The following is a 72,089-nucleotide window of genomic DNA, read 5'->3' as shown; positions in this document are numbered from 1 at the left end:
AAAATAGGTCAAAGAAATATATTTTGGGGTAAAATACTTTGATTTCCTCCAGAGCCTGCTATATGCCATGTTGTAAACCAAAAATAAAATTCTAAGCCCCCCAACAGACTGAATGGACCCTCTTGTTGGCTAAGGTGATCCCAAAGCAACCTGAAAACCTAGTTCAGGCCATGACAGTAATTCAGAATATCAGTAATTATAATGTCAGACATGCTTCACTATAACCTCCTCCCTTTCCAGTTTAGACGCAACTGACCAGCATTAACATTAAAACAGTGATCTTAAGACTGACAAAACAGATTCTTCGTAGCAATAAGATATCAAATTCCTGACTCTAGTATAACACCACATAACACAAAAAGAAAGAAATCAAGATATTTTTACCCCAAAATATCTTCTATATTTTGAAATGGACCTGCAAAGGCATCTTTTTTGAGGGAATATTTGCATCTATGAATAATCTCTATATTAATATAACTAGATCTTCCCCTTTTCAGGCCCTCCCAATCCTGAAGAGATGAATTGAGAGGCTAGCACCTTTTAAAGGTCTAAACAGGAAACATTTACCATTTATTAGGAAGGCCACCTATGAGACTTCATCTACATAATAAGAACCATGGTCTCCACAACGCTTATTTTAACCCTTCCCCCTTTTGGAGGGAAAGGGCAAATTAAACAGTTGTATAATTAAATCCTTAATTTGAATTGGTTTATCACCTTCCATTTTATGTGACAGCTAGCTCAAAGTTTGTTCTGATGGTAAAGGAGGAAGCGATATAGAGCTACTGTCCTCAGAAAATCTGGTGTCGAGCTGAGCATAGTACAAATGTATGGAAGTCGAATTTTATGATTTTGTCTGTTGGACATTCTTGCTATAAATCAGAGTCAAAGAAAACATATCCATGTGTTCAATGAGGTTTTTATCTTTCTAGTGCCAAGGTCTTTGTTGATAACATTTTACACTCAGGGAAGCACATTCAGGTTTTTATCCCGCTAGGGGAGCACTTAGCATATTACTGCTTCAGTGTCCTCTTAGCCTCCAAGTGTGAATGAGCTTCTTTGAGTACCCACTTATGACTTCTCCCAGAGAGAGACGAAGGCAAGGGAGGGAGAGAATTAGGCTATAATTTTTAAGGCTCCTTAGAACTCTCATTATTATTTAGAAGTGAAGTTTGCATGATTACAAGATCAAATTCTCAAGACAATGACTTTGTTTTCTGTTCCAACAGTTGCCTATCTGCCACTTGCCTGTGCTGTCTTGAAAACAAACACCTTTGGTGGCCACTGTCGTGCTCCAATTTGAATTAGTGTCAGAGTAATTCTGCAATCCCTTATGATCAATGTTCTACAGTTTTTATAGGTATCCCTCCTCTGCATAAATATTTCCTGATCTACCTCTCTGCTCTGCCCTGGAGGTCTATAACTATTTCCTAAAATGGCTTTAAAAAAGAAAAGTATTTCTTTCACCTCTATTAAGATGTCTCTGCAGCACTAGATAGGAGGCAGAGGCTGTTTCTGTCATCATTATTTCCTTCAATCTGTGACACACAAATACATGTCCCTATTCCATGGATTCAAGCCTGAATACTAATAGTCTCCAAACAATCCAGTGGAAAATGGACTTAATATTTTGCCAAAGTAAGGATGTATCAAAACTGTGCTTTCTAATTAGATGACTATGTGCCAAGTAGTTACCATTGGTTTTTTGTTTTGTTTTGTTTTGTTTTGTTTTCCAGTGGGGCTTTGTTCTTCTACATTTTAGTGTGTGTGTGATGTTTTTATTTACATATATTTTGACATAATAATAATCTCCTAATGCTCATTTTCCTTATAACTGCTTTCTGTTACTAGCTGATGCTATTGCTGGCTAAATAATGTCAATTCAAGATTTTTGCAGGAACTTTTTTAAAAAATGACCAAAAATGAGTGACCAACTAAATTTAGGAGTCCTCCTTTGTAAGCAAATTCACTGTACACAATTTGATAGAGTTTTAGATCATTTAATACAATAATAACAACAAATTTAAGCTGCATTAGCCATATTCTTCTGCACATTATATTCCAGTTGCTTCTGACAAAGTGAAATCCAGTTTTAGCTTGAAAAAGGAAATCAATGAGGAATGAGAAGGCAAACTAGTATTTTTAGATTTAACAATGCCAGCACCATTCTTATTCCTTTATACACATTATTTCACTTGCTACTCACACCAATATTATGAGATAGATATTGATTTTTCCATTTTACAGATGAAGAAACTGAAGTTCAACAAGGTTAAGGAACTTGCCCAAGTTCAAACAGCTCATTAGTTTCAGACCCGCAATTTTAATCCTGATTTCTTGTTAGAATCTATGGTTTCTAAATAAAAGCATATAACAATAAACAATGAAAGATGGAAAAAAATTACAGAATTTTTAAGTTGGGAGTTCAGACTATCGAAAGCCTGAGCAAAAAAATGTTGAGGTTTAGTGGAACGGCAAATAATTTAGATAAGATCCTAGGATTAAGAACAATGTAACTTTCGTTGTAAGTGATAGGGAGGAAAAGGAACAATCAAACAAGGACACAAACAACTGGTATCAACAACTGAAAGGTCAGGTTGCAGACAGCTCAGGGATAACTCTGAGGACATCTCAGAATAGACTGATCTCATAATGTCTTCTGGAACCAAATGTTTTCAAACCCATGCAATTTGGCATCTTTTTCCCATAGAAAGTATTCTCCCCTGCCTTTTTTCTTAATATTGCAATTGAGTGGAAAAATGGGTGTTTCTTTTTCATTAGAAACATGGGAATCCATTGAATAAAATATGGGATATTTTTAAAAGAGGAATTTCTAGGATATATTATGACCTGGGTTTTTTACCTTTCTCATTTTAGGCTTTTCACGAATGAATAAGTTAATTTTAAAATCAATAAAATGTCTGGGCCCATAATTTATTTTCTTAGATTTGTTGGGGTGTGGGGTAAAGGGTGCATAAAGTGCTCATATCAAATACAAAGAAAAAAATAAAACATTTGCTAATTAGAAATGAGGAGGGTATCATGTCTAAATAATTAATATTGATCAGGTTTTCTAAAGATTATTACATCTGATACAGACCCCAATTTGAAATAGGCTTTGAAAAAGTTCCTACAGTGTTTAAGAGTTTTGGAAACTACATAGATCTTTTAAAAGAGGCTAGAAGAGAGAAGTTTATTAAGTCATTTTTCGGTAAGAATGAGTTGATAATAGTTGTCAAGAAGAAAAGAAAGAGCACATAACTTATACTGCACAGCTGTTTCCTTATTCCCATGAAGAGTAATAAAGCAAAGGATGAGTTTTCGGAGAAGCAGGAAGAATTCTTGGATGTGAATATAAACTTCCAGACCATCAGAACGGTAAGATACTGTAGTTCCTTTAAAAACATAGCCATCTTTGGCCTGCTGCATAATAAATATTAAGAAGGATTAAATATTTAAACAATTCCCCAAGAGATAAATGGTTAATAAAACGAATGAGTCAGAATAAAAAAACACTCTGTCAGAATAAATGCTTTCACCCAATGTGTCTGCCAGTGGCCCTCTGAAAAGATGAAACTTATATTACTTCCTAAATAAATAGTTCTATTTGAAACAACTTTAACCTCAAAAAGTCCCTGGTGGTGGTAATTCTTCTTTTTCAAAGTGTCTAAGTAATCATTTATTTGTGGCTTTTATTCTGATTAGTGATTTAGACCTATCCCTTGATTGATTTTCTACTTATAACTTCCTTATACTTTTTCATGCCTGTCAGAAGTTTGTTTTGGAACTTTATTTCTCTCCTTCATACAATTTCTCAACCCTACACACCATTGTGTGTTTTACTCTCCTCGTAGTGCAATTTCCCACCGTGGAAGACCCCCGAACCTGGGCTGCTCCCATGTCAAAATGGCATCAGCATTTCTACAAATTTAACATTGAAATGTCATTATATCCAAAGTGATTATTGAGCCTCTCACTGTGTGTCAGGTCCTGATGATAACCAAAATGTGATAACCTCCTTCTGCCACCTGTTCAGTTCAATTTCAGGACTGTTTTTTATATTCTGTCTAGGCAATGATTCATCCTACTTGACTGTCCCTCATGACACTTATTCTGCAAAAGACCTACAGTGCACACTGCAGATGTTACAACTCTCAGGCAGCACTCAGAGCTAAATGACCTTCACAAGGTCACACACCTTCCTGCTGGAAAAATGAATAAAGATACGTTGAATTTATTCGACATAACTTTTTGGTAGTTCCCCTTTCCTACCTGTTTTAGCTTTTTACATGGGGTTTATGCTTGCTCCATGGCGGTGGCAAGGCACTAAGAAAACAACAAGCTCTTACAACTGCTTTTACCCCAAGCTATTTCACAAAACCATCAGAAGAATGGGTTCAATGAGTCATATTCTGTTTCAGCCCAGGGATTTCCTTCCTTACTAAAAAAAAAAAAAGGAACCAAGAAAAAAAATGAAATAATGTAGTTTTCTAATACTGATTACAAGAGCATCTACAGGAGTTACGGTGGGTTCAAGGTTTAAGGCACCGGGAAGCTCTCTGCATTGTAAATTCAGTGCAGTATATTTACAACCAAAGCCATTTTCTTATGCTCTGAAGAAACCTCCAATAATTTCTTTCCAAAAGGTTATTCCAAGGTGAAGCAGGCATGAGCCAATGGTATTACATACCTTAGTACTATTAATTTAATGAATGAAGTGTTTTTCATCCTAATGTCATTATCTGGAGGAGTGGGTCTTATGGCCAAACCAACTCCGAATCGTACCTGGCAGTTCATCCATCTCACCTGGGCCCTCTTCCCCACTTTATCAAACTCTGGCTGTGTTCTGGCTTCTTATTCTGTGTTGTTAAGAATCTAAGCACTCTTAGAATTTCTACTTTCTTACATTTTCTAATTCTCTGTAATATCTTACTTGCCAGCATAGGGTTTCCTATATCCACTAATTTAGCACATTCAAATTCTACTATTATAGCATTCATTTTGTGCACTTATTACTTTACCCAATATATTCTTTCCTACTGTACACCATTTTATTTCCTTTCTCATCAACCCTAACCAATATTTATCATGCACCAGGCATTACACATGACTGAGGGTACCCAGTTATAAGCAAAAGATAGTTTCTGTCATCATAAAACATATTAGCAGTAGTAAAGACATAATAAACAAGTAAAAAATGATTAATTCAAACTTCAAATTTGAATTGCTATAAAGAAAACTGAGGTGATGTCTTTTAAGCTAAGACCTGAAGTATGGCAAGGACTGAGCTATCTAAAAAGCTAATGCCAGCTCATGTAGAAACTTACCAAGCTACAACGAAAGAAGAGAAAAATAAAAATTACATTGGTAAAATAAGAAGAATAAAGGACAATTAGATCAAGTAAAATAGTTGTTGGGAATTCAAAATACAACACTGAAATAAGAAAGGAAAGGATGTAAGATGAAGTCAAGAAAAATGCTCAAAAATTAAAGCTATGGAAATTTTTTTAAAATCTTGAAATTTGAAAAGACTATTTAAAAGTTTCAGTATTTCAATGACAAAAATTAAAGAAAATCAGACTGATAAAAACAGGTGGAAAAAACTATCAAATAAATAATACAACAATATTACCTATAAATTATGGACATGTGTCTCTGAACATAAAGAGCTAACAAACGGTCCTGCACAATAAAGAAATCCTGAATTAAAGCACAGTATTTAAATTTTTCAGCATATCAAGGATAGCAAAAAGTTCCTAAAATATTTGGAGTGAAAAGATCTTATATAAAAGAATTGGAATCACAGTATTTCAGAAATTCTCAATAATAACAGCCAGAAAACAATAGATTAATGCATTGTCCTCACAACTCTGAAAGGACATGATTTTCAATAGAATTCTGCATTTAGCTTGTTAATTGGAAGGACAAAATAAATTTATGTTTGGATATGTAAAGTTTTAAGAAACATATTGCCCATTTTTCTGATTTTTACAGAGCTACTAGAACATGTGATCCAAAAAACAAGAGGATAAACTAAATGAGGTAAAAAGATTTAGCAAGAAGAGAGAAGAAGGAGACGTCTTTAAAATACAGGAAACTCCAAACAACACAGCTAGTTATGCAATTATGGACAGAGCAGTTTTAGAAAACAAATGCCTCAGGCTCGCAGGATAGGATGAAAGATGACACTCAGGAAAACGTGGAAATGATAAAATCTCTAGTGGAATTGAGCTTTTGCAAAATAATGTTGACAGGTTTATAATGAGTAAAAATGGGTACATTGGAAACTAAGCAAATAAAACATGAAGCAAATATTAATTTCAGGGAAAATAAGTTACATAGGTAATAAAACTTCCACATTGTACGCAATTTTCTTACTACTAGATAATACTTATATTGTCCTATAATATACAAATTTACAATCAAGTTAACCAAAAAATTTTATTGAGCTTTTTAAAGAAAGTAGGTGGGAATTTGGAAGGGTGGTATGAAAGAAAGGGAAATGCGGTCTTTCATAAAAGAAAATCAATAAACAGTGATTTAAATGACTGCATCAGCAAATGTCAAGATATGCATATTATTTTGTACAATGGAGATAAACAAAAACAAAGCAAAAAGAATAAAGCCATGACTCCTGAAGAGTAACCTTGAGCATGGGGCAGAAAGGAAAACAGTATATCTATTTATTTTATACAAACCATTAGTACAATTTTATTTTTCAAAAATGACCCTTTATTTATTAAAACAAAAACAAATAAATTGTTAATACAACAACAATAAACATAATAAATGTGTAGTCTGTCATAAACTTTTAAAACCCAGAAAAAATTAAAGAGGGAAACAAAAGTCACTTTTAATCCTGCAACCCAGAGACAACGACTATTTCCTGCAAGGAAATATTTTCAACTATATTTAAATTTAATTAGTATCACATTGAACATGGAAAAATCAATAGATACCAATTACATCTTATCTCATTTACCGGTCATAAAGAGGATAATAAATAGTGCTATTATATTTAGTATAGATAATAGAATGTATCTACCCCAATTTTAATACCATAAACTCAAGCTGTGTTTCCATTTTTTGAGAATGTTAATATGTATATACAAATATATTTAATGGAAGGGTAATTTTTTAAAATGAGATGATAAAGGCATAGCAAGCAAAGAGATGCCCCTATTCTGAATAGGGTGAGAGTGTATTCCATTGCAGGTATCCAAGAGAAAACTGTTCCTGGCAGAAAGACCAGCAAGGATAGTCTCTGAAATGGGAGGAAGCTGAAAGATTTGAGAAACAATCAGGAGGCCAGTATGGCTGCAGCAAAAACCAACGGGACATGAGTAGGCACTGAAGTCAGCAAATGAATGCTTTGTCTCTGAAGATTGAATGGACTTTGGCTTTCCACACCCCAACCCCCACCACCACCCAGCGACTTGGAACACCATCACAGTTTTTTTTTAATTATTTTTAATTGAAAATAATTGTAAATATTTATCTTATAAAACATAATATTTTGAAAGATGCATGCATAGTGAATGGGCTTAACTGTGCTAATTAACATATACATTATTTAACATATTTATTTTTTGTGATGAAAATATTTAAAATCTACTCCTTTGGCAATTTTCAGGAATACAGTACATTTTTGTTTATTGTAGTTATCATGCTGTCCAATAGATCACTTGAACATTTCCCCTCCTATCTAACTGAAATTTTTTGTTCTTTGACCAAAGACTCCCACCCCACTCCAGCCTCTGGTAACCACCATTTTACTGTCTGCTTCTGTGAGTTGAACTTTTTCAGATACCACATATAAGTAATGTCAGCCATCACGATTTTGAGGAGGGGAGCGACAGGGTGAGATTTACACCTCACCAAGCTCACTCTGGTTGCTAGATTGGGCTTAGTATTACAAGTCAGAGGTAATGAAAGATTCACCCAGGTGAAGGTAAAGAGATAAGGAGATAAGAGACAAGAAGTGGTCAAATTCTGTATATAGAAATAAAAGGGAGAGTTTTCAGAATTTTCTATGTTTTGAAAGTAGGTCCCTTTTACCTTTCTCTTGCTTCCAGATTGTATCACAGACCATTAGGTTAAACAAATTATCCATTCACATTCAAAGATAATGCAAAGGCAACATTCAGGATTCCAGATATTTTTCACACTTTTTTTCTGCAGTCACTGAGGTTTTATGTGACTAGTCTTATGTATTAGTTGGTTCCATCAGCCCACTTCCCCTCCCACCCACCCCCATCCACACACAGCACAACAATGAAAAAAAAAATCTGTTTGCCAGCATAGAACTGTGAAGCAGTAACTCACATCTAATAACCATGGAAGCCTAATGACACCAAAAAGGTCTGAAGGGGATCCTCAAAGGATTGCAAATTGGTATGAACATGCATTTCCCAGTAGGAACGTCATGTTATTTAGTTTTACATACAATTATCTGCATTTCTCAGTGTTAAAGACTTTGAAATATAAAATAAATCATGGCTCAAATGTATAGGCCTGTATTAGATCTCAAAGGATATAAAACTTCTACTATAAACGTGGTAGAAATGTTATCTTGTATCTACCTCTGTCCACCCTTCTACCTCCTAAATTACAGTGAGCAATTGGATCTGCCAGGGGTAAGAAACGAAAGCATTTGTGCTTGAAGGGTTCTGGTTGCCTAAGACAGACAAGACGTGAGTAGGCTTTCAGTATTGCATATTTCTGTGGCTTCCCATGACAATCTGTAGAGCGAACAACAACTATGACACTACAGTGTTCTGGAAATTGGTTAGATTAGAGAAAAAACAAAGCTCTTTAGGTTTCAAATTAATTACCTACATATATTCTGTGCATCCCATTTTTCAGATGAAAAGAGGTAGAGGATAAATAATCTACCCTGGATCACACGGTCAGTTTGTAACAGTAAGAATCCTTAATTCCTGTTTTTTTTTTCTTCCTCACAATTGAATACTGTTTTCACGATGACATAATGTACAGCCTTAACCAGAGGAAAGGATTTCAATACTATATGTGCTCCTGTGTTTAATAGTCTATAGTATAATATAGAATTATGCCATTTTGAAATGGCTTTGGTGTATCACCACACCGTTCTTTTATATAAAATTAAATGAAATACTGGTAAATTAAAGAGGTATTAGGTTGGTGCAAAAGTAACTGCAGTGTTTTTTTTTTTTTTTTGCCATACTTTTAATGGCAAAAACCACAATTACTTTTGCGCCAACATAATAGTACAGCAGTGTTTAAGAGTATGACATTTACATTTAAATCCCAGAAGCTTACCTACTGCATACATGACATTGGTCTAGTTATTTCAACTCTGTATGTTTTAAGTTGTTTTTCTTCTATAAAACAGAGAAATTAATGGCATTTACGTCACATTTGGCTATGAAGATGAACTAAATAAAAACATGTAAATCATTTAATATAGTCTCTGTGCATAGAATGCATTAAATAATGTTAATAATATTATTATGAAGTTCATTCTACTGAGCTGACAATGAGAAACAGCCTTTATTACATTAATATTAGTTTTATTCTACACATAGATATTTTCTGTTGAAGAAAAGCAACTTTTAAAGTCAGAAAATAAGGCAATACATGGCAAAATGCTTAGAAGCTAATGTGTGTCCTAGAGGTGTTGAGGTTTGTTGTATTATAAATAATACTGTTCACGTTATCCCTCCTGAGTTTCTGCAGCATGGTAAAGGTAATAATGTGTAACTGATGGAATTTCAAAGAAAGCATTATTAAAATATTTGTTCAGTGACCTTTTTGCTCTTTACCTTTTGTCTTCCTGTGGCTGTTAACATTTGGCAGCAATCTCCATCTATCTTACACATTTCTTTCTCTTCTACTCATGATGTTCATTTAATTGGTTCAGGACTCCTATTGTATTTTCTTTTTGCAACTGAGAAAAGATTTGTGATGGTGCTTACTAGGAAGTTTATGTCCAAAGTTAGAAGATGCAGGCAGGAAGAAAGACATGACAGTGAGTAGATCTCTGATTAAAAAGAAAATAAAACATTAGTCAGCTTCTCATGGTATATGAATTATAATAAGTACTTTGGAAGACCTTTGTATTCCACCACCTAGCGGGGTGCCATATGGTAAAATTCTTCCTTGTTACTAAAGAATGCTTTTGCCTGTGTGGGATGCTAAATCTGTCAGTGGTATTTTATTCCTGACAATTTAGAATGCTGAGATAGTCTATAAACCTATTTACATATTTATGATATTGTCAGGATATAATTCACAGATTTAAAAATTTTAGATGAAAACAGCAAAGGAGCGCAGAAACAAGAAAGCATATTTTTTAGGAAAAAAATGCTTAAAAGAACAAGAAAAATATCTTCCCATGATGCATGGATTAGGGATGACTCAGAACATTCTCACAGTCACAGTCGGCTTCCACAAGACAAAAAAATTCAAGGTAGCTCAAAGAACTGAAATCTTGCTTTTTCTAATCTATGTGAGAGAATATTGGTAGGGAGGATTGGGTACTTGCTAACTTCACCAGGCACACGAATATTCCAGATTTCACATTTGTGATGTAGAGAATCGGATTCTTTGAGAGCCTTCTCAGCAAGGAATACTTTCTTAGGAATGCCCTCAGATTTATAGAATTAAAAATAACAATGAGGTCAAATACTCACTTGATTCTCTCTATCTCCCTTGCGTTTATGGCTAAAGAGGGGAGATGTGCACCTTTTAGGCACAGCCCTAGTTTGGTGCCTGCTGCTCCTTGGTTTAGCCTCGTTAGACTTTCAGTGACAGGTGTTGGGGTGCTTTTGCTGAGAAAAGTCCCCTTGTCCCAGCCCTGCAGGGCAGGCATGCCAGTCTCCACCAGGTCCGCTGGCCCTTGATCTTTGAAGGAGTCCTCAGGCCTCTCGAAGCATAAGGACGTTTTGCAAGTTTCCAGAATCTGGCCCAGAAATTAGGGCTCAATTTCCTGACTGTAGCAGAGGCGAAGATACTTAAGGAATAGCCCTTGCTGTGAACCTTATCAGATAGGTGCCGGGAGAAGTGAGCTGGGTCTTGTTATTCTTTGGGTGTTGGTGGAATAAGCAGTGGAATTTGAACAAGAAAGAAGAGAAAAGGGAATTTCATCATTATGGGGTGGGGGTGATTTTTCTCCTAGAGTTATCTCAAGTTGGGGTTTTTAAGGCAGCACAGACTACCAAATGCTGTTTTTTATCAACTGAAATCACTTTGGGAGATATTTTTCTGCAACACTGGAAAGATTTAGTTTTTTAAAAAGTACTCATGCATATGTATATATATATTTCCAATCCTTTTTTTAAGAGACAATCTTTATTGGGGTCTGCACCTCCATCCTTGATCTTGTTAGTGATGCTGTTTTTGCTGTTAGCCGGGTTAGAGTTGGCCCTATGCGGGGTTTGGTAATGAAAGATTGTTAAAAGTTTTGAAAAGTTTTGAAAATAATAATAACAATAGTTTTCAAAGTTTCTATTTGCTAGAGAAAAGATTTACAGAAAACCAAATATGCCCTAATTCCAAATTGATATCACCCATACATTTATATTTTTCTCAGCAAAGGGGTGAATAGCCCATAAGAGTTAGCACCTCATGACCAGAGGAGGAAAATAGAAAAGGAAACATATTTCAAAAGAAACGGACCTCAAGGAAGACAAGGGATTCATAAAGTTGCATGTTTCAAAAAAAAAAAAGTCCAACTGAATGAAAACCCACAAAACCTGAAATTCAATAAAGAATTTTTTATGTGTTATAAAACAATGAAAGTTCTTCTGGGTCTGAAAATATAGCACACTAAGATAATATTTTAACCCATTCCTGTAAAATACTTGGAAATGCTTCATAAGTAAAATAAAAACAGTAAGTGAATACTAACCAAGTTTAAAAGGAAGAAGAGAAATCAGCAGGCGCTGAAATGAACAGGAATCACAAATACAGAGCTATAAATATATAAGCTGATAGTGTAGCTTACATGAATGCCTATCTTAAAAAATGACACACTACCTTCCCAGAATGGACAATTCTCATTTAAATTGCTCAGTTTTGCAAAATTTGGACAAATGATAAAAGTAACTTATCTGTTCTTCCCTGTATTGATCAACAAACAATTGTATACAGAGAACTGTAAAACAGTGTAGGTGTTTTGGGTCACTGATACAAGACAATGGGACTTCATCACTTGGTGGAGGAAATGCTACTAGGTATAGAGTTGCCTTATATTTGGCTATGTATTCAACAATATATGTTCTGAAAGTTGAGCTAATAACACTATTATGTTGGCTAATATCAAACAAGATTTTGAGATATTTACAAGAACAGTAATGTAGTGTATAAAAATATCTGATTTCTAACGGAAACACCATAGCTCCTGCTAATACTACTGTGGTTTGCTGCCTACATTCATGATAGAGGAAATAGTACACTTCAGTCACAGCTTATCAAAATGAAGATGTAATTTTTTCCATAAAATTCCAGGCCCTTAATGCCTACCCATGGACCTCATGGGTGTTACTGGATCACAGGTTAAGAAGTTTTGCTTTATGTGTATTATCTTATTTAATCTCTACATGGTCCCTGTGAAATAGGAATTATTGTTGTTTAACTAATGAGAAAACTGAGTGATAGACAGTTTGAATCTTTTCCCCCATATCACATGACAGAAATTGTGAAGCTAGGATTCTAACAGAGGCAAACTGACTCCCAACATATTTGCTTTCATTTTTTTAAATTTTAAGCTAAAGTCCTATTCATTGCATGCATTATTACATTTATATAGGTCTGTATCTATCTAGCCAGTTTTATTGTTAATCAATTCATGAGTCACGTCTATAACGCTTTCATTGCACTTTTATAATATGTTTAATATTTGGTAGGACAATTTCTCTGTCAATAGCCTACACATATTTTTAATATCCATATTAATTATCTAAATTTAAGAGGCAATTTTAAAATTCAGATTTATTTAAGCATACTCTCACAGACACTAAAATGTATTTTTTTGAGGTACAGCCAATGAGTTTTACCAATGTACAGGATATCACAACAATGAAGTCATAGAACATTACCATCCCCTTAAAAAATTTCTTATTCTTTGTAGTCACTTCCATTCCCTTTAACCTTTTTTTAAAAAAAAAAAACTAGAAGTAAACATTAAGCCAGAGAATATGGGAGGAGTTTTTTACCAGACCAAATAAATAAATAAATATAGACCATAATGGAAGACTGACAAGTTGTTTTATATTTTTATTTTCTATATAAAAAGCCTCTTTTAAACAAGTTTTAAAAAATAAGTTTAGATAAATTAAAGCAGTATTATGTAAAAACAATGACAGACCACTCCAACTAAAACAGATTGGATAATATTAACATTAAATTTGAGGTTTGAGAGGGGTTTGTGATGAGTGAGGGTTAGAAACAGAATTGCATAGAAAGAAGAGCAAAATGGGGATAATGAGATTGACTTTAGCTAGGGGTATCAAGTGTATGACAAATTGTGGACTTGACTTTCATCTACTAACAAGCAGAGGGAGTAATAAGGTAACATGTTACTCTGAATCCAGTTCTGGCTGCCAAGTATATATTTCTTGAAGTGATAATTAAAAAAAAAAAACTTGTAAGAAATCAAACACATCGTCTTTGTGTTAACCAATAGGGATATCCGTTATAGCCAGCTATAGTTCCTAGATTTTAGAAATGTAATTTAATAAATATTGAAAAAGTATAGCTTGGTCTCACAGGCTCAGATTTTCAAAAAGAAGACTCGAACTAATTCAAAAGCACAGCATCAAGATTTTGTAGAATTATTTTCAACCCCCTCTATCAGCAATATCAAAATGAACTTTCACAAAAGGGTAAAATAAAGCCAATATTGTGGCAATGATAGCTTACACAGCTCACTGTATTTCCCACTCTTGGTGGAAGGTTACATTTTATAGAAAAGCTCATGTACCAAATAAATGTACTTTAATTTTTAAACTTTGGATATTAGGTAGCAGAAACATGACATAATTTACAAATGGTTTACATTTCCTTTGCCTCACTGATATCATGTCATACATCCTTCTTATGCTAAATTTTTGACAATGCAGTCTGCCTGTATCATGGCAGCCTGCCTTCCTCATGCTGTTCCTTTCTGCATCCACAGCAACCTGGCTTCTGCCTCCGCTGAAAGTGTCAGGCATTTCTCAGAGATACCAGGGGTTCGGTTCTAGACTGCAGATGAAATGAATCACAAGAACTTTCTGGTTTCTCAGTGCATATAAAATTTGTGTTTACACTAATATTAAGTAGGCAATAGCATGATGTCTTTAAAATATGCATACCTTAATTTAAAAATACTTTGTTGCTAAAAGTGCTAATGATCATCTGAGCCTTCACCAAGTCATAATCCTTTTGCTGGTGGAGAGTCTTGCTTCAGTGTAATGGCTGACGACTGATCAGGGTAATGCTTACTGAAGGATGGGGTGGCTGTGGTAATTTCTGAAAATAAACAACAATGATATGCTGGTGGAGGGTCTTGCTTCAGTGTTGATCGCTGTTGACTGATCAGGGTAACAGTTATTGAAGGATGGGGGAGCTGTGGCAATTTCTGAAAATAAACAATAATATTTGTCACATCCATTGATTCTTCCTGTCATAAAAGATTTCCTGTAGCAAGCTATGTTGTTTGATAGCATTTTACTCACAGTAGAACTTTCAAAATTAGAGTCAATACTCTCAAACATGGCCACTGCTTTATCAATTAAGTTAATGTAAAATTCTAAATCCTTTGTTGTCATTTCAACAATGTTCATAAGATTTTCACCAGGAGTAGATTCTGTCTCAAGAAACCACTGTCTTTGCTCATCCATAGGAAGCATCTCCTCATGCGTTCAATCATGAGACGGCAGCAATTCAGTCACATCTTCAGGCTCCAATTTTATCTCTAGTTCTCTTTTTATTTCTACCACATCTGCAGTTACTTCCTCCACTGAAGCCTTAAACCCCTAAAAGTCAACCATAAGGGTTGGAATCTACTTTATCCAAATTCTTATTAATGTTGATATTTTGATCTCCTCCCAGGAATCACAAATATTCTTAATAGCATCTAAAATGGTGAATTATTTCCAGAAGATTTTAAATTTACTCAGATTCATCCGAGGAATCACTATCTATGGCAACCATCACTTTACAAAATGTATTTCTTCAGTAAAAAGAGTGGAAAGTCAAAATTACTCCTTGCTCCATGAGCAGCTCATGGAGTAGCACTGTTAACTCCTTCAAGAACTTTTCATTTGCATTCACAACTTGGCCAAATGTTTGGTGCAAGAGGCCTAGCCTTTTGTCTACCTTGGCTTTTGATATGCCTTCCTCACTAAACTCAGTCATTTCTAGCTTTTGACTGAAAGTGAAAGGTGCATGATTCTTCCTTTCATTTGAACACTTGGAGGCCATTGTAGAGTTATTAATTGGCCGAATTTCAGTATCGCTGCATCTTAGGTAATACAGAGGCCCAAAGAGAGCGAAAGAGATGAGGGAAAGGTGAATCGGTGGAGCAGTCAAAACATGCACAGCATTGATTAAGTTTTCTCTCTTACATGGATGCAGTTTGTGGTGCCCCAAAACAATTACAATAGTAACATCAAAGATCACTGATCACGGATCATTAAAATATATATAATACCAATGAAAAAGTTTCCAATATTTCAAGAATTACCAAAATATGACACAGAGACACAATATGAGCACATGCTATCAGCAAAATGGAGCCGACAGACTTACTCAACTCAGGGTTGCCACAAACCTTCAATTTAGAAGAAACACAGTATGTGTGAAGCACAATAAAATGGGGCGTTCCTGTGCTCCTAACCCAGTCAATGCTGACTCCTTAATGCAATAGACATTTTCAGTCTTAATTTTTATTTCTCCCTCTGCTGTTTTTAATGTTATGGATAATTCTCTATTGCTTAAAACATTTTATTTCTCTCATTTCTGTAACACCAAACTCCTGTAATTTGTTTCTAAATAATCTTAATTTACTTTGACTCTATTATTTCTTAAAAGCTAGTGCACTCAACTTTTTCCTCTCCACTGAGTGAGTTTTCTTATACTAAATTTCTCCTTGAAAGATCACCACATTTTTAACCTTAACTCTAGCTGTATGTTCTTATGTTTTCAAAACTCAGCATTAACCAGGATCTCTCTTGAGAAAATTAAACATGTATATCTACTTCTGAACCTCTCCACTTTATGTCTCAGGAGTTTCTTAAATTTAAGATATCTAAAATGGAACTTATCATTTCCCTTCTAAATCCCACATGTTAATTTATAGCTCTACCAACAATTCAGACACCTAGTGAGAAATCTCAGGTATTTTGTTTATAAGGACCTTACCTTTACCTGTATATATAATCTACAAGTCTTGTCAATTTTGTTTAATTATTATGCATCAAATCTGGGCAACCACTTATTTCTGGGTCCAACCTTCCAATTTAGACCTTCATCCTCTTTGGCCTAGGATGTTCGAATCTACTTCTGATATTTGTCTTCTATACCCTTCAGATACATTCTCCACTTTACCAATTGATTGATTTACCTTAAACATAGACCTGATATTACTCACTTGGTTAAAATCCTTCAATACTTCCAACTTATCTAAAAACTTAAAATTTTTAATGTGCATATGATGATTTGCATGGCCTCATCCCATCTGCTTTTTAGTTTTGCCTCCTCCCATGTGCCTTGCACTTTAGCAATAACAACTATTTAGAAAGCACTAAACACATCATACTAAGCCATGATTACATGCCTTTATCCAGACTCTTCCATCTGCCTTAAATAGACATACTCATGCCATTCTCTCTTCCCCTGGTAATCAACACCCTGTCTTTTAAGACTCAGCACCATATGTCACCTCCTCCAGAGAGTCTTCTAACACCTCTCCTTTGTCAGGTTAAACACAATTCATCTATTTTTCATGATATCCTATACAACCTTTTAATGACACTTTGCATATTGCAATAAAATACTACTTTATGCCTCTCTCTCTTTTTACTCCTTTCTCCTAATGACAGAGATTCCTTAAAAGCATTTGTATTCTTCTTTGTATTAACACAGCCTGATATTTACCTAATGCCTAATAGACCTCAATAAATGATGGCTGAAATGAAATGGGAAAAGAAATAGAAGCTTACATGGGGTGCCTTGTAAAGGGATTAGAAATATGCCTACACATGAAATATTTGGATATTCAAATGCCTCTTATTCTGGCTATTCATACATCATACAGAGATTCCAGCTAAAGTAGAGGTAATCCTGACTCCACTAGTCCATGACTCTAATTATACTATGCCTCCCTTAGAGCCTAATTGTCAGCCCCTAAGACTTAGGCACTAATAGAATTATAACTACTAAATAATAATCTGTGTGTGAAGATACAGAAAAATTGTAAATGTTAATTTGTGTTTGGCATTTTAATTCTTGAAATCTCTGACATTTGATTTCTTCTCTAAAATTATCGCCTCTTGTTTAATGCCTCATACATCTTTACTACCATTAAAGATGGCGTGCAGGCTAGACAAAGGGGACAGAATTCAATTTATACACTCAATCAGTTTACCCAAATTAATCTACACAAAAAAGGAACATAAATGACTTTTTAATGTATACATCTATTTGAAAACAAAACTATGAGAGCTATAGTTTGATTGTTGTTTCTTTGTTTGTTTGTTTTTCAATTATCTGAGACTTCCAAACTTAGCTGTCTAGTTTTTGACCCTGATTCTCTTCTGGAGAGTGCCACGTATTTTCTCTTTAGCACTCTTCCCCTCCTGATTAGAATTTTTAAACACTCACTAAAGAAACTTGTGATTAATGACAGTTAGAACTTATTGGACTTGAAGGACAAATGTTTGCTTCACCAGTTAAGGGAACGAGCTAATCAAAATGAAGAAGTGCAGGGTAAGAAAGAACAGGGAGAGAAACGAATGCTGTGAATCTGTATGGATTCGCTTGAAGAGATGAGCTGAACTGTTAACTTTTCATTCACTGCATCACAAACTTGACTCAACCTTTGTCTGTATTAAGAATAATGGAGCCGTTCTTATAAAAGAGTGTAAAACTTCTCAAATTAAGCCTCCCCCCTCTTACTTTTATAGCTTTTGGTTGGTATTATTCCAGCTTTTTCACAGTAAATGTTTCACAATATCTTTCATAGATTGAAAAAGTTTTCCACCTCCACAGTTACAAATCCTGCTATAACAAACCAAACTGGCTGTCTCTTCAGGGACTGTGCTTCATACTTCAGCACGAAATTGAGACTGAACTTTTTATTTGCTGAAAAGGTGACACAATTTTCTTTTATATGGTGTTGTCTCATTCTTCGCTTTTACAATGACCTCAGAGGAGTGGGTACCTCAAATATTTCAGTGCTAGATTGTTTGTGAACTAGAGATGAATCAGTCTTGAAAAGGAGGTAGAAATCCTTTTTGGTGGAAGGGCGCCAGGTAACATCTCAGAGTTTGCCATGTTGATATTTTCTATGTGTTTCATCAAAAAATTGCACTATTGATAGAAACTCAGGCATCTAGGAATGTAATATAGCTGGCTATATGTTCTTTATTTCTAACTAATCTCTGCAGAGCAAAAGAGAAGAGGGTTAGAAAAACAAGGATGAAAGTTACCATTGCCTGAAAACGTTTGTGTATGTATAATAGTACTTACAAAGTGGAAAAACGAACTATGTACTTTCTGCTTCCTGTGAGAAAAAAAATCTAATCACAAAATTATGCCTACACTGATTTTCAGAAAAATTTATGTGAGGATATGATATATTAGGACATTATGTAAAGGGGGCTTTACAGTACTTGAAAATTTAAAGTATGCTCAGAGTTTACTGTTTTTTTTATTTTTATTTTTAACCTTTGCTTCTCCAGGAAAGATTCATTTGCATATTTCTTTAAAATATCTCTGCTTATATGTCCTAGTCTATCTAGTAAAACATCACATGGACCAAGCTGAATGACAGCTAAAAAGGTGCAATAGTTAAAAATAGATAAAGTAGGGCCAGGCACAGTGGTTCACGCCTGTAATCCCAGCACCTTGGGAGGCTGAGGTGGGTGGATCACGAGGTCAGGAGATCAAGACCATCCTGGCTAACATGGTGAAACTTCGTCTCTACTACAAAAATACAAAAAATTAGCCAGGCATGGTTGCATGTGTCTGTAGTCCCAGCTACCAGGAGGCTGAGGCAGGAGAATTGCTTGAACCCAGGAGGCAGAGGTTGCAGTGAGCCAAGATCAAGCCACTGCACTCCAGCCTGGGTGACAGAGTGAGACTCCATCTCAAAAAAATATATATAACTATATATATATATATATATATAAAACTAGATAGATAGATAGATAGATAGATAGATAGATAGATAGATAGAAAGTAATCTGGCCTTTATTATTTCTGTGCTTTTCTTTGTCAAAAATACCCTTCACTTCCCTTAATAATCTTCTCAGGGAAAGCACTTGTTGTTCTATTTATATGTCTCCAGGGGGCGATAAAGCAAGACATCAAATCTCTGCAAATGACTCAAGGGCTCCAGTGCAATAAGGGGATCAATGTTCCCAAAGCTGTTGGACATCAGATGCCTGTTTAGTTTGGCAGATTAAATGGCTAGTACTTTTCCTTCAGTCAATTTACTGGAAGCCCCTCCCTTTCTTACTCTTTCCTCTCTTCTCATACACATAAGTTCCCTAGGGGTTCACAGTACTTTCAAACATTTTTTAAATGTTCATTTTGTTCTGTTATTAACAGAGCTTTTTATTCTAACATACAAGTGTTTCATAATTTCCCTTCTTAAAAAACAACTCTCATGTTTCAGGAAACTATTCGGTAGTATATCTCCTGGGATAAATTTTAATACTTAAGTGCAATTTTTGAAAATCACTTTGATATATTATTAGTTTTATTAATATGACTTAACTTCCTTCTCATTAGTAAGGATTCAAGTTTCCTATCTCCTTGTTGAAATCATGTGATGTGTTTTCAGTGCAGCCCATTTCGTAAATACTGTAGAAATTTAGAATGGAAAAAAACAAAGTAGATTAGAAGCTCAAAGGGATGCAACTCTGAATCTGATTCTAAAATCTCTTTGAAAAGACACAAGAAATAGAACAGGAAAAACAATGTTGGAAAGGAAAAATGAAGTGGGAAGAATGATGCTATCTGATTTTAGGACTTAGCATAATGCTATAGTAATCAAGATATTGTGGTATTGGTGAAAAGATAGACACATAGATCAATGAAATGAAGTCAAGAAACAGACCTACACGAATATGTCCAATTGATTTCTGACAAAGGTGCAAAAACTATTCAATAGAGAATGAATTTTGTCAATAAATAATGTTAGAACAATTGGACAACCATATGCAAAAAAAAAGAATCTCAACCTAAAGCTCTTTCCATATACAAAAAAAAACTAAAAAATGGATCAGATCTAAATATAAAATGTAATACTTCAAACTTCTAGGAGAAGGCATAGAAGAAAATCATTATAATCTATGGTTAGGTAAAGAGCTCTTAAAGATGATACAAAAACACATCACATAAAAGAAAAGGAATTGATAAATGGGTTTTATGAAAATTAAAAATGTTTCCCTCATTAATGGCCCTAGTGAGAAAATTAAAAGACAAGCTATAGAAAAGAAAAATATACTTTGAAAGCATATATCTAACCAAGAGCTTGTTAGAAAATATATATACTCACTACACTTTTTACTGGAAGGAAACAATTGACTAAAAAATGGGCAAAAGACTTGAACAGACACGTCACTAAAGAGGATATATGGATAGAAAATAAACACATGAAAAGATGTTCAATGTAAGAACATCAATTTAATGTCATCAGAGAAATGCAAATTATAACTGAAGTGAGATTCCACTACTAGATTTATAAGAATGACTAAAGTATACTGATAGTATTAAATGCTGATGAGAATGAAAAGCAATCGGAACTCTTATAATTGGCTGCTAGGAATGCAAAATGTTTTGAGTACTTTTTTTTTACAAAGTAATTAATGATGTGCAGTCTTGTGCTTTTTCTCTTTTAGCTTGAACTGACATTTGAATTGTTTGTATTTTCTTTAATATGAGAAGCAGAACTATCGCATTGACCTTCTTTATATGGCCTTTAGTACCTAATAAAGTATAATTCTTTAACTCATTATATATTTGCTGATATTATTTTTATTTCATGTGATTGGTAACAACCAATAGTTTTAATGTCTAGAACCAACATCATGAACTTGCTTTCTGACTGGATAAAAATATAAAACTTGTCTGTGTACTTAAGTTTATAGTTGTTGGATTCTAAAAATAAAAGGAGTTTGGTGTTTTTGTGTTGTCATTTTTTTTTTGTCTTACTAAAATAAGTGCCCTATGTGGCTAAATTAATTGGCTTGTAATCTTGAAGCATTCATCTTAAAATAAAATTGTGGGGTATAGATTACTTTTAAATCTACAGGTTACTCTGCATCAGGGTTCCCCATCCCCCGGGCCATTGACCAGTACCAGTGCATAGCCCGTACGGCTTAGGAACCAAGCCATACAGCAGAAGGTGAGCAGTGGGTAAGTGAGCAAAGCTTCATCTGTATTACAGCAGCTCCCCATCACTGGCATTAACACCTGAGCTCCGCCTCCTGTCAGATAAGTGGCAGCATTAGATGCTCATTGGAGCATGAACCCTATTGTGAATTGTGCATGTGAGGGATCTAGGTTGCCTGCTCTTTATGAGAATCTAATGCCTGATGATCTGTCACTGTCTCCCATCATCCCAGATGGGACCGTCTAGTTGCAGGAAAAGAAGCTCAGGGGTCCCACTTATAGTGAGTTGTATAATTATTTCATTGTATATTACGATGTAATAATAATAGAAAGAAAGTACACAATAAATGTAATGCATTTGAATCCTGAAACCATCCCCCATCCTCACCCCGGAATGTGGAAAAGTTGCCTTCCACAAAACCAGTCCCTGGTGCTGAAAAGTTTGGAGAACCACTGCTCTGCATGACCATGCTTTCCAAGGAGACCAAAAAGAAAAACATAGATTAAAAGATCGCATTGCTATAAATTAACTATGCAAAGATTAGTATATCCTTTCATTTTGCTTTAATGCTATTTTTGTCCACACTTTAGATGACAGAATGGCATCAATCTTATGAGAGTTAATACGAAAGTTACTGCCTGGAGATACTATCTCTTAAATGTTGCCCAGAGCAGAATTTCCTCTTTAATTCATCAGACTCCAGACTCAGGGTCATAAAATAAGTACCATAAAGTGCCTTTGAGACCCTCCAATTGTCAACAGACTTCCCTAGAACCATTCATACCCATAGGTGATAGATTTCTTGTCCTTTTTCTGTTTTGCTTGGCTCTTGACTTTACAAATAATTTCCTGTTAACAGCTTTGTCTCCCACTTTGGAAATGATGTTTCCTGTGTCTTCTGTGGCCTTGACTTCTGGCTTCCCTTCTTGACCTAAGAATGATATATACCCTTTTAGTTACTCTGTCTATAGCTTCTCTGAGTAGACATTTCAGCTGGTGTATTCTGGACCAGGAAGGCTACACTTTCAGCAAAACTTCTCAATCAGCTTTATTATTTAACTTGCTCTGAATATACTGTAGTATTTTATAATGCATGAAGAGTTTCCATTTCTATTATTCATTTATATTATTATCATTATTCATAATAACTAGCTAAGATTCTCAGAACAAAAATAATCATTTCTGTATAAAATATAAGAAAACTGAGGCTTATAGAAGTAAAGCACCCTGACTAAACTTTCAGTAATTTCCTGAAGGGTTTAGAGCTCCTACTGAGACCTGCTGATTCCACTTCCAATGCTATTTTCACAGATCCACACTAAATCTGATTTATCTCCTGGAAGAATGAAACCATAAACAAAAACAGCTGTTTCTTAAAGTTTCTTTTTTTTTTAACTAACAAATTCTAAAATTTCTAACAGTGGTCTTATGTACTTACTTTCTCTTTTTAAATATAAATATTTAGTAGCTATAAATATGTCCTATACCCTGCTCTATCCCCAAGAAATATATGACTAGGCCTACAAAAATCAGGTAGTAGTCTAATAGGAAAATTTAATACACTCAGGCTCTTATTTCTCCTCCATTCTTATTAATTTTGCATGAAATGTGCCAATAAATTAACTCTTAGTATCCACTGGTTGTAAGATATGCTGATGCATATGTTTTCTTAGTTTTATGGAGAAATAAGGAATCGTCTAGCATAGAGAGAGTCAAGGAAGGAGGAAAATACTAAGTAAAGTTAAGAGCAGTGCCTAGTTTTCAGGAGAAATTATATATGAATTAATTTTACATAAATATACTTGACTCAAATTTCAAAATTATTCCTTTCTATCCTGTTTCATTTAGTAGAACATGCTTATTAATCATCTATAAGGATATAAGGTATAGTATATCATCTGTGAATATTCCAAAGCTTCTGAACCTTAGTAAAAAAACACAGATTTAATCACAGAATTGCCAAGGTGGCATTGCTATTTGAATATCTGGCATGCCGTTTATACTGTATAAAGAACATACACATAGTAAGTAAACATAAATGCTAGCTACTATGATAATTGCTAGCATCATGAAATGAGGTTGATAATATCAGAGAGAGAAATAATTGAACTCACGTATGTATGCATAGTGGTTATAATGATGTGTATATCCTGCTCATTAAATAGCCCAAAGTTTTCTAATTTCTTTATGTTAGTCTGACAATAACAATCCTATTGAAAGCATTCTTAGGTGTAATTCTTTTTTAATTTCTGTCCCCTGGTTAATTTTAATTTTTATTATTTATTGTTTAATATGTAAGAAATATTTATCTCATAAAATATATTATTGTTTGGCTGGTCAATGTATTGAGTATTAATCTTCTTTTGTTTTTTGTGTTTTAACATTTTACTCAAGTTTCTTGTTAATGGTCTCAAATATTTTTTGAATGATACTTTTTTTGCTTCAGATTTGTGTTCAATACCATAAGAGATTTGCTTGTGTTCTGAAGTGAATTCTCCCTTTTTGTAGTGTGTATATATATATATGTATGTGTATATATAAAACATATATGTATATATATTTGCATATATACAAACATGTAGAATTGTAATCTATAGAGAGAAAATTGTTATTTATATATATACATATATATATATAAAGACATGTAGAATTGTAGTTCAGGTATTGTTCATTGTCTTTTTCTTTTCTTTTGTATAGATATCATGTGATTTTTGGATATAATAGATATAATAATTAGAATACTGGCAAAATAACAGACAACTTCTTATTCCTCAATGGGACTAGTTTTGGTTCTTTATTAAGCTTGACGTTTTGAAATACAAACATATAAAGACCAATCTCTTTCTTTAAGAAACCGTATTCTTTACCCTGTATTCTAAAATAGTTCCAATCTATATTCAGATAGTATCGCCACTCTTTCCAGCTTACTGCTAGTGAGATTTCTTATTTCAAACATCTTAACAGTTCAGCATGTGTACTTTCTTTGGGGAACCTTGTCTGTCCCACCCCTAAGTTATGATTTTATTTTTCATATAGAAAAACCACTGACCTTAGTATTTTGCAAAGGCTTTTATATTATTTTCATTTACCACGAAATTATTATATCTTTTAGAAATGAATATTTAAAATTCTGTCAAAAATGTCACATCAAGAATAGAACAATAAAGTAGCAAGAGCAGTGCCACATTTCCAAAGACCTTGGTCTCCAGGAGATGTCTCAAAACAGGGAACAAGTACCTAGAACAAGGTCAGTTACACCACGGATATTCCATAAGTGCCTCTGGATAAATGAAAGGATGAGAAAATGAATAGCTATTTAAAGTGGACTTAAAGCAGGCCATATTCTACATCAGTGCAGGGTGTTCTTGATTACCTTTTGGCTCACTCAGATCTTAGAAGATATAAAAATCCTCAGTGGGTCATTTTTCATATTCAGCTAAGTAACTTAGTAATAATAATCATGTTAACACTTCCTTGCTGTAACTCCTATCTCAGAGCCACCTCATCTGAGGCAAAAAGGAATAGTAGGAACAGTGGAAGTGGTACAGTTGCAACAATATCTTTCAAGATCATTACAATCCCAATCACCAGCCCTTCCAGAGAATAAACTGTCAGCTTTCCCATCTAATAATTAGTCTTTGCAGTTATATTGTTAGGTAAAGAGGTCGAAGCAACATCAATCTGTTCTCTACAACTTATTCACAGTTAGACTGATACAGATAGGTAATTGAGAAAAAAAGTCCATATATAAAACAACAGATGTTCTCAAACAAGCAAGCTTAAATTTGTATACTAAGACAAAAACCTAAACACAACATTTTTGAGTCCTGCTTCTTATTTTTAATCTTACAAGTTAATAAATTAATGAGTAACTCATAACTGGGGGATTCTAGATTGCCATCCATTCTTTTGCCCAAATCAGGAATTTGCAACCAACTTATGATGGCATGTCGTTTTAATGCAAGGAGTTGATTGTGTCCTAAGCTGTATATTCGGCATCTGTGCAGTTCTTTCTTGGTGCCATCTTGAAGCTATTCACTTTTCTTCTAAGAATGTGAAAACTATATGATGAGTTTCTTATCCAAATTATGCAAAAAATCACAGCCTTTTCTTTCTTTCTTCTTATATGATTTTATATTAAACAGTGTTCTTTATTTTTAGTTCAAAACATTTTTATACTTTATATGTTTTTACCTATTTTTCCAAAGATACTACCTAAATATTTTAGTCAGTTTTAGCCCTTATTATTTTACTTCCCAACTCATATTAGTAAGAAATTGATATTTATTGAATACTTGTGGCTTTTCAGAGACTTTTGTTTGGTATTTCAATTTTGATCAATGTTTTTTATTATATGACATGTTAATCTTATTTAAAAACTTGGAACTCCTACATTGCAGTTCAAAGACTAATGACATTATCCCCATTTAACCAATGTGCATCAAGTAATCCTTCATGCCAGGAATTATTCGACGTCCTCAGCTCACAGTTGTGAGCATTACAGAAAACAAGATTACATTTTAACACAGGAATACAAACAACAAAAAATAATAAAAACTTAAATAAATGAGAAAACATTGGATTAGAATTAAGTGCAAGGGACATAATTAAATTAAGATGCTGTGATTGAGAATGACGAGTAGATACTTCATACTCAATGGTCAGGGAAAAACTTTTCTGAGGAGGTAACAATGAAGCTGAGACCTAAATTTTTAAAAAATGTTTTGTGCTAATGCTGTAAGTTCTTCTTGTCTTTATATCACTTTTTTGGCATTGTTACTCATCTAGGATTTTATGATTAATGTTGTCATTGTTATTATTATTCACTTTTCAAATTCACATAAATTTTACTTTTTGATGTACCACCCTGTCAAATTTGATAAATGCTTACAGTCATATAAAACCATGACCACAATCAAACTGCAAAATAGTTCATCACCCCCCAAATAACCCCTGTTGCTGCACTTTATAGTCAACACCTCCTGCCCGCCCAGCCCATAGCAAACACTAATGTGCTTTCTGTTCCTATATTTTACTTTTCCAGAATGTCATTAGATAGAATCATACCATATAAAATTTTTTCTCTCTGCCTCTTGTTACTTAGCACATGCATTTGAGATTCATCCATGTTGTGTGTATATTATTAATTAGGTTTTTCTATTGCTGACTAGTATTTCATTGGATGTATATGTCACTATTTATCCATTAACCAATGAAGGATGTTTGGGTTTTCCCAGTTTTTGACAATAATAAATAAGACCATTATAAACCTTTCCATACAAGTTTTTGTATGAACCTAAGTCTTCATTTACCTTGGTTAAATACTGTGAGTAGGATTACTAAGTCATGGGCTTATGTTTAACTTTATAAGAAATTTCTAATTTATTTTCAAAAATGGTATATCACGTTTATTCTTGCAAACAACCTATGGTATCTCATGGTTTCAATTAGTATTTCCCTAATGACTACTGATTTTGAGACTCTTATTATGCATATTTATCATCCATATATGTTTGGTGAAATACCTGTCAAATCCTTTCCTCATTTTCTATTTGGTTGTTTGTTTTCTTAAAATTAGTCTTATTAAGGGTGGGTGCACACCTATAATCCCAGCACTTTAGGAGACCGAGGTGGGCAAATCAATTGAGCCTAGGAATTCTAGACCAGCCTGAGGAACACAGCAAAACCCCATCTCTACAGAAAATACAAAAAATTAGCTGGGCATGGTGGCACACGCCTATAGTCCCAGATACTTGAGAGGCTGAGGTAGGAGGATCACCTGAGCCAGGGAAGTTGAGGCTGCAGTGAGCCAAAATGGTGCCACTGTATTCCAGCCTGGGTTACAATGTGAGACTCTGTCTCAAAAATATATATATTCATATTAAGTATTTCAGATTCTTTTTACATTGTAAATACAAGTCTGCATTAGTTACCTGTTTTGCACATATTAACCCAGTCTGCAGTTTCTTTCTTTTCTTAACATTGTGTTTGCAGAACAAATACTCTTGTTTTTATAAAATAAAATTTATCAAAGTTTCTTGTGTTCTTTTGTTGTCATATTTTAAAAATATATTTAACAAGACCATCTATTGAGAAAAGAGGGTTCACATACTCTCCAATAAACTACTTATATTATTAAGAAAAAGTTCAAGTGCCTATCTGAGAGGGAAATTTTCATCTTTGTAGATGATTGCTAGAAAAATGTTCTACCTATATTTTCATATCTCAAGTTAAGCTAAGACAGCCAACCACTTGTCAAAAATGAGGTTTACTGTAAAGAAGAAAGAATTGTAAAATTGGTATATACTTTGAAAAGTAAAGTACACCAACCTTTTCATTCAAATCTAATAAATGTATCTAAGTAAACTATTTAAAACTTTTCAACAGATGCAGAAAAAAAAAAGCCTTCCTAGAGCTTTATCTGAGTAAAAGTAGAAACTTATGGGAAATAAGGCTGCTATAAATTGCACTTCAGGGTAGATCTAATCCCAGAAGGGAAAATGTAAATAAAACCTACCTCAAACCCCTTCTCCAGGGGAGTATTATGGCCCTGAAGGAAACAGGAAAAAACATTCATAGCTATATAGACAAACATTATCACAAACTTTATCTCTGTTTTTTCTTCTGAAAGCCCATTTATCTTTCCAAAAAGTCATCTGTTTTCCCTAGGTGCCTTTCTCTCTCTCCCTTTCACCTATTAAAATTGTATTATCTATAAGCTCCAAATTCTAATTAATTCTTTTGAGTCACTCATCATTGAGTTCTTCCATGTATATGGGTGCCGCAAGCACAAATAAATTCTATTGTTTTCTGCTGTGTATAATATGGGCTAAATTTATTGGTTGGGTTTTGGAGGCTATCTAGAAGAATGTCAGCAAACTATTTCCATATGGTAGAGCAGGTGGAAAAACATGTATGTACACATGCATACCCAGAAAGAACAACAATAAAAAAGCCCTCTGCTGATCAAAAATATTCTAATAAACTCAATATACATACAATAAAAATAATACAAGTAAAAAGATAATAGAGCATAACAATTATTTACATAGCATGTACATTGTATTAAGTATTGTAAGTATTCTAGAGAGGATTTAAAGTATACGGGAGGATATTGATAAGTTACATGTAAATAATATGCCATTTTAAATCAGGGACTTGAGCATTCATGGATTCTGTTTTAGTGGGAGTGATCCTGGAACCAATTATCTCCAGGGATACTGAGGGACAACTGGATAGCTTTTCCATCACCCACGCAGATGTAAATAACCACAAGATCATCGATAGCATTAAAATATGGTGGAATAATTAGAAAGTAATGAATATTGAGTATATATTGCATGTTTTTATTATAATATATGGAAGATATCGAAGTATAGATTTATTTTGTAGATTTTTAAAAAACTGATGTGTGCATTTAAAACCTGTCTTGCAAAATTCCTAAAAATTTAATATCTGGCTTTTAATAGACCATAGAAGGCAGCTCCAGCACACCACTGGTCTTATGCCTTTGGAAGCTTCCCACAGCAGAAAATAAAGCCTGAGAGTGCAACAAAGCTGAGCTTATTCTAACTCCATATCTTGGTTAGCCATAAAGAGGAAAAAATAACTATAAAACAATGACAGATCTCCTTACTCTACCGGTAGTAAATTTCTGTATGCTGTACTGAACTCTTTATTGCCAGGCAAAATTCTATATCAGTTCCAGCAGCAAACAAGACCAATGAAACCCCTGCTCTCATGGATTTACATTTCAGTAGCCCATTTTTGTTGCCCCATGACACACTCCTTTTCTTTTAATTTGTTGATTTAGAACCTGGAGCTTCTTCTTGGCTCCTTGGACAAAACCATGTTTATTCTTGGGATATACCCTATCAACTCTGATTTCTCTTTAAAGATGTACTCATTCTCCTTTACTGGGAATTCTCCATTTTTGTGGCCTTCTCACTACCTCCTTTCTTGTTTTTTTTTTTATAATTAATTTGTTCTTATAATTTTGTTTTTGTTACTTAAAAAAAGACTGTGAGAAAACATTGACAAGTGTATTTTCTGTTTATCTTAAACCAGAAAATATTATCTGATAATTTGAAATCACATTGTTAATCTAAATAGAATGAATTTAAAAAGTTCTTTTTTTTTTTTTTTTTGATGGGAGTTTTGCTATTGTTGCCCAGGCTGGAGTGCAATGGTATGATCTCAACTCATTGCAACCTCCGCTTCCCAGGTTCAAGCAATTCTCCTGCCTCAGCCTCCCAAGTAGCTGGGATTACAGGCATGTGCCACCATGCCTGGGTAATTTTGTATTTATTTTTATTTTTATTTTTTAGTAGAGTCAGGGTTTCTCCATGTTTGTCAGGCTGGTCTCGAACTCCCGACCTCAGGTGTTTCGTCTGCCTCAGCCTCCCAAAGTGCTTGGATTACAGGCGTGAGCCACTGCGCCCAGCCAGTTCAATCCATTTCTGAAAGTATCGTGGAAGCCTGGAAGATTTATTTAGTGGCCCTTCAGATTAACATATTAATTTTTTAAAATAAACATAAGATAAAAGAAATATAACATCAGAGTGAAAGGAAAATTGGGACCTCATTGAGTACAATTATTCCATAGCCTCTCTATAATTGGCCAAAATACACATACATTTTTGTGACATACTTAGTTCTAAGATTTTATAAATTTGTATTAACGTCCTAAAAAATCCAATAAATGTAAAAGTTGAGCAAACTGTCTTTGAGATCCATCCAGCTAGAATTTTTTTCTGTCTTTAACCATTTTGTGGAATATATTCTTATATTTATATTTTATCATATGTTACAAATTTATAGTTTTCATGTGTTTTTAAACTGGGTGAATGTTTATTGTTTGGGAAATAAGAACTCTACATGTTAAAACTTAAGTTTAACTTAGAAGCAATTTAGTTAACGCTATTAAGTTTTATGCATGTATTTACTTCGTGTTTTCATCTCAGAATGTTGTGATGCATTAAATCTGCAATTACAATAAAAAAGGCATGAGTTCAATTCCTTTAATCTGTAAAGTTGAAATGTTTTATTTAATCTATTTTAGGGTAGAAATTCAACCGGGATCCATCAAAGCATAAATTTTGTTTGATTAAAAAGCTTATGTATTGACAATTAACCATTAAAAATATTCACTCTTTTGCATCTCATTCTAAATGAAAATAGTGACTTTTGTAATGCATTGATCAAGGAAAGCTGGATAATTTACATCTTTGAGTGGTATCATTTTACACTATCTTTCTGCTTTTTAATATCTTACTGTCTACTATCACCTTTAAATCACTGTTGATGATTATAGCACAGATCAGTTCTACTTCCTTTAAGTTTCATCTGAAATGCTGAAGTTATCAGATCAAGATGGCAATGAGTAAATTGATACTGTTAGAGGTTTGTATTTGGTCCAATCTGCACATATAAATATATATATATATAAAACCAACCTATATAGGTTGTATATAGCACAAACTGTTTTAAAAGCTTTTCCTAGGACTCTTTTCAAAAAGTTGTTTAAACAAATAAAATCAAGAAGAAAATAAAATATGCTATACAACTATTTATGGAGAGTATATATTTTCAGTTTGACTTCATATTGTCAACATAGATATACTCTATGACCAGTTCATTTCTCTCCTTGCTACATTTTCTTTTTTATATAATTAGTTCTTATCTTCTTGTGCTTTCTGAATATCGCTGCTGTATAGAGACACCTGCTGGGAAATAAATGAACAGAAGAAAATTCAAACCTGTGCTTAGAAACAAGAAAAGCTTCTCTCTTATACAGTTTAAGCAAGCTTTCCTCTAATAACGTATTTTGTATCAGAGCATACATGCCTTTGAAATATATGAAAATCTACCTATATCTGGAGCTTTGCTATTAATCTTAAAATCTCTACCTCGGCATGAGGTTTCCAGAATCTACATATAGGTACGCTTGCGGTATAAAATAGGTATGTAATACAAGACAGTTGTAAATCTATTTCAACTAAGTCATTTAAGTGTTCACATGTATCTTTAAAAATTTTTACACATAATTATTTTTCAGTGATTAGGGCTTCTCTTATTCATATTTTTACATCTTAATTTTTATTTAAAACATTTGCTAAAGCAAGGCAAACTTTTATTATTGATTGGTTTAATGTAAATATTTGCATTAATGAAAACTGTCTTTTGAAAGTTTGTTTACATGAGTATCTGTTTACATAAACCTTTGTGTTCAATTTCAATCTAAGTTGCAAATGGCAAGATTTCATTATTTTTTACGGTTGAATAATATCTCATTGTGTATATGTACCGTACTTTCTTTATCCATTCATCTGTTGGTAGATACTCAGGGTGATTCCGTATGTTGGCTATTGTGAACAGTGCTACAATAAACATGGCAGTGCAGATATCTCTTCAATAGACTAATTTTCTTTATTATGGATATATACCCAGCAGTGGGATTGCTGGATTATATGATAGTATTATTTTTAGCTTTATAAGGAACCTCCATACTATTCTCCATAGTGGCTATATTAATTTACATTCCCACCAACAGTGTACAAGGATTCCCCTTTCTCCATATCCTGGCCAGCATCCAATATTACCTATCTCTTTGAAAAAAGCCACTTTAACTAGTGTAAGATGATAGATCATTATAGTTTTGAATTTCATTTCTCTTTTGAGTGAGTTTCCCAATTGTAAACCAGCAGATCAACAACACTGAAAATTAAATGTAAAAATACATTTAATTGATAGTTTAATAACAAACCATCAATTAGGTATTTCAGTTGTGTTCCAAACTCTGGGTCAAGCTTAACTTCTTCAGAATTATGCTGATTTCTCATGTATTATAATAAGATGATAAGTCTTGAAGATGATATGAGCATATCTGAGTCCTTAAATAGTTTTAATAATTTCATTTATGTGCTTTGCTGAATGAATATCAAATAGCAGGGCAAGATTACAGGCAGGTCTTGAAGTGCAGTTACTACAGCAGTTCTCAAGTGATATTCGACATAATTCAGCTGAACATAGACCAGTCATGTGTGGAGAACGGATGAGAGCAGGATTTCCAAGCACCTGCTCTCTGCTCCCAACCAGATAGGAAAAATACAGTACATGGTGACAAACTGATATCAGGCCTCCAAACATGTGGCAAAGATGCTGACAATTGCTAAGAAGCCAACCAAACATATTATGATTAGAGATGGGGTGAACACAGCATAATTTCAGAGGAGAAGAAGAGAATTCACTTTGAGAAATTACAGTCATGTAAAAAGAAAATTCACTTTATACTTAATATTAAATGACCTTAAAAATTCAGATTGTCCTATTCAGATCAAATATATAAACCAATTCCAGGATCTCAATAGCATCTTGAAAGAGAGAAAAATTTATAGCGTAAGAATACAGACTCTGGAATCAAACAAAATCAAGTTCATTCCAGTGAACTTAGAGTCTCCAGTGCTAAGCAGCTGACACAAGGTCTTTAACCACTCTAAACAGAATTTTCCTTATTAACACAAAAGATATATTAATGGTACTATTGGGATGATTGACAGTAAATAAGATAATGCATATAAAGTGCTTACTAGAATACTTGGTAAGGGTAAGCATTCAACTAATAGTGACATTTTAATGCTGAACATCAGCCACAGGGGAGATTTCATTAAATCATTGTACAATTATTTCTACTACTTTTGTGGGATTATAATGACATTATTATTTATATTCTTTGGAGAAAGAGAATATTATTTATATTCTTTGGAGAAACAGAATCTTAAATGTTGGCTTTTTGAACATTATCAAATCAGTTGGAAAAATCAGATTGAGGGATATACCACAAAAATACAAGTTTTAACTAGACTGACATTACATACTTTATGTATTATTTTCAAATATTTCCAATAAAATTCAAAACAACATTATGCCAATATACATACTATCAAAAGGAAAATACTGCCTTAATTATGAATTTTTTGAATTGTGCTTCTGTCTCACCATTGATATTTAAATGACTCCTCTTGGGCCTGTTCTCCTGGTCTACCCCCCAGGTATTTAGAATAGTATTGCATGGCTAGTAATAGAAGTCCAACACAAAATATTCAAGGTAATTTTAGTTCAGATTTTAAAACAATTTGAGATGCACCACAATGTAAATCAGAATATTATTGTTTGTTAAAGGACTTGAGATTGAAAAAGTAAGCTATTAATTTTAATAGCTGAGTAAAAAGAAGAGTGACAATTGAGCAATTACAAATTGGAGGCTCCACATAACATCGACAGTATTTATTATCTCTTCTTGTAAGGAAACAAAGACAGTTTTGCAGAGATTTTGGGTTTGTTTTTGCTTTGTATGTGATTGGAATATATGTTGGCCATAGAGAGAAGAGGAATTTGGTAAAATAGAAGAATTTACTCTCAGAAATATTGACATTCTTGTTTTGTTTGATACTCTTCTTAGAAATAAGTGAAAAAAACATAAATAATGCATATGATTCACCAAGGCACTAATTTAAACTTTTCACAATATAATATCAATGACTATGTTTGAATGTTTCATAAACTCTTTACTATAAGTAATGGTATTATAAAGGTATCTTAAGGCAGATAGATGATAGATAGATAGATACATACATATATACCTACATACGTAGAATATGTACACATAAAGATACAGACAAAATAAAAATAAGTAAATGCAGTGTTACCAATTGGTATTGTTTGATTATCTGGGAAAGTAAAAGATGGTAAAAGATATGTGTGATAAAAATGAAGAAGGAGAATAAACCAGAATTTAATAAATTTAATAGGAGGATAACAGTTTTGGAAAATTTTATAAAAATATTACTTTTGACCAATCATTTTTCTTTAGAAGTAGAGGACAAATTATAAAACAATAATTTAGGGTTCTGCTTGTATTACTTTAAGCACTTTTCCTGAGTTTGCCTTACAAACTGAACTCAGATATAAGCAAGACCGAACTCATTATTGTACCCTGAAGACAGCATGAATGTAAATCAGCTAAAACATAAGACTCAGGGTAACTTTTGGGCTAGTAATAAAATTCATGGTGCTTAAATTGCTTACTTCTAATGCATATTTTACAAGTCTCCGAGGAAACCTCTGAAACTCATAGACTTCCCCCCTGTCCTCATTACTGTATTTGATTCACTTTCAAACTCTGTAGGATGCATTTAATACTGTGTATAGCACCAGAAACTCCTATCTGAAATAACCTGAAGGTGCTACAGAAGAGTTGCTATTTATGAGTCAATTTTGGAGTGCTGAATGGGAAAACTGAAGACAAATTTGTCCAAAAATCATCTAACACCAGAAAAAGCTTGGTCTTCTAACTTACACTATGACGCTGGCATTGACCTCATGGTCCCTTGATCTAATATAGTATAAATACTTCTTTACCATCAGCACTTTAAGCTCTTTAAGAAGATTTTGCTATGGTGGATAGGTTACATGTTCATTCTAATCTGTTTACATTTCCATCCCTTGCTCTCTGTTGGGTAATATGTTTTAGCTATTATTGAGTGATGGCCTATGGCCATGAAAGAGCACTAAGCTTACTGGCTGTCATGGGGATGAGAACATGATCTTCACTCAGTTGCCATCACTCTTAAAATAGCTTATCAAACTAACCAGAGGAACTAGATAAACACTCCATGGGGATACAGAGGTGTCAGGAAAAGTAACAAATCTTTAGGTCTCTGCTCTAGAATCTTGCTTTCCTTAGAAAAGAACACCAACTTACTGTTCTATGATTATATCCCACTAATTTCTATGATAAAAGACAGACTTCCACAATCTTTGAGTAATATCGGAATTTAAATAAAGTGGAATTTAAATACATTCCTAATAAAAAAAGTACACCTGTCTTACTTCATTCTGTGCTGCCAAAGGCATAGAATACCTGAGACTGGGTAATTCATAAAGAACAGAAATGGATTCACTCACAGTTGTAGAGTATGGGAAGTCCAAGAGCAAGGCACTCACATCTTGTGAGGGCCTTATTGCTGTTACCATCCCATGGTGGAAGGAGGAAGAAAAGAGTGGAGGAGCCAATCTCACTGTTATAACAATGTCACTCCTGCAATAAAGATACCACTGCAATCATGAGGGCAGAACCCTCATAATCTAATCATCTCTTAAAGATACCATCTTAAGTTTCTAACACATGAACCTTGGAAGACACGTTCAAACCATAGGAAAAGTGTACATAAATATTACATAGACAAGAATACAACCCTTTGGATTTTTTTTTTTTTTTTTTTTTTTGGTGGTGGTGGTAGGGGATGGTGGCTGAGAATTGATTTACTTCATCTTCATGCTAAAAGAAAGATATATTTGCTGGGTATAGAATGATGCATTAATAAGTATTTTCTCTCAGAACACTGAAAAAGTTACTTTCTCTGTCCTTTAGCTTTCACTGATGAGAATTCAGCTGCTATTTTTTAAAGTTAATCTGTATTTCCTTCCCCACCCCACCCCAGCTGTTATCTACCTGTAGTTTCACAACAGTATGTCTAGGTGTAGATTTCTCTTTATATAGCTCATGCTTGGGGTCCTCTAAACCTGTATATTTGTCATTAGTGACTTTCATTAGCTCTATGACATTTTTAGATATTAGGTAATCAAGTATTGTTTTGTGCTATATTTTTACTGCTGTCTCTTTCCACATTATTCATTAAATCTTTTCTCCCTCCATGTTTTTTACCTTTTCTCATATTTTTTTCTTATTTTTGCTTCTCTGTACTTTTTTTGAATAATTTCTTCTGATTTGCTGTCCAATTCACTAATTGTCTCTATGTCTGTGTCCAATCTGCTATTAAACATGTCCATTGGGTTTTTAATTTTTATTACTGTGTTTTCGGGTCATATATTATAGCTTATTATTCTAGAAATACTTTCAAATTTGATTTTGTCCCCTTTAAATATACAACCATTGTTAGTTTATAATCTGTGTCTGATTATTTCTGAATTTGAAGATGTATGCATCTATTTCTGCTGTCTGCTGCATTTGCTTATTTCTAACTCATTATGCCTTCTTGTTATGTGTATTTATTATTTTAATATATTATTTTTCTCAAGAATTTATTCATGCAAATTCCTTAAGGTCAAGGATGGACTGTATTTTTCTAGGGATGATTTATGTTGCTTCTGCTGAGGACCTGGGAAGACCATGTTTCTGGGATCATTTAAACTGAATTTCTAGTTTAAGAATTTTGAGTACATTAGGGAAATGCTAACTTGACTACATTTGTAAAGTACAAGGTTTGTGATTACAATTTCTAAGATGCACTGTTCTACTTCAATGTCAGGGAGCCAGGTTTGTTTAGTGTCATCCTCGTTATGAGAGTATAGTCTTTTAGGGCCTCAGTTTCAGGGGTAAAGTGTAGCCTGTTAGACTTTGACCTTTCAGCTTTGATTCTTGTCATCTTTGACCTGAATTGCAATCAAAAGCTGAAGTCAGTTTCATTAGATCCAGCAAATCTTCAGTGGTCTTTTTAGCTGTATTAGTTCCTGCTTTTTTTTTAGAGTACTGCCTGGTAATTTTTGACACTGTCTCAGTGGTTTGAAAAAATAAAATCTTGAAATATTTTATATATTTTTAGTTGTGTTGATGGAAAGATGTGGCCAAATCATCTAGCTTGTTAAATACAGGCATAGAGACCAACACTTTTTTCTGCTCCACTACTATTGAGGGTCAATATATTTTAATTAAGTTTTCTTTGCAACAAACTCAAATTGCAAGTTTTGTGAGAGATACAATAGTAGAACAGTAAAAACTACAGTATAAGAATAGTGATAACTTTTATATAGAAAGATGAAAAAATAAGCATATATAAAAGTTGTTTGTGTGTGTTTTAATTTTCGCATGTGATGAATATTGACTTAAACTGTGTAGAAATGATTTAGGTTAGGCTTCACAAGATTTTAGCTTGAGGAAATAAGAGCAGTGTTAGGGAAAATCTACTTTACCAGAGTTGTTAGGTATGTTACCATCCAACAATAATAGCTATTACTTACTGAGTAGACTTTGGAGGTTAGACCATTTAAATGGATGGTTTTACATCATCTTCACAACTGGCTTATAACTATGTCCCTTTCGCCTATGATAAAATAGGTCCAGAAATATTACAAAATTATTCAGGCCCATAACTAATGACAGAACTGAGATTCAATTCCAGGAAATCTTATTCTAAACCCCACTGGACTCTTATCCAAGGAAAATATATGGTAGTCTAGATGCACTCAAGCACATGCTATCCACAACAATAAATCAGATAATATTTTAAAGTCCTTCTAGCCTTATGAAAACATATACAGATGTAGAAATAGTTGGAAATTTATTAATAACTTATGTTTCAAAAAACATAAACACACACATACTCCCTTGTTTTTATTATCTTCATAGTATCAGGTTCATAAATTCTTCTTTTCCTTACATGAGATACATACCTGGAGTTTTCATTTATTATAGACGAATTTTTTAACCCTATTGTAATTGAACAAGAGTCTCACTTTTTTAGATCTTGTACATACACTTAAAACAAAAGAGATAAAAAATAATCAAAGACAAGACCAATCTTAGTGACAGAATTTATTTAATCCACATGAATGCTAAATGAATTATCTCTGATTAACATGTGGTAAAGTAAATGAGCTAAGGTATTAATATTGACTTGTTTTGTTAAAAAGGCATTCCAAATATATCTATAATCCTCTTAAATAAAACAAAATTCTAACTACTTATTTTTTCCTGTAAGACTGTCTTTTGGTGTTCCGTTTAACCCAATGAGGTCATTGACTAAGCAATATTATTTCAGTATTCCCAATGACAGCAGTTAACCTGTAAACCCAATAAAAATCTCATGCAGCCAAATTTTCACCTCCAGCCTGAATTTCAGAACATCCAGAATATTTTTAAATGAAATTAGTTTGATTATTTTAGTGCAAAGCCTATGAAAAATAATAAATATAGTCAATGAAATGATTGATGTATAACATTACTGTTACGTGAAACTTGATTGATATAATTAGGATTTCCCCAAAGAATCTATATCTTGAGTAAGATTATTTCAAAAACATTAAAGAAATATTAAGAAAATGAAGCACAGGTTGCTATGGGAAGGGAGGAGTTGGCCTGTTTATAATGCAGCAAACTAAAACCACTAGAAGATAGGTTAGATAAATGCAATTTCCTACTTTCAATCTAGGAAGAATTTAGCAGAAATAATTCCTCAAATAAGACAACACCATCCAAATATGCGAAACTAGCAAAAAATATCGAAAAAAAAGTTTCCCTTTCTGACTAGGCTTTGTAGATTGAAAGTTAAATCACATATTCTAAACATTCACTATAAACTATTCAACCATTTGTGACTCAAACAAGAAATCACCAGTCTCTGGCCTTGAGCTCAGTTGGGGTCATGATCTCTATATTATTTAGAAATTGCTTGATTTTCGCCTTATAAACAGGGAAAACATGAGCCATTTTTTCTCTTTTGCTTAAAACCACGTATCAGTTTGATATGTGACCTAGAAAGGAGAAAATTGGTGTATATTTTTCTTCCACAACAACTACAGATGAAACAACAGTAGGCCTGAGAATCTTATCCCTACTGTAACTACAAGCTTAAATGAATCAAACAAGCTGTTTTAAGACACTGTGACTGGTTGATTTAAGATTCAAATGGCTGAAAGAGTTCACCAAATTTACATTCCTTGTGTTCGGAATGCTTGACATAGTTCTTCAAACCTATCCAAGCCATTATTAAATGACATGAAAGGTATTTACTGCTTCAAAAGGCAGCCTACCAGAATATTGCTTTTTCCCCCTCTGAGCTACACAATCCTTTAAATGGCACTTTCTATAAATGCTACATCTTTTCTAATAAGAAACAATCCTGTGATCTTGGAGAAACCTCACATATTGTGACAAATCTTTGGGCCTCTGGGATGTTTATCCAATGCTGAACTTAGACTGTTTTCTTCTCCATATCTATGTTTCCCCTAAGATAGCTCATTTTTATTCAAAACATAAGTAAAAATCTATATTCTGCATATTTACGTTTAAAAAAGGCTTAAAAAGAGACACAGTCAACCCCATTAGAAAGCTACAATCAGGAATACTTTGAGTAAATTTATCCCATGAGGTCTTAATGAACACCCACAAATGGAGATAAAGCTACCTATGCCACCATACCCCACAGCTCTTCTCCAGAATAATTTCATTTTGTTTTCTTCCCTAAAAACTCATTAAGTTTAAATAACAATATAAGAAGGTGATTTGGGATGGATTGTAGTGTATTAATGCAATAAGTATTTATGAGGACTCAGTAGAAGGCATTGTGTTATATACTATGAAGGAAAGCAAAGAAGTATAATACTCCTACCACATCAGTTCTTAGGAAATCTCTAGTTTCTTAATCTCTACTTATTTCTTCAGTCCGTTAGTCATTTCGTGGCCCCCTTCCAAATCTGGACATGAATACTTTTGCCTTTTGCTTTAAACGCACACTCACACTAGCCCCCTCCATTTCTCTCTTTCCCAGTCTTCATAGCTGCTGTTCTCCATCTTTACCTTAATTTCCAAGCCCACAATCACATAAGCAACTTTCTTCTACAAACTACGTATATGCACAACTTTACAAAGAACATAGTCAGAGTAGTCTTTCTTCTTACCTCTCTTTCATTCAAAATTTCTTACCTAGTGACATATTTCCATTGCCTGGGTTTCATTTGTTGCTCCATTGACCAATTTGTTAGATCCATTTTCTTCAGTCTACTCTCATCAATTAACCCTCATTAAATCTATTTCTCATCTTTTCATCAGAGCTTTCTTCTTTTTTTGAACAAAAAGCATATAAATGTCACATATGTAAACATCTGTCCTTTTGTCCCATGCTTATATTCATCGTCAGTGCCACGTATTCTAATGAAGAGTAGCATTGATTTCTTTCAACTCTTTAACACAAAGTCAATACCTTGCTCCAGCTGGATATCCAGAGCCCTCTTAAGTTTCCTCAGACATTTCCTCCTAAGTAAATGTATATTTATCCTTTGAGGTTAGCCCAAATATCTTCCCCCTGGAGAAATTATTTAGAGCTTCCTGCTCATCCCATCTCCAGAAGAACTAATCACTTCCTCTTCTGTAATTCTATAATGTGTTGTTCATTATGCTGAGTTCTTATTTTAGTATTACTTGTTTGTATACCTTTACTTCACTAAATTATGAAATATTTATGGGAATGGATACTGTCTCTATCATCCTTCCTACCTCAGTCATCTCTTGCATAACACATGACACACAATAGGTGCTCAATACGCTTTGTTGCAATGGGGAACTGGTTCTGGCCCTCAAAACACTCATTATATAATATACGTATGGTAAATTACATAGAATGATAATATAGGAATTGAGAAAAAGATAATCTTAGGGTGATCTAAGGAAATCAAAATGTGCTTGAAGAGAATTCCAAACTTATAGCCTGGGGAATATCTTGTATTGCGCAGAAAGAAGAGATTGAACAAAAGGTCAAACCTGAAAAGGCATAATGCTTACTAAAGGAACATTGAACATCTAATCTAGCTGGACTGTAGTAATAGAGAAAAAGATAAGGTTTAAAAAATAGAATGAAGGCTGAAACACTTTGCATCAATCAGAAATGAGTTTGGATGCAGGTGCCAAAAAAAGGAGAAAAAGAATATATTTCTCTCACATATAAATGAAATCCAAAGATAAGTGGTTCACAGCTGAGCCAGTCCTTCTTACTTTGTTCTCCATGACCCCCAATACATGCCTTCCACTTTCTGGTCCAAGTAGCAATTTGAACTCCAAGCATTTTTTATTTCAACGAGCAAAAATAAGAAAGAAATGGAGGTGGTACATCTTTTCCATATCAAGACATGTACTGGAAATTTCAAATAACTGATCAGAATTTAGTACCAAGGCCATACCTAGCTTGCAAATGAAACAAAAACCTTTATATTTCTCATGGGTAGCTATGTTTCTTCCTTTCTTCTCCCCAAAATAGGATTTTCTCTTCTTATTTAAGGTTTTGAGAGATAAGTTGAGGTATTTGCATTTTAATGGAGAAAACAATTCAGGTAAACTCATAAAAAAGATATTTTCATAAATCGACAGTTTTAGGAACTTTATCAACACCTGTTGATTTGTGTACTTAATGTTTCAGATAGAAATTAAGCATTCACTTTCTATTTGCCTAATAATTGTTCATCATAGCTATTTGTCTTTATAAAATAAAAATGCTGATTATAATATTCAATTAAAAGGAACAACGGAAATCTGCCAAATTTAGTTCTTCTCTCTGCGATTATGTAAGAATTTTTTTGCCCAGTTCCATGTGAATGGTCATTTCAGTAAATGACACTGTAATGCAGACATTTAAACACAAGGAAAGGATGACTCCCTACTTCTGTTTGCTGATTGATGTGGTTCTGTTGAATATAAATAAGCAAAATAATTTCTTTCAAAATAGCTGTAAGCTATCATCCCTCATTAATCTCTGCAAGGCTTTCCTTGCTTACATCATAAACCCAATAGCAGAAGGTACTAACACAAAGCTCCCAAGCTAGCCTGGGAGTGAAATTCATTTCTCCCGTGCTCAAATATTGAATTAGGAAATATTTCAGACATGATACTTCAAAAATATATAAATACTATGTCCTAAGTATGAGAATAAGAAATAATGCTTTAAATATTTGTCCTTTCATACTTTATACAATTGAAAATATCAAATAATTACAGAAAAATTAGGAATTAATTACTATAGGACATATAATGATATTTTGATACATATATTCTTTGTATATACAATTCTAATTGTGGATAAATGTAAGTATATCATTACCAAAGATGAAATAAGAAGACATATTAACAACTCAGTTTCTTTTTTAAATAAGGTCCAATTAATTAGCTTCAGACACATCTCCTGGCATTGTAAAAAGAAAACTATGAAAAATCAGCAATAAATAAATAAATGAAAGCATTCACTATCAAAACTGAGATGACAAAAAGTATTCAAAATTTGAAAGGATATTTTGCTAAGTCTAAGGAGCTGCTGAGAAAAACAAAGTGTCCAGCTCATGCTTACAAAACTAAATAACATTAATAACATAAGAGAAGGTAGGAATATTTCTTTTCTTTTGCATGTTATAAATATCCCCTCAATACATTTTTGGTTGTTTCAAATAGAAAACTAATTAGCTATTCCTTCCTCTACTATGATGGGAAAATTTTATGAAGTGATTAGAGCATTGTTCTTAGGCCTCTTGGCTTCATATATTTTTATCTATTCAAAGACTAAAACTTCAAGAACGGAGCAAGAAGAAGACAGGGTAGACATAGGCTTCCTAATTCTCTTATGCTTTATCTCTAGAGAAAAACACTTCAGGTGGAGGCAAGGAATAAGAAGATTCTTAGAAGTACATATTGGGGCTTATGCTTCACACATGGCTAGCCCAAGGATTATTGGTTTATCATAAAAGTGTACAGCAGAGTAAATAAAGCAAAAAAAAAAAATCTCCTGACATAAAATACTCTGAGATTAAGACTGACAATGCTTACTATACACTTCAAACAAAACATTTGAAAATTAAATAAAAGAGGCATATTTTGGAAAAAAATTTAAGTTGTATATCAAGAGAAAATTTGGAGAAGAAAGTTGATTAGAAACGAAAGATTGGACTTGCTTTCCTCCAATTCTTCTCCAAATACCAATAAAATAAGCACCAAGTATTTTTATTTTTAATCATTAGTGTGCAAGGTCAAAGAACAGGAAAGACGATAAACAGCAACAGAAGTTCCCAAAGTAGAATGCAGAAAAACACAAGAGGTAACTTACTGTCCTGAGAAATTTGGTCTTGAGATGTCAACGAAGAAAACTGGTTTTGATGGCATTAGATATTTATGAAAGCGAGCCTGATAAACAAGATTATTTGAAAATCCATTTTAAAAGAAGTTGAACCACCAGAGTCCCTCAATCAATGTGTGTTCCCCGCCCCCGACCAGGAAGAAGGCAGAAGATTTATTCTCTAAAGAGACTAAACTAGAGGCCTTCTGCACTATTAGGTATCCAGCAAAATTAAAGGTAATGGGACCACACGGAAAACAAGAAATTTGACTCTTTACACGGAATTCTGATATATCCAGTAGTCTCCTCTTTTCACTTCTCAAATGAACACAACAAGGTTTATATTCTCCCATGCAGGATACCAAAATGTTTTCTGAAAAATGTGACCAAAGGAAGATACACAAATTAAAATTAAAATTATGGAGATTTCCCAGTGAATCAAACTGGTGTCTCCCTACACTGAAGGCTAGCATTGGTCAACTCCATCTATGCACACAGAGATTTAAATTAGATATCCAGAAAAAGATAACGAAACAAAAGACACAGACCATGTAAATATACAAGTAAAAAACATAATTAGAGAAAACAGATTATGCAGTAAAATTATCCACCCCCCTGGTAATGAAAATTATTATTAATATTTTCAGAAATATGAAAAAGGATATCACATCCATTTTACAAAAGGAATCCATTTCAAAAGAGCATAAAAAAATAGAAAACATATATGAGAAATTAGAAAAACATAGAAAGAAAAAACTTAGCAGGATTGTATCATAATGTTGAAGAAATTTTGTGGACTTTGTAGACATAAAGATTCACTGAATAAATGCCCAAAAGAAGCAGTGAAAGTAGACTAGTGATAATTACATCTCCATTATATTTCAGAATGTTAGAGCAAAAAGCTGATTCAAAAAGCTTCAAAGAGAAAAAGAAATGTTAAAAAGATTAAGAGAATGATGCTATTAGACTTCGCAACAACAACCCTGCCTTCTAGCTTAGTAGAACACTTAATTTCCAACATGGAATTCTTGGTCTAAACAAATTACCAAGAAAGTGGCTGAATAAAGACAACATGATCAGTCCAAGATCTTATAAACTTACTTCCAATGCACCATTACTTAGAAAGCCACTGGAGAATGTCCTCACAAAAATAAAAGAACAAACCAAAATTAGAAAGATATAGGATACAGGAAAAACAAGACTATTTATCAAAAAAGACCCCGAAGGATTACAACCATGAAGCAGACCTAAAAAATAAAATAAAATAAATAGACCAATCAGACCAGACACAAGGGCTCTAGCCTGTAATCCCAGCACTTTGGAAGACCAAGAAAAGAGGTTTGCTTGAGTTCAGGAGTTTAAAATCAGCCTGAGCAACATAGCAAAACTCCATCCCTACAAAACATTTTTTTAAATAATTAGTTGGGCTTGGTGGTATGCACCCATGTTTCCAGCTACGTGGGAGGCTGGGGCAGGAGGATCACTTGAGCCCAGGAATTTGAGGCTGCAGTGAGCTATGATCCCACCACTACACTCCAGACTGGGTGACAGAACAAAACCCTGTCTCAAAAACATAAATCAAAAAATAATAATAATTTAAAAAGAGACCAACAACATTGACATATATCAGAACTTTCTAGGAAAGTTTTAAGTAGTTAAAATTGATAGAATCCCTGATCATTTTTAATATGGTAAGTAAATATTTACACTATTTGGGGAGAGGTTATGGATAAATTGGTGATAAATACATACTTAAAGGTAAACAAATAAGCATATAAATTAAAAAGATGACGTATGTTGCAGGAAGACAAAAACAGTCTTGCAAGAAAGAAAAAAATTAATTATAGTACTTAACATGGCACAGCTGTAAATGGAGTTCATAAAGTCACAATAAACACTTAATACTGGAATAATAGAATTAGAATATTACAATAATGAGAAGGTAGGAAGATGGGAATTGCATGTGTTTTGCTTAGAGTGAGGAATGAAGAGAATTATATCAACATCTTTAAGAGTAAATCGATCATCTCTCAGCCTAATGTATCCAAATATCAGCAAATTATTTAGAGCTTAATTTGAAAGGCACAGTTAAGAAAACTGAAATAAATTTCCTGTTAAAATGAGACATATACAAGATGGGGGTATTCTAACAAAATTAAAATGTCTAAACATTGGGAAAAATAGACAGAATTTTTTTAAATACTCTGACAAAGACAATATAATAATACTCAAATAAATATTAGTACAAAAATATGTGATACAAGCATTTTATGCAGTCAAGTAATTCTTTTTTTTTATGAGTAAAGGCAGTTTTTAGAGACATGCTCACATAGACAAGTGCTTATAAAATAAATCATGTACCTTTTTCTTGCAAAAACTAAGAGTATCCCCGTCAGCTAACAGAGAGTTTAATCAAAAGAAGTAACAATTCTTCTGGCTAAGGTGAAGTAACGGGGAGTAATATTTCCTCCTGCATCACACAACCAAAAAAAATAAGAAAATGGACAGAAGAGCTAAAACAATGATTTTCAAGACACTGGATATCAGGTAACAGAGGCCAGTAATCCCTGAGACAAAACACAAATGTGATGTGCCCTTTGATTGACCAAGCTTACTACCTTGAGAGAGCATTCACATATAACAAAGAAGGGTGGAAACCTATACCTGTAGATTTCCTTAGTTGAGGAGATATATCTGACAAGTCCAGGCCAACCAAGGCAGATAGAATTCACAGGAAAGAATGCTGGAGACGAGAGATCCGCACTTTGAGCTCTGCACTGGGTGGGTATTTCTTACATATTCAGCCAAACACTAATCACTGGATACATGGTAGGAAACTATGTGAAGATAGCCAAGACAAGAACCAGCCAAAACGATTGGAAATAACACCGCCCAGCACTTACACAGGGCCAGAAATAATGTCTGCTTCCACCAGCAACATTGGAAAATCCTATAAATTGTAGGTCACTGGGTGGACTCTACAGTGAGCCTTGCCTTCATAGTGAAAAATAACTGGGCATAGACTAAACACTGTTCTAATCTTGCCTAATAAATCTTAAAAGGAAGACAAAAAAGGGAAAATTATTTACAAGCAACTTAGCTGCAATACAGAACAAAGCTCAAGAGTACTGAGAAGAAAAGAAGATCTGTCATTTTAAAAGTAAAAATTACAATAGCAGGCATCCAGTCAACAATTACCAGGCATGCCAAATGATAGGAAGACATCATGAAGAGATAAACCAACCAATCAAAACAGACCCAAACAGAAACAAATGTTAGAATTAGAAGGTAAGAATATCAAAACAGTTTTTATAACTACATTATATATAATCTAAAAGTTAAATTGAGATATGGAAGACAGAATAGAATACTAAAATCAAGCATTCAAGATGGAAATAGTAAAAATTAGAGCAGGTATAAATAAACTAAAGAATAGAAAAAATAGAGAAAATCAATGAAATTATAAATTAGTCTTTTGAAAAAATAAAAATTGACAAACTTTTAGCTAGATTGACTCAGAAATAAAGAGAAAATATAATAACTAGAATCACAAATGAAAGGGGACATTACTATGAATTTTACAGAAATGAAAAGGATTATAAGGAAGCACTATGAACAACCACATGCCAACAAACTGGGTAATGCAGATCATATGACAGATTTCTAGAAATATACTATCAAGACTGAATCATGAAGACATAGAAAATCTGAAGAGAACAAAATAGTAAGGGTGTTGGATCAGTAATACAAAACATCCAAAGAGAAAAAAGAAAAAAAAAAAAAACATATCCAGAACTAGGTGGTATCAATGGTGAATTCTATCAAACATTTAAAAAATTAACACAAATCTTTCTCAAACTCTTCCAAAAACCCTGAAGAAGAGGAACATTTTAACTCATTCTATAAGGCCAACATTACCCTATGATGTGAAAGCCAGACAGACACTATAAAAAAAGAAAACTATGGACTAATATGGCTTATGAATATTGATGCAAAAAATCTCAATAAAATGCTACTTCTTAGGATCTGATTTTGCCCCTCCAAAATTCGTATTTTGAAATCTAATTCATAATATTTTGGTACAAAACGGTGGGGCCCTTTGGTAGGTGACAAGATCATGAGGTGAGAACCCTTGTGATTGGCATTAGTGCCCCAAGTCTGAGGAAGTTTGTTTGCCCCTTTGCCCTTTCACCATATGAGGACCCAGTAAGAAGGCACGTTCTTTGGGAAACAAGCCCTCACCAGACACCAAATCTGCTGGTGTCTTGATCTTGGACTTCCCTACTTCCAGAACTGTGAGTAATAAATTTCTGCTGTTTATAAATTACCCTAAGGTACTTTTTTTTCGTTGTTTTTTTTTTTTTTTTTTTTTGCAGCAACTGAATAAACTAAGACACTGGTACTGAGAAGTGAGGTTCTGTTGGAACAAATGCCTAAAAATGTGAAAGCAGCTTTGGATTGAGTAATGGGGAGAGGCTGGAGAATTTGGAAGTTTATTCTAGAAAAAATGCTTACATTTCCGTGACTGGAGCATGAAGGACAATCTGATGAAGACTCAGAAGAAGAAGACAGTCATAGAAAAAGTCTCAATCTTCTTAGAGATTGCCAAAAAGATCTTGAACAGTGTGTTGGTAGAAATATGGATGGTAAAGACCATTTTGATGAAATTCCTGATGTAAATGAGGAATACGTTATTGAAAACTAGAGGAAAGGTAATCTTTGTTGTAAAGTTGCAAGGAATTTGGCTGAATTATGCTGACATCCTAGTGCTTTGTGGAAGACAGAAACTCTGAGTGATAAAATAGAATATTTGGCAGAAAAAATATCTAAGCAAATTATTCTGGGTACAGCATGGCTTCTGTTGACTGCATATGGTAATCTGGGAGAAGAAACAAAATAAATATAAAATTTATAATTGACAGAAAACCAGAACTTAAAGATTCGGAAAATCATCAGGCTGCCCCTATTATAAAGAATGAAAGGCATGTTTGAAAAAGAATACCAAGGATGCAGCCAAGGAAACAGTTAATGGAGATTAGTATGGATAGAAGGAAACCAGATGCTATTCATCAAGTCAGTGGAATAATGAACTCAAAGGCATTTCAGAGATCTTCCAAGTTGCTCCACCCATCACAGACCCAGAAAGCCAGGGCCTTGGAGACAGAACTATTTCAAGGCTTCACTCCCCACCTTCTGGTGCATCACTCCTTGGCTGCTTCAGCCATTGCTCAATGAGTCCAGATTGCAGCTTGGGCCACCGTCTGGAAAGCACAAGCTGTAAACCTTGGTGGTATCCATGCAGTGCCATCCTCACAGGTGTGCTGAGTACGTGAGCTATGGGGACATGGCTACCTCTACCTAGATATCAAAGAATGCCTCAGAGTACCTCACAGCCTAGGCATAGAATGGCCACAGGGGGGGAACCACCGCAGAAAGCTCCCATCAGGGCAGTGCCTAGTGGAATCACGAGAGCAAGGCTGCCATGTATCTAATGGAGACATGGAGGTGGGGCTGCCCTGAGAGCCCAGAACTATAAAGCCATCAGTGTGCAACTCCATTCTGGGAGATCCACAGGTACTTGACTCCAACCCTTGAGAGTTGTTATATGGTCTGTGGCCAGCAAACCCATGGAGGTAGTGTTGATCTGAGCCTTGGGAACCCAATACTCTCCCCAGTGTGTCCAGAAAATAAAACATGGAGTCAAAAAATTGTTCTCAATTCTTAAGTTTTAATGTTGTTTACCCTGATGGATTTTTAGATTTGGTTGGAACTTATTACCCTTTCTTGCTTTCTATTTCTCCCTTATGGAATGGGGAATATCTGTCCTATGGCTATCCCACCATAACATTTTGAAAATACATAACTTGTCTGATTTCATAGGCTCACAGCTGGAGGGGGATTTGCCTCAGAATGAAATAGACTTGATTCACACTCTTACTGATTTGTTTAATATTTAGATGAGACTCTGGACTTTAGACTTTTGAGGTGATGCTGGAACAACTCAAAAGTGCAACAGTTCTTGGACCTTCCAGCCTCTGGGACTGTGAGCAATAAATTGCTGTTATTTATAAATTGCCCAGTCTAAAGTATTTTGTTAGAGCAGCCTCAACTAGAATAATACACTACCAAATCGAATTCAACAATATATTAAAAGGATTATCCACCAAGTGGAAGTTTTTCCTGAAATGCAAGGACGGTTCCACATGTGAAAATCAATTATTATGATCTACCACAGTAATGGAATGAAGGAAAACATATATGATCATCTCAATTGATATCTAAAAACCATTTGACATAATTCAACAGCTTTTCATTATTAAAAAATTCAGTATGGAGGAAAAGAAACTACCAAGACATAACAAAAGCACATACATATACATCTATATATTAATACATATGTATATGTATATAAAACCACAGACAACATTATGCTCCATGCTGAAAGACTTAAAGCTTTTCTTCTAAGATCAAGAACAAGACGAGGATGCTTACTATTGACATTTCTACTTAAAATAGTATCAAAATTATCAGAGAAAAAAATTAGACAAAAAAAGAAATAAAATGCCATCAAATTGAAAAAAGGGGAAGAAGTAAAATTTTCTGTTTGCAGGTGACATGATCTTGAATGTAAAACACCCTAAAGACTACATACACACACACACACACACAACTAGTAGAACAAATAAGCAAATTTAGCAAAGTTTCGGGATATAAAATTAATATGTAAAATCAGTTACATTTCTACACAATCACAATGAACAATCTAACAGAGAAAACTTAGAGAATATTCTATTTACAATAGCATCTGAAAGAATAAAATACTTAGAAGTAAACTTGAAGAAGAAAGTGAAAGATTTATATACTGCAAACTACAAAACAATGTTGAAAGAAATTAAAGATGCAAATAAATGGAAACAAATGTTCATTTATTGGAAGACTTACTATCGTTAAGATGTCAATATACCCAAAGCAATCTACTGATTCAGTGAAATCCCTATAAAAGTCCCAGTGACATATTTAACAGAAACAGAAAAATTCTCCCTAAAATTAATATGGTATATAAGGTAACTAAAATTGCAACAAAAAAAAACCCAAAATAACAAAATTGTATGCCTTACATTGCCTGATTTTTTAAACCTTACTAAAAGTATACAGTAGTGAAAATTAATAAGAAAAAGAAAAAATAAAAATATACAGTAATCAAAAGACTATGGTACTGACATACAGACCATTGGAATAGAATTAAAAGGCCAGAAATAAACCCTCACAGGTATGGCCAAATGATTTTCAACAAGGATGCTAAGACCATGCAATGGGAAAAGGACAATCTTTTCAACAAATGGTGTTGGGGCGAGCACAGTGGCTCACGCCTATAATCTCAGCACTTTGGGAGGCCCAGGCAGGCAGATCACCTGAGGCCAGGAGTTTGAGACCAGCCTGGCCAACATGGCAAAACCCTGTCTCTCCCAAAAATACAAAAAAATTAGCCAAGCCTGGTGGCAGGTGCCTGTAATCCCAGCTACTCGGGAGGCTGAGGCAGGAGAATTGTTTGAATCTGGGAGGCAGAGGCTGCAGTAAGCTGAGATCACGCCATTGCATTCCAGCCTGGGCAACAAGAGTGAAACTCTTTCTCAAAATAAATAAATAAATTTTAAAAATGGTGTTGGGAAAATTGGAGATCCATGTATTAAAAAAAAATGAAGTTGGACCCTTATATACAAAAATTGACTCAAAATAGATCAAAGATATAAATGTAAGAGCTAACACTACAAACCTTTTAGAAAAAAAATAACAAAAGAACTTCATGACATTGGATTTGGCAATGATTGATTTAATACGTATGGCACCAAAAGCACAAACGACAAAAGAAAAAAGAGGTAAGCTGGACATTATGAAAATTCAAAAGTTTTGTGTATCAAAGAATACCAACAGAGTGATAAGGCAATTAACGAAATGAAAAGAAACATTTTTAAATCTTATGTCTGATAAGGAATTGATATCCATAATATATAAGGAACTCCTGCCACTCAACAACAAAAGCAAACAAACTGATTTTAAAAATAGGCTAAGAATTTGAAAAAATCTTTCTCCAAAGAAGATGTGCAAATGGCCAACAAACACATAAAAAGATGCTCAATATCATTAGTCATTAGAGAAATGCAAATCAAAACCACAATGAAATACTACTTCACACCCATTAGGATGGCTATTATAAAAATAAATAAACGGCAAAAAAACACAAATGTTTGTGAGGATGTGGAGAAACTGAAACTTTTGAGCATTGCTGGTTAGAAAGTAAAATGGTGCTCCTCCTTCAGAAAATAGTATGATGATTCTCCAAAAACTTAAATACAGAATTACTATATAATCCAGCCATTCTACTCCTGAGTTTATAGACAAAAGAAGTGAAAGCAAGGATGCAAACATATTTGTATACCCACATTCATAGCAGCATTACTCTCAATAGCTACAATGTGGAAGCAACACAAGTAGCCACTGAAGAATGAATGAACAAAGAAAATATGATACATACATACACAGGAATATAATTCAGTTGTGAAAAGGAAATAAATTTTGACACATGCTAAACAGGAATGAACCTGGAAGACATTACACCAAGTGAAATAAAATTCACTTAAACAACTAAAGGACAAATATTGTATGATTCCACTTAAATGAGATAATGAGATTTCTAGAGTAGTCATTACTGAAAGTAGAACAGTGGTTACCAGGGAATAAATAAATGTAGGGTGGAATGGGAAGTTAGTGTTTGATAGTAACAGAACTTAAGTGGAGGAAAATGAAAAAGTTCTAGAGATAGATTGTGTCTATGGTTATACAACAAGTGTGAATGTATTTAATACCACAGATCTGTACACTTAAGATGATTAAAATGGTTATTTTTATATTGCATATATTTTACCGTAATAAAAAGAGAAAAATCTTAAATGCAGACAAAGAAACTTACAGAGGAAAAAAGAGATGGCAATGTCTTTCTTGCTAAAACAATGCCAGCAAAAAGAGCAACATCTCAAAATGTTGAAAGAATTATATACTCAATAAAAACTGTATTTCAAAAAATGAAGGTGAAAAAATAATATTTCAGGCATACGAAAGGTAAAAGAATTCACCTGAAACAAGCCCGCACACTAAAGAAATCTTTCAGGCTGAAGGGAAATGATAGCAAATAAAAATATGAATCTACCCAAAGGAATAAAAAGCACTGAAAATGGTAACTGCATGGGTAATTATAAAAGAATTGTATTATTATCTATACCTCTTTAAAATGTAACTTTAAAAAATAACAGTGTGATGTGAATCTCATATAACATGTAAAAGCAAAATATATGACAGTAGTGCCATAAAGGCCAGGAGGTAAGAAATGGAAGTTTACTCTTGTAAAGGTCTTATATTTTATGTGAAGTGATATAATATCAGTTGAAGCTAGATAGTGATATAGTAATAGTATGTACTATAAACTGTAAAGCAACCGCTAAAATAACAAGTCATGTGTAATAAGCCAACAAAAAAGATTAAATTAAATCATAAAAAATTCTCAGTTCAAAAGAGAAAAGAGAAAGAAAAAATGAGACAATTATAAAAATAGTAAGATCATGATCTTAAGGTTAACCGTATAAAAATTCACATTAAATATAAATGGGCTAAAGATCCAATAAACAGCAGAGATTGTCAGACTAGATAGCAAAGCAAAACCCAACTCTATATTGCCTTCTGTATATATAACCTATCAAATTCTCTATTGCTTATCACTTTAAATATACATAGAAAATAAGTTAAAACTTAATCATTATATATATATATATCTTGTGTATTACTTTACTAGGGTTTTCATCACAAAGAACCACAAACCTGACGGCCTTAACAAGTGAAATTTATTTTGGGGTATACAAGTTTGAAATCAAGATGTCAGCAGGGTAGAATTCTTCTGACACCTCACTCCTTGGCTTGTAACAGCCATCTTCTCCCTGTGTCTTCACATGGTCTTCCTTCTGTACCTATCTGTATCAAATTTCCTATTCCTCCCGCAAAGTGAGGGTCCAGGTGAAGTTAACAAAGGTTATCTAATTTAGGACTTTTTCCATGAAATATTACCTGCCACAGATGATGCTAATTTTTTTAAAACTATGTCCCAGCTCCAACTGATGCAATTTAAACCGTGTTTTTGTGCTGAATCCAAGTCAAGAAGATGCTCAAGACTTATTATAATATAATATACTTAAACTTATAGTTGGTATATAATTAATTTTATTTTTAAAAAGAATAATTGTTTTATTTATGACTAGGTGACAAGTATTTTTAAAAATAGAAGGTAATTTAGATATATTAGTACTGATATATTTCAATATATAATTTCACAATAGATATGTAGTATAAAATATGACTAATATTAGATAAAGTAAGGAATTTTAATGATCAATGCACTGTGTGGTTAAGAAATATTCTTTCCTTCCAGTGAAATAGGAGTATTATCTTAGCCTGTCCCTGCTGCCATAACGAAATACCTTAGGCTGGGTAATTTATAAGCAACAAAATTTTGTTGCTCACAGCTCAAGGCACCAGCATATTTGGTGTCTAGAGGGACAGTTTCTCATAGACAGCACCTTCTAGCTATGTCTACACATGGTAAAAGAGGTAAACAAACCTCCTCAGGCTTCTTTTATAAGGGCACTAATCCCATTCATGAGTGCTGAGCCCTAATGACCTCTCAAAAGCCTCACCTTTTAATACTATTGCATTGGATATTCGTTTTCAACATATGAACTTTGGGGGAACAGAAATATTCGGGTCATAGCAAGTATTGAATAACTGAGCATGTTGGTGTTTTATTGTCTTGTCATTCTTCTGTTTTTCCTTTTTGTTTTGTGTTAAGAGTAATGTATGCTTAATCTAAGAAAAGGGGAGAGATTGTTTTTATTTTACAACGCTTGCAACTAACAAATTGCAATGTACAATCCCAAATACGACAATCTGCAATGAGTTCTTGCTCAAATCATTTTATTTTTCTATGGCTCAATTATTCCTTCTCTAAGAACTCAAAAAACTTATATTCTAAATAATCTTTGGAAAGTAAAATAACAAAAATTTTCATATATTTGACAATATAATATGCTATGATATTCTGAATGTTTTTTAAGTAGTAACACCCCAATCAATATTAGTATGTTTACATTACATTGCACTTGCTACTCTGATCACAAAAGCACATTGAGAGATTTAGTTGGTTTTTCAGAATTATGCCATCTACCTGAAGTTAAACCAAAGATACAAAAGAATTAAATTCTGTGCTTCAGAGTCTTAAGTGCAAAAGGGATTCAAGGAGTAGAGAGACTTAAGAGAATTAGAATGGGAAGAGATACTTCTCAGAGGGATAGCCTTGAAAGTGCTCTTGGAGGATAAGAGGACATAGCCAGGTGAGAGGGATAGAGCTGCAAAATTTCAAACTCACTGAGTGAGTTTGAAAGAGAAATATTCTAAGAATTTAGAAATATTTACTGCCAGAGAGTAGGTGACCATGAACCTGGATAGGCAGAATGCAGAATATTAGCATATTAAGATTCAATTTTGGAAAAATAAAACCAAAAACACCTATTGAATATGTAAAATAGTGTGTGAAAAAGCACAAGTACAGATAATATAAGAGGTAAAATATAGGGAGTGAAGTGTATTTAAATGCATAAGTTCGTGTTTGCTAACATGAAATAAAAGTGATAAATATTTATAGAGGCTGCCTCTTATTTTATAAAATCTCTCCATAGGAGAAGAAAAACATGAATTTAATTATGGAAAACGATCATTGAAAATAGTAAGAGAAAATGGCTGCTTTGTCTGGAAGGCTTGGGAAAAGTTATACTAAACTTTTCTAAGCCAAAAGAAAATTAATATAGAATATTTCTTCACGAGAACTCAAATATCCAGTAGGAAACTGTAACTGCACCAAACCAATCTGGCTTAACATTTAAGTAACAAAGTGAGTCCTTCTTCGGTTGCCATGGACTCCCAGGTAAAAGGTCACATAACCTGATCATTGTTTTATTTACTACTAAAGCCAGATGAACAAAGCATGCAACCAGTGGAGGAACCCAGGTGCTGAGACTGAGGTGCAGGGACTGATTTTTAAAGTGAACACTGTACCAGCCGGGCGCGGTGGCTCACGCCTGTAATCCCAGCACTTCAGGAGGCCAAGGCGGGAGGATCACAGGTCAAGAATTCGAGATCAGCCTGACCAACGTAGTGAAACCCCGTCTCTACTAAAAATACAAAATTAGCTGGGCATAGTGGCTCGCGCCTGTAATTCCAGCTACTTTGGAGGCTGGGGCAGGAGAATCGCTTGAACCTGGGAGGCAGAGGTTGCAGTGAGTCGAGATCGCACCACTGCACTCCAGCCTGGGCGACAGGGCAAGACTCCGTCTCCGAAAAAAAAAAAGAAAGAAAGAAAGAAAAAAGAAAAGTGAACATTGTATGGCAGGATCCAGAATCCAATCAGATAAAGCTCTGGTGTCACCACTGGATTCTGGATCCTAAAGCTTTCAGGTGACACCGGGGCTTTATGTGATTGGGTTCTAGATCTTGCCCGATTATCCAAATCAGATCATGCCTCATTACCCTATGCATATAAAATCTGGTCCAGACTCCAGCTCAGAGAGACAGAAATGAGAATTTTCTTCTGTTTCCTTGCCAGTCAGGTCTCCATAAAGCTTTTCTTTTCTCAAAAGCCTTTGTCATGGTGTTGGCCTCCATGTGCATGAGGAAGCAAGCTCATTGATTGCTCTATAACAAAATTACCAGGAGAAAGCTCCTCACTCCTGCTCTTGGGTCCAGGAAATCAAGCAAAAAGTCTAGTTAGACAGTCTCTCATGGTTTCCTTTGAGCTATGAATTAAACAGAAACAACAAACACATTATTGTAAAGAGAAATAATCCATTTGTTTAAGAAGGAGTCTTAAAGTTTATATTTATTTCTCTACGATATAAGGAACGTAGGGTAAAAAAAACTTACATTTCAAAGTCATGGTTATTTTGAGATAAAAAAGTGAAAAAATTGTATTCTTAAAAATAAAAATTTAAAAGCATAACTTTCACATGTGCTTTTGAAAACTTGAATCAGTATGGAACAGTCTTTGGACATGAAGTCGTTTTGTATTGTTTGGTTTGGTTTCAGGTAAAAGCCATAAATGTATTCCATTCATTTGGGGAGGGCAGCTGAAAATTATGAATAATGTCCTTCTAATTTTATCTTTTAAATATATATATATTTTGAGACGGAGCCTCACCCTGTCACCCAGGCTGGAGTGCAATGGTGCAATCTTGGCTGACTGCAACCTTCACCTCCCAGGTTCAAACGATTCTCCTGCCTCAGCCTCCTGAGTAGCTGGGATTACAGGTGCATGCCACCATATGCGGCTAATTTTTCGTCTCTTTAGTAGATACAGGGTTTCACCATGTTGGCCAGGCTGGTCTCAAACTCCTGACCTTGTGATCCACCCGCCTCGGCTTCCCAAAGTGCTGGGATTACAGGCGTGAGCCACTACACCCGGCCATATTTAATATTTTGATGTCAAAGCATATTTTCACTGATGAAGTCTTTGTCAAAATAAAGTATGTAACTCAGGATTAGAAGGTAGGGAAGGAAAGAGTGAGAGGGAGAGAAAGACAGAACAAGGAAATTGTCAATTTTGTTACGAGCCAATGCTAAGAAATTGTTAAGTTCTTATGAAACAAAAGAAATATTACAGAGCCACAATTTGATTTCTAAAGGCATATCAAAGATATCACATCTGAAATGTACATGATAGTGGAGCAGCAAGGACAAAACTATGGATTATATCATACCTGGCGCTCTACATCAGCCACAAGAGTAGTCACATGAGATACCAAGCATTTCTATTCTACCCAGTCACACCTTGATAAGACAGAGTAGCAAACTGAACCATGTTAAAAATAAATGATTTCCAGGATACCAGTCCTAGCCTTTTTTTTGAGAAAGACTTAGGAAGTAGAGAAATTATTGTAGTGTACCTGATTGGTTAAGAACAAACATTTAGCTATGCATAAAATATTCCTGTAAAATATATACAATGTGAACTCCATCAATCTTTGAAGAACTATGTTGCAAGTCGTTTTACACCATGAGGGGATTGGAGAAGAATGTGAAGAGAGAAAGAGAGAGAGAGAGAGAGAGAGAGAGAGAGAGAGAGAGAGAGAGACTGTTTTTGACCCTGAGGGCAAGTAGATAGATCATATAAGTTTAATATCTCTATATTCAGGCAGAACTCTATGTGTGATTACGTGTTGAACTTTATAGAAAGGTATCTCTAATAGGCCCAGCAATACTATACCAGGGCTGGAAAAGATATCAGCAAACATTTAACTTCCCCTTCTTTTTGTAGGCAAGTCTGCTCGTAAATTAACAAAAGAAGAAAGCTCTGCAATCCTTTTTAAAAGTTATTGGGAAAAAATATTCTTTGGCCATTCTTTGCCATTTCAAATTAAATAAAATAAATGTAGGCATGTACTCACTATGAAAAGTTAACAAGGTCATTGAGAAGAGGGCAGGGATCTGAAGAAATGTATATTTTATGTATGCAACACCTGGAAGTCAAGTATGTGCTGAATGCTTTCAGTATGATTAAATAGTTAGTACAGTGAGAGTTAAGTAAAAATAGTTTGAGTTCACCTATTTCCTATGCAAAAGTAACCTTATCAACTTAATTGTAGTTTGTTCTGCATTGTAAGAATTTGAGACATATTTTTAAATAAATGGATAAATGAGTGATAAACAGCATCAAAGATAGAAATGCATCTCTCATCTTTACACAACTTACCCTATTTCTTTATGAAATCAATACTGTATGTGTTAGGGTAGGTGTATGTGTGGTTAGACCCTAAGTTGTCTTTTTTCAATAAAATGCAAACATTTATGAAACATTCTAGATATTCAAAGGCTGTTATAGGCCAGGAGTGGTGGCTCACGCCTGTAATCCCAGCACTTTGGGAGTCTGAGGTGGACAGATCACTTGAGGTCAGGAGTTCAAGACCCATCTGGCCAACATGGTGAAACCCCACCTCTACTAAAAATAAAAAAATTAGCTGGCCACAGTGGCATGTTCCTGTAATCCCAGTTACTCAGGATGCTGAGGCACAAGAATCGCTTGAACCCAGCAGGTGAAGGTTGCAGTGAGCTGAGATTGTGCCACTGCAAAAAAGCTGGTGTAAATTTGAGGACTCTAAAAGCAGATATGTCATAATTATTAGTCCTATGACAAGCTGATATATTATATCATTTTGCAACACAGACTATGGAATTGCTAAGATCTGGGTTCCAGTACAAGACCAACAATTATTAGCCATGAGTCAATAGACAAATAACATTCTCTGACAATCAACTTGCTCTGCTATAATATCGTTACTGTAACTAATGTATAGTCTTTTACTGTAAGTATAAAATATAGTGTTCTTAAATATTATAGCTATTAATTTGTAGTATTAATCCATAATCTGTATTGCATGTTTGAGACACTTCCATCTATGATGTACATGCATCACCTCCTCAATTCTTTCCTCCACACATTTGTGAGATGCCCTAATTGAGTACCTGACAGGTAGTGGACCTTTAAGTAATGATAGCAGTTACTGTGTGGAGGAATAGACATGAGCTTACAAAGACATTTTGATTACACAATGAACAACTTAGAAATAATTTGGGAAAAAAAGTTGAAAGCAGATATGAAACAACTGAGCTGAAGTCAATACACTAACACTGCTCTCATTGTTTAGCTGTGTAATGACAATTAAGATGCTTAAAATATGATTATAAATATGCATATTGGATCTAATTATCAGCCATGTAATCATCTGTAGCATATGGAACAGGTCATGAAGAAAACCAAAAAGATGATTACAGGGCTAAGGAATAGTTCATATAAAAAGGTTCAGTAGAGCTGTTTTTGTTTTGTTTTCTTTTGTGTTTGGTAACAGAGAAACTAGGATGCAGAATGACTTGATTGACACAAAAGCTATATGTCTAATTTGTCACTCTTCATACAGACTAAGGAAGTTTTATTCAGGATGACAGAATGAAAATTCTTCCTGAAGTTGATAATGCATAGTTTTTTAAAGGCTATAATCTTTTTGAGGGTAGGAAGAGGATCTTATTAGTTTTGCATTCTTGTACCTGGTGTACACTAAGTGTTTAAAATGTATTTATGGAGGGGAAAAGGAGAGAGTTAGGGACAGAGAGAAAAGAGAGAGAAACCCCTTCCTGATGCTTGGCTAGAGAATAGGGATAAAATTGTCCAAATTCAGGCTATTAATTGAAAATGGAACTATTCATGTGAATTGCCTGATATGCTTCTTAAAAGTACAGATTACCAGAATAAAATCCACAGAATTAGAAATCTGAGTAGTTTTTAAAAGAAAGATTCACAGGTGTTTCTAATATTCCAGATTTGTACCCATTAGATTAGGTAATAATGTTACTGGGTCAGAGTTCCAAATTCCAAATTCATTTGGAGGATGACATTGGTCCTCACCTCAGATCTTTGGTAAGGAGCACAAAAGTTGGAGTTTTGACAGACATAGTGACTAAGACACTTCTACAGTATATTTCTGTTAAACTGGAGTTAAACTAATTTCAAAATCTTTATGAAGAAATCATGTTCAGTAAAATGTATAGCTTGACTGGCCTCATCCCTTGTTCTTAATAGAAGAAGAAAGCTATGAGAAACAGAAATGAAGCTTTCTCCCTCTATGCATCTGTGAGTCTTCCAAGTTAAGAGCTCATATTGAGCTCTGACTGAGCTCTTAACTTGCAACTTAACTGGGCTTACAACGTCAGAGGTACCTGTACTAAGCGGAACAATCAAACGTTTTTAAAAATCTTCAGCCCTTTCCACATGTTGAGAAGCAACCTCTTGTTTCTCTATAGCAATGTGAGGTTCCTCTTGGATTATCAAATATAAATATGCATCAGGGTCAGGCCAATTTGCTAACACCGGATATGCATTAGCAATTTCAATACAGTGTATCAAAATATATGTATATAAACGTTAAATAAGACCAGGCATTTATATTATACCCCCACAGGCTACTCCAAATGAACAGTGTTGCATCATGAGAAGGGGGAAAAGCAATGTTGCCAAGATTGCTTTTGTTTTTTTAGCCAACATGTGATTAGTGACATTTCTGCAGAGACATCTCAGGGGTGTAGAGCACACTTGGCCTAGCAGATAGGATGCCTTTTTACCATTTTTCTCTCTCCAACAGACAGAAGGTTTAGATTAGTGAAGGTGCAGTCTTCTTAGATAAAATACTTTCTGTACTTAGTCCAATGGCATTCATAATTCTGAATTTAGTCTGTTCTCTACAGTTCTTCAGAGAAGATCAAAATTAGGTAGACCACTGTCAAGCACTTTGTGATTCAGCACAACACTAACCAATCTTACTTTTATAATGTTTGATGCGGAATGTTTCAGTAAACAGAAATTGTATTTAAACTAATACACTCTGCTATATAAGCATCACTTTCTTCTAAAATATTTACCATCAGATACACCACCACTACCAACACTATTTTAATTACCTAAGCCAGAGTTATCTCAAAAAGGTCAGGAAAAATGAACCACGTCCCTAAATTGATGGCATATATATATATATATATATATTTGATTCTAAGTAGCTTCTACCTAAAGATCTTTGACATGCTTAGTATGCTTCCCCCAGAGGATTTAGTAAAAATGAAATTAACTGCAGATACTAATTTATGAGATATCAAATTCATATGTATGTTGTATTTGATTCATTTATATAAGTTTCACATTTTTTTCATGGCAGCAATACCTAATGAAATATTTGATACCATAGTTTGAATCTAGACTCTGCTACTGACTTACATAAATGTCTTGGGCAAGTTGCTTAATTGCTCTGAACTTCAGTTTGTTTGTGTATAAAATGTCAATAATGTCATTCTACATCATGAGGTTGTTTTGAAAAGCAAACAAAATAAGGTTTTTAAAATTAGCTCAAGTAACACATGGCATATAGTATGCAATACATTTTTCCATACTTTGTTTTATATGCCAATAGTTTAAAGTAGGTACTTGACAAGCAGTGCTTGTACTTGTATGTCCTGGGCTAGCATAAAATTATTTTCCATTTCTGACCATTTATTTAACTGAGTGTCTTATCTAAATCTCAGGTTCTGAAGAGATACAGTCTGCATCTTGAGATAGAATTGTTGCATCTGTCTTCTTATCAATTAAAAAAGCCAAATTAGTTTAACAACTATCAGAATCCTGAAACAACATTCATGAGGGATAAGCTTTAAAATGCCTATGAGAATATAGAGAAGACTTGCAAAATACCTTATTAGGGTGGCAGTTGTCCATAGAATAATACAGTAGATGATAGAGAGAAATGGAGATGGGCAATCTAGTTGTTTTCAAAACTGGAAAATAAGTATATTCTGCTTGAAATATTTTCTGGAAAATACTGCAGGGAAATTAATAAAAGGAATACTTTGATTAAAGAATACATGAGTCCTAATAATCTAGGTACCTAAGAAGCAAACAATAACAGTCTGTATTCACTTATAAATCCTCACTGCCTACTGAAAACTCTCAGAATAACTACGTGAGCAAAATGGAGAAAAAAAAATATCTGGATATCTGGATATCAGTGCAATTACTATTTGAAAAAATGCCCAGATGAGTTGTTATTAAACTGATCCACACCAATAGGAAAACTATCAAGCCATATATGTTAAGAGTGTCTGGCCTTGCGTCACCCCTAATAAACATTTTGGCCATCAATTTGAATATAGGTTAAGAAGTAATAATGGCAATAATAATGGCATTTATTAGCTCTCAGCTATGTGTTACAGCATTTTGCAAAGTATTTTTTCTGTATTATCTCTGTGTTACTGATAACCACTCTATGAAATACATACTATTATCCTTATTTCTTACAGATAAGGAATTTATGCTCAGAGAGGTTTAGTAACAAATCCCAAATCTTAACAATTAGTTATGCTATTGTTGGGCTTGGAATCCAGGTTCATCTTACAATAATGTCACTTGAGTAATAGCCTATACTGTCTATCTCTCTCTCTCTCTCTCTCTCTCTCTCTCTCTCTCTATATATATATATATATATATATATGCTTAATTAAACTTGCAGATGTCAAATCTGGCAGGTGAATGAATACCTCGATAGCTTGGTATGGAAGATGGTGTTGGACCTCACCAAGAATCAATAATTGCCCTATCCTACATCTATGCTCCAAACTTCAACTACACAACTCAAGAAAAGGACAGAGGTGATTTAGTGGCAAGGGCTCAGTCTGTGTATATGAATGTGTATGTTAAAATATGTGTACGCGTGCTTGTGTGCTGGACAGAATTACTTGCTTTGGAACAACATGAGTCTCCTCTTTCTGAAAGGATTCAAATCTAGGCTGGATGAAAGTCAGGAACTGTGGCTAGAATTTAAGCACCAGATGGATGTATCGACTGAACATTTAAGTGTATTTCCAACCCTAATGTACTGCTGTCATGCTGCATTCAACTGTTCAAATAAAAACAATTCAATGTGGTTAGGAGAAGAGATATAGGGAAGTATATATTTCTAGTATCTTTAACTTGTAGTGAATAGTTGGAAAATCCATCAGAAGTGCAAAATCATATCTTGACTGACAAGCCTCACCCAGTGCACACCCCAGGCAATGTTTTCGTGTCACTGAGAAACAAACTGGCCCACCCAGAAGACAGCCTTACTAATCTTGATGCCTAGAAGCTTGAAGCCTCACTGGAGAAGTGAGCAGTCAAAGGGAGCTTGTCACCACTGATTAGCTGAAAACAAAGAAAAAAAGAGAAATAAAGGAAGATTTTTTTTGCCAAGATAGATAAGATCCATTGGCTGAGCTCTACAGCTGGAGGGTAAAGGTAAGTTACCATAATCGGCAATAGTCACTTCTAGCTGGAGTTGGAAACAGTCTGTAGTATAAAAGCAGGCAAAGGGGAGCACCTTTCTCTTCCCTGAAGGGATTTCTGGCTAAAGGAATACTGTCAGCCGCCTTCTGGGGTCCCTCCCCCGAACATATGTGGACTCTGATTGTAGGCAGCCAACCTGGGCTTCTCTCCAGTCAGGGGCATATGGTGAGGTCACAATGGCTGAAGGGGATGAGACAGAAGACGATTGATTTCAGAGCCAGAGAGAGTAATCCTATCAAATGCAGGTGCACAGAAATTAGGAGATCAGAACAGCTCCTTGCATTTCTTGCTACATTTCCAGTATTTTCCCATTCCCTTGCTCAGTGCCTTGTCAGCACACCTAGAATTGAGGGTGTGATAAGAGAGGAGCAGAAAAGTAAGACTGAAATATTGTCAAATACAACTAAGAATTTTGCAGAATGCAATAATTGTTTTAAACACAACAGCAGTTTATGGTTATCAAGGCACCAAGGAATAGCACTGCCAAGAATTTACTGAGCAGTAGGGCTTCTCTGACAGGAACTGCGCAGCAATGTTCTCCCAGCAGCTTGACGTCATTCTGCATTGGTTGGAGTGAGATTGGACAGAGCGTGGCTGAAGCTGACAGGAAAGAGATTATGCAGGTATGTGAAAGTAAGGGTACATAATTTGCACACAGTTCCTCATGAAGTCAGGAATTATGGTTCAGATGAAGGTTGCAGCTTTCTTGTGGCACAGAATTCAGCATATAAAATACATTTTATACCAGGAAGTAATATGTTGCAACTTTGATCCAATTCATTACCCGCCTAAATCCATTAGGAAACAAATGAAACAGTCTAAATAAAGAGACTAGACTAATTGAGGTTAGGATTTCCAGAACAGAAAGAGTTGAGACTCTAATTAAAGAAGCTTCCTAACCCCACACGTGGAGCAAAGGAGCTGAAACAGAAAGGACGTGAATTCCTTCTGTTGTGCACGACAATAGCACCATCTGACAAGTCAAACATCTGTCCAAATGACCAAACATATGCACATCCCAGTTTAAAATGACGAGACATGCACACTTAATTTAGAGGTATCTGAAGTATTATGTGAGCCTAAGGGAAATCCAGAGAGACTGGGATAGAGGGAAACTAGTGCCAAAGCTTTGGCATTCACCTTAAATAACAAACAAAAATATCTTGGATTTTTGCATTCCTGAAGTAAAAAAATAAATATCAATATTAGAAAAACAACAAACATGAAACTCGTCCCCTGATACTTATCAGGAGAGTTTGCCTCAATATTATTCCTCTCCATGATCTAGTGTTCAAAAAAGAAGTACTGGTTGTTTTTATATTTGTTTACTTTGCAACCCAATGCATTTGTTCAAATCCAAGCAGAATCTACATTTTCTCTTTTGTTTCAATGGCTAACCAGCCAGGTAAACTAATTGTTCTCTGCTATTAAATCAAAATTAGAGTTAGGAATAAAAGCCAAACTAGCATAGTTAACAAAAACCCACCGACGTTTACAGTCATTACATGGCACAGAAGAACCTATGGTTTATTAGGAAATGTCACCTGCCAGAAGCTAACATTTAGACCAAGTCTTATATCATTGTCCTGGCCAAACTATGACAAAGCGAAGAAATTGCTTAAGCAAAAACAAGGACAATAAAACAAAGGTTTTCTAAATTACTGTTGCCCGTGTCATTAAATTTCATATTGTGCATGGAATATAAATACATCACTTTGTTCTGCATGACAAGCAGAAGTGAGCATTCATACATTACTCAGCCACTTAATTAAGTGCCTGGGATATTTGCAGTTAGCAGAAACTAATAAGGGAATCACATTTAAATTCAAATCACTCCTCAGGGTAGCTGTCTGCAACATAAGCAAGGCTTACTGGGTAGATGTTCCACTAAATGCTCAGCTGAAAGCTTAGATTCACTGTATTTGTGAATAAAGAATAATTCTACTTGTGATTAAAGGTGAGAGTAAAATAAACAATTCTGTTAGGGATATTTGAGTGACGTTTTATTTCCCCTGTTTTAAATAACCATTTCGTCTATTACTTTGTCTCCCAGAACAAGGGTATGATTTAGGGCTTTGCTAGCTTAGAGCAGGAGGTTCCATAAAAAAACAAATGACGAGGCTGACCCTTTCCATGGCAGCCTTTCAACAGACCTGACAGTAACATTCCCTGCACCACAGACAGTAAACAACAAAATTATAAAGTCCCCATTGAGAAAAAAAGCAAACAGGAAACAAAGTGATGGAGGGTCACAGGAGGCAAAGAATGGGGAGGAGAGAGGAGGGATTCACATATTTATAGCAAGAAGCCAAGAACCCAGTATTCCCAACTCCGAGGAATTGCTCGTCCTCTAGCCATTGCCCAAGACTGGGTTTATTTTTAGCCATTCTTCTTTATAAATTTTAACTTTTCTGGACTAAAACAATCCCATATGGTTTCAAATCTGCCCTTGATTCCAAACAGCCCCCACACCGAGCTTCTTCAAAATTTCAAAGCCATCTGGTCACCGTTGGTACAAATGACCTCTCAATATCCCTCCTCATACAAAGTGTGTTTTTTTTCAGCTTCAGGAAACTGGACTCTCAGGGCCCCACACAATTACAATTACTGAGGGCAGAGGTAAAGGTACACAAAAGACCCCATCACTTCAAGAAAAAAGCATGCTCTAATCCAAGGTATACAGAAAAGTGAGCAGAATAGCTTAGATGCAGATTGTACACCTTTGTTCCTTTACTGAAAGAAATTACATAATTTCACCTGACACCATGCACCATTTTGCTACCGAAAAAAATTAACTCCTAATTCCAGATTGCAATCCCAAGTTGAAATAAATTTAACTCTAATATTTTAACACTGCATTTAGACTGAACATAATATTTTTGGTTAGATAGAAATTTGGCATCTTCTGCAAGTCATAAAATCTTTGAAGCATAAATTCTGATCATCACAATAGGTACTGTCACACAGCATCACCTCAGATATTGTCAAGGTACCATCTGGCATTAGTTATACAGCAGTGGATAGAAAAGGTGTAGGCCTAGCACCCAGTTCTTAAACGGGTGGGAGTCAGTACTCATACCAGCATCAAGAACCAGCACAAAACAGCTCCTATGTAGAGTATATACGCAGAAAAAAATGCTTGAGGATTTACATAGGGAACCATTATCTTAGTTATAGCTGGAGAGAAGACAGGGAGATTTAGTTTTTAATTATATATCCTTTTATACAATTTGAATTTATTGCCATGTGCATTTATTAGCTTTGTTAGAAGTAGTAATTAAACAATAAACATTAAGTTTGCCCACAGCTTTTCAATTTTTCCCCAATAATTTCTCTCAAATACCTCAATCTGAAAGTAAATTTCACTATTCAAACACATCCACTGAAATCCATCCTACCATTTTAAATAACAGCCTTCTCAGTTCAGAAGTACAATCTCCCCCTCAGTATTCCAAATGAAGTGCCTTGATAGGTATGCCCTACTTACATTCATCTGAGTCCTGATGGAAGTGTTGAGGATGATCTCTTCTCCAGAACACGTATTTGATTTTTTGGTGGAATTATTTTAGACACTTGAATATTTAGGATAGATGTTAAGAAGTTGAAGAGTCTAGTATCACAGGCTAGCTACTATAACAAATAATGCCAAAGATCTGAGAAGATTAATACACAACAAAAGTTTATTTAGCCCTAATGTCACACATCAATGTGAGACTACTTAGAGGCTCTGCTGTATAAAATTAGAGTCCAGTTTCCTTCCATTGTGACTGTGTAGCTTGGACATATTATTCTAGGTCCAAGAGTCCTCCACACTCAGCCAGCAAATTAATAAGGAGAGAGCAAGAAGCATAGTGTGAGAGGTTTTACGAACCAAGCATGGAATTGGCATTTGTCACTTCTAACTACCTTTCATTGGCATCACCCCTTCCCATGTGACACCCTATCGGCAAGAGAAACATAATTTAAGTATTTTCTCAGGAAGGAAAGTTTGGTGAACACCATAGTAGATCAGATCCTTCTAATTTCTTCATTCTCTCCATGCACCCATACCTTTGTCATGTGACTTTGCAGTACTTCTCAGGAGAGTGAGCAATATCTATTTCCCCATCTCATTGATATTGGCTTTGGCCATAAAATTTGCTTTGTCAGTGGAAAATTAGCAGAATTGACAATAGCAAATGTTTTAAATGTCCTGAGCAAGTTTCACCTTCCCTTGCAATTTGTTCCCTTAATCTTGAAAACAACAAGCCTCAGGAAGGATGAAAGGCGTGAAGTAGACCAAAACTTGTGCAGATATGAGTTTGAAGCCACATCCAGTGAACCCACATTCTGAGACAGAGCCACTCAGTGTAGACCATCCTAGATCAGCTAAACTACAAGTGGCTTGCTGGCCTGGTAGGTGAGAATCAGTTTGCTGCTGTAAGATGCAGAATAGAGGGAGAGAGACACAGTTCGTTAAATATCATTACTGTAGTAGTAGCTAACTAATTCAGACACATATCAGTCTCTGCTTCAGCTGGTGTCTGTGAGCAATTATAATTTTAAAGGACCTCACTGTATATCGTTTTTAAAAGAATATTTTACCCACATAGGAATACTTTTGGATAAATATTGAGAAAATTGTGAAATCTCTTAAAATCAGGTATAACAAAATGAGTTAACGCCATGAACTGTAACCTGGATAACATGTTGTTGTTTTACCACATTTTTCAAGTATTCTCTTAAGTAATTATTTAATGTTCTTAAATGCCATAAAGTGCCCATTTTAAAACTGAATATATTTTTGAGAGGTTAACAATTCTCCAAAAGTCATTTGCAAAAGACTGAGAAACACAGCATCTATTCAACTACTATAACTGTAGATGATCACCCAAAGACTCATTTCTTTGTGTCTATAAATTATTTAGATTTCTTCCCTTGATGCCTGCATTACAACATTTATTTCACAGCTGGTTTGAAATTTTAACAAAGGATGATCAGAAGCAGAGATGTTTTTCACACCAATCATGAACTAAATAATATTAGGCATTTAAATTATACTGCCCCATAAAACCCTGAAAATATTTCCATTCATTATTTATACTTGTCCCCATTTACAGGTGAAGAATCTGATCCTTTTAATTTTTCCTAAATTTTTAATGTTATATTCTGCTAATGTGTTATAAAGTTGAAGGGCTCAGCTTAAAACTGAAGGAATCTTTCTCTAAAGTTCACATTTCATCCACTACACCAGCCTGTCTCCACAATTAATATAAATGCAGAAAATTTAGTTAATAAAACAGAGGCTAAAAGTAAGTTTAGGAATGGTTAAGAAAAATACATTACCGACAATACAGACATTTGTAATTTGGCTTCATTTTCCAGATCTTGCAATAAAATTTAACAGTAATGTTTAGCCCACCTAAGATAAAATAATTAATAAATGTAGCTTAACAGAAGAAGGAAGAGATTCATTTGTAGAACAAAAATCAACTGATTTCAAGCCCTGAATTCACTATAACTTGTTATAAACAAATATAAGAAAATATATTTTTAAAAATCCCCTCATCTTTTTCTAAAACATTTGGGAAAAAAGAGAAACATATACGATACAATTTTGAAGAAAACAGTTTCCAATTTTAGAAACTATTAAGTTTAGTAAGTGCAAAGTACCTATCTAGCCAATGTAACACAGCATAAATTGCAAGAGACCTTCTGTATCTGAAGTTTGGTCAGAAAGAGCCAACATCTCTCTTAACCTCCCACGTATTTACCTTAGTAATCAGAAAAAGTCAAAATAAACCAAGTAAAGACGAGTTTTGTTTTAATTCTTCTGTAAGTCAAATACATTAAAGTAAGTAAACACAGAGGAACGAGCTCCCACAGGGATTGAGGAATAATAGCATAGTAAGTGACTTGCAACGGGAACACATTCAACACTTCATGAGCTCACTGGAATTCGTGACACCTGCTCCACCTATTGAGTCAGCCTTGTGGTGGGTGGGTGCTGGAAAGGGAAAAGTGGGTGACAAATGCAATTTCCATGGACCAAAATAGGTTCTGGCACATTTAGCTCCTAAGATTTTTTCTATTTAACTTTCTGAGGAAATTTTGGAAGAAAAAATGTTTACCATACAAAGTTTTCTTTCAATAAGAAATAACTTTTACAAAGATTGAGATATAATCCTAGTTTCTATTGCAAGATAACTTGAAAATACAAACGTATTCCGATTTTCAATTAAGCCAGTACATCAGATTAACTTTTCCCCCAAGATGAGCTTTCTACTTTTTAGTAAAAAATCATCATCCAGGTGACAAATCAGCTTTAAACAGGCCTTAAATCAGCCCAGAATTTGAAATAAGCTCTTTCCTGCCAAAAGTGCAAAGACATCTGTTATCTCTTCTCTAATTCTTCACATTAAAATTGCAACAGCAGAGCAAATTTTTAGCATCATATCTCACTCAATCATTGATCTATGGATGAAAATTATTAAAATTTAAAAAAAATCAGATATGCTTATTCCCAAAAGTTTCATTCTTTGAGGTTTTTGTTTAAGATAAAGTTGAACACATGCATTTCAATCATGGCACTTATTTTAAGGCTCACCTTGGCTATTATTTCTCTCACTTGCCAGGTTAACCACTCTCAATTTCCACTTTTTTGTTAATTTAAATGTATAATAAATATACAACTAAATCTCTCCTTAATAAATGCCACTTTTATTATACATATATAAAATAATTGACTTAAGTCATTCAAATATAATCAGGTTTAATTTATCTCTTCAAGTTTGTCACTGAAAATACTCTATTAGCTAAAAATCTCTAGATGGATTAACTAATGTCATTGTATGTATATGAAAATATTTTAAATTTTATGTTAATACAAAATCATTATTTTATTATTTGTTATGTAGTTGATAAATAGTCATTGTTGAAAACATGTAAAATAAAAACACGAAGGAATTTAATAATCTTTCATTCAACATCTAAATATCTCTTTCACTGGAATATATTGAAAATATATACAATATAATTTATATTTATATTTGCATAAAATGTTTCTGTAAAATTGAGGTGACTCCTTATATCATTGTATAACTTTTTCCAATTGTGTTTTCTTTTATTTCCCTAGTAATAATCTGTTAAATCTCCAAGTAGAGCACCTAATATTTAGGATACTCATCCTTATAGACGCCTCTCACTCCCTTTTTTTTAAACGTGAAATATTAGCATCTTATAATTTATTTTATAGAATGATCTGTTTTCAAGTTCAGGGATTTCTTTGAAAATTGCATTAATTCAAAGGCAGTTCTCCATTTAATTGGATTAATGTGCTTCACCTGCACAACTTATTTCTCATCGAGTTGTGATTTTTATACCTTTATTTACAGAAGATGTGAGTAATCACGGAATGTGCTTCTTTGGTCCTCAAACACAGATATAGAGTTCTGAGATCTGAGGAAACTCTTTGGATGTTAATCCAATATCTTTGATATGAGAAATCTGAAATCAGCATGATTATCTTTTACTTTTTATGTTAACCTATTTTTTAATCTGATCTAGACGGTTGAAAAACATTTTAAACCTATTTTTAAATGTAAAATAAAAATCTAGCACAGGTATAAATATGTTTCCTCAGGTAGATTTTCACTTATGTTCAGTAAACTTTTTCAATCTAAAGTTTTAAGTCTTCTGAAGTTTAGCATTGATCACTACTCCATCAGTTCTGTGTTTTCACTCAAAACTTTTTTAAACATATATTTAAATCATATATGTTGTGTCTGTCCTCCACATCACATATTTTCCCTTTCAGTTAGAAGAAAGTTTCTCCAGTTTTTCATCTTCTTCACGGATTTAATTTTTCAGCATTGTCATGGTTGTTACTCATTGTTCCATTTTTTATTTTTATTTTATTTTATTTTTTTGTGAGGCGGAGTCTCACTCTGTCGCCCAGGCTGGAGTGCAGTGGTGCGATCTCAGCTCACTGCAAGCTCTGCCTCCTGGGTTCACGCCATTCTCCTGCCTCAGCTTCCTGAGTAGCTGGGACTGCAGGCGCCCACCACTACACCCAGCTAATTTTTTGTATTTTTTTTTTTTTTTATTTTAGTAGAGACAGGGTTTCACCGTGTTAGCCAGGATGGTCTCGATCTCCTGACCTCGTGATCCACCCACCTCGGCCTCCCAAAGTGCTAGGATTACAGGTGTGAGCCACTGCGCCCGGCCTCATTGCTCCACTGTTTTAATGTAATAACTTTGATTCCGTTTTATGCATTGTGCACTCTTATCTCATGTTGTTTCCTTCTTTTTTAACTCCTTACAAACACAAGTTTTTTTAAAAAAAATTGTAAATGTTTATTCTGTTTCTTGAGTAAGTTTATTTTGTAGAAAAAAAAATTGCCATGATTTTTTATTTGTTGGTTTGTTTGTTTGGAAAGGAGTCCCTTTGCCACCCAGGCTGGATGGAGTTCAGTGGCCCAATCCCCGCACACTGCAGCCTCCGCCTTCCAGGCTCAAGCAATTCTCCCACCTCAGATTCTGGAGTAGCTGGGACTACAGGAGTGCGCCACCACGCCTGGCTAATTTTTGTATTTTTAGTAGAGACAGGGTTTCGCCATGGTGCCCAGGCTGG

At 34.3% G+C, this 72,089-nt stretch overlaps 1 long non-coding RNA gene across 1 annotated transcript; it reads right to left on the bottom strand.

The window, feature by feature from the left end:
- Window positions 1-22,130: 22,130 nt before the first annotated feature.
- LOC104001988 (uncharacterized) lies at window positions 22,131-63,601 on the bottom strand. Its single transcript, XR_008538984.2, has 4 exons — window positions 63,440-63,601; window positions 63,192-63,337; window positions 61,853-61,979; window positions 22,131-22,517 (listed from the first exon to the last, which is right to left on the bottom strand). It is a non-coding gene; the product is annotated as an uncharacterized LOC104001988 (long non-coding RNA).
- Window positions 63,602-72,089: the final 8,488 nt, after the last annotated feature.

The sequence above is a fragment of the Pan troglodytes genome, chromosome 15, assembly GCF_028858775.2.
Source record: "Pan troglodytes isolate AG18354 chromosome 15, NHGRI_mPanTro3-v2.0_pri, whole genome shotgun sequence".
In the NCBI taxonomy this organism is placed as follows: domain Eukaryota; kingdom Metazoa; phylum Chordata; class Mammalia; order Primates; family Hominidae; genus Pan; species Pan troglodytes.
This window is presented reverse-complemented; position numbering and strand designations above follow the sequence as displayed.